This window comes from Dreissena polymorpha, chromosome 8 (assembly GCF_020536995.1).
Source record: "Dreissena polymorpha isolate Duluth1 chromosome 8, UMN_Dpol_1.0, whole genome shotgun sequence".
NCBI classification, from domain to species: domain Eukaryota; kingdom Metazoa; phylum Mollusca; class Bivalvia; order Myida; family Dreissenidae; genus Dreissena; species Dreissena polymorpha.
The window spans coordinates 43714268-43786356 of record NC_068362.1 but is presented as its reverse complement, the minus strand read 5'-3'; the positions used below and the strand labels follow the sequence as shown (position 1 = coordinate 43786356).

At 35.7% G+C, this 72089-nt stretch overlaps 3 protein-coding genes, 1 long non-coding RNA gene and 1 pseudogene across 4 annotated transcripts; 1 reads left to right on the top strand and 4 right to left on the bottom strand.

The window, feature by feature from the left end:
• Positions 1–11990: 11990 nt before the first annotated feature.
• LOC127843168 (uncharacterized) lies at positions 11991–16516 on the bottom strand. The gene is made up of 4 exons (XM_052373026.1): positions 16209–16516; positions 15548–15643; positions 14267–14362; positions 11991–13664 (listed from the first exon to the last, which is right to left on the bottom strand). The coding sequence occupies exons 1-4, from the start codon at positions 16372–16374 to the stop codon at positions 13453–13455; spliced, it is 570 nt and encodes a 189-aa protein (XP_052228986.1). The 5' UTR covers positions 16375–16516; the 3' UTR covers positions 11991–13452.
• On the bottom strand, positions 16502–19003 carry LOC127840481 (serine/threonine-protein kinase pim-3-like; annotated as a pseudogene).
• Positions 19004–28949: 9946 nt separating this feature from the next.
• LOC127840480 (uncharacterized) lies at positions 28950–53700 on the bottom strand. Its single transcript, XM_052368900.1, has 9 exons — positions 53636–53700; positions 49381–49573; positions 47803–47815; positions 44762–44849; positions 44191–44366; positions 34918–35043; positions 32198–32871; positions 29337–29442; positions 28950–28990 (listed from the first exon to the last, which is right to left on the bottom strand). The coding sequence occupies exons 1-9, from the start codon at positions 53698–53700 to the stop codon at positions 28950–28952; spliced, it is 1482 nt and encodes a 493-aa protein (XP_052224860.1).
• A 6073-nt stretch (positions 53701–59773) lies between these two features.
• On the bottom strand, positions 59774–61127 carry LOC127840479 (putative nuclease HARBI1). The gene is made up of 2 exons (XM_052368898.1): positions 60648–61127; positions 59774–60022 (listed from the first exon to the last, which is right to left on the bottom strand). Exons 1-2 carry the CDS (start codon positions 61125–61127, stop codon positions 59774–59776), a joined length of 729 nt encoding a protein of 242 aa, XP_052224858.1.
• Positions 61128–63277: 2150 nt separating this feature from the next.
• Positions 63278–66362, top strand: LOC127841196 (uncharacterized). Its single transcript, XR_008030752.1, has 2 exons — positions 63278–63515; positions 66292–66362. It is a non-coding gene; the product is annotated as an uncharacterized LOC127841196 (long non-coding RNA).
• Positions 66363–72089: the final 5727 nt, after the last annotated feature.

Sequence of the window (72089 nt, the reverse complement as noted above, 5' to 3'; positions counted from 1 at the left end):
TATTTTTGTTACTAAGTCCGATGACCGAGAATCTACATGCAGGGACTATACTAATGCAAAAAATGAAACACAACGAAAAACAGACAGGACCTGGATTTTTATAAAATGATACGTCGTTTAAACGAAAAATCCCATTAAACCGCAAAGTGTCGTATCTGATTAGCCTATGCGAACGGAACAGACTCATGTGACGATACTTAAGTATATGCATTAAGCCCCGTTTTCCCAAAGCGAGGCTCGTATTAAAGTCATCGGATAAGAATTCTTGATTTAACAAAGAGCGAGCAATAAATAACCACTAATGTAAATGTCAAAATATGTAAGAGAATTTTTTTTGCCTCGTTAAGTATCATAGCTCTAGTCTCATAAGCACACGCTTTGGAGTAGTATCATAAAGTACAAAATGGTGATAAGAACTGCTCAGTATTTTTAAGTATTACAGGTATTTGAAAGAGGGACCATTCTATGGGAACAATGGGTTTGTTAGAAGGTCATTTTTGTAGCCGTGCTCTAAGCAAACGGGGCTTAATGCATGTGCGTAAAGTTTCTTCAAAATAGCCCGTGCAGTCCGCACAGGCTAATCGGGGCCGACACGTTCCGCCTAGATCAGTGTTTTTTAAATGAGAATTTAGAAGGGATTACAAAATCCGTAAAGCGGAAAGTGTTGTCCCGGATTTGTCTGCGCGGATTTCAATGCTAATCTGTGACGACACTTTTCGCACATGCACTGAACTCGTTTTTTCCAGACCGTGGCTCTTTTATAAAAAAATTCTGCAGTAACGCCAGAGATTTAGAAAACAGCACAAACAAGTAATCTTACAATTCAAGTATTTAATTTCTACCTACCTAAATTTTAATTGTGCTGGAATATTGGAATATTGGTAGTTTGTCGGATGGTCCTGAAAAGAAATGCTCACGAAAATTTTCGTATGGTTTTTAGCTTATGTCATGGTCCTGTGTCCGTCGTGTGTGCGTGCGTGCGTCCATGCGTGCGTGCGTTAACTTTTTCTTGAAACATCTTCTTCTCCTAAACTACTGGTCCAATTCTGATGAAATTTCTCATGAATGTTCCTGTGGTGAAACTCTTTCAAATTTGTTCAAATGATGCCCCTGGGGTCAAATTTGACTTTGCCCCTGGGGGTCAAAAATTTGAAAATTTGCTTATATAAGGCCTATTTTGTGCAAACTTTATAAATCTTCTTGTCAAGAACCATTGGGCCTAGGGCTACCAAACTTATTATGTAGTGACATCTTATAGTCCTCTACAAAGTTTGTTCAAATTATGCCCCTGGGGTCAAATTTGAACCTGCCCCGGGGGGTCAAAAAATTGAAAATTTGCTATTTACGGCCTATTTTGTGCAAACTTTAAAAATCTTCTTGTCCATAACCGTATGGCGTAGGGCTACCAAATTTGGTATGTAGTGACATCTTATAGTCCTCTATCAAGTTTGTTCAAATTATGCCCCTGGGGTCAAATTTGACCCTGCCCCGGGGGGTCAAAAAATTGAAAATTTGCTATATACGGCCTATTTTGTGCAAACTTTAAAAAACTTCTTGTCCATAACCATTGGGCCTAGGGCTATCAAATTTGCTATGTAGTGACATCCTATTGTTTTCTACCAAGTTTGTTCAAACTATGCCCCTGGGGTCAAATTTGAACCAGCCCCGGGGGTTAAAAAATTGAAAATTTGCTTTTATAAGGCCTATTTTGTGCAAACTTTAAAAATCTTCTTGTCCGTAACCATTGGGCCTAGGGCTACCAAATTTTCTATGTAGTGACATCTTATAGTCCTCTACCAAGTTTGCTCAAATTATGCCTCTGGGGTCAAATTTGACCCTACCCCGGGGGGGGGGGGTTAAAAATAGAAAATTTGCTTATATAAGGCCTACTTTGTGCAAACTTTAAAACATCTTTTTAACCATAACCATTGGGCCTAGGGCTACCAAATTTGCTATGTAGTGACATCTTATAGTCTTCTACCAAGTTTGTTCAAATTATGCCACTGGGGTCACATTTGACCCTGCCCCGGGGGGGGGGGGTAAAAAAATTGAACATTTGCTTATATAAATCCTATTTTGTGAAAACTTTAACAATCTTCTTGTCGATAACCATTGAGCCAAGGGCTACCAAATTTGGTATGTAGTGACATCTTATTGTCTTCTACCAAGTTTGTTCAAATTAAGCCCCTGGGATCAAATTTGACCCTACCCCGGGGGGTCAAAAAATTGAAAATTTGCTTATATAAGGCCTATTTTGTGAAAACTTTAAACAATCTTCTTGTCCATAACCATTTGGCCTAGGGCTACCAAATTTGGTATGTAGTGACATCTAATAGTTCTCTACCAAGTTTGTTCAAATTATGCCCCTGTGGTCAAATTTGACCCCGCCCTGGGGGGTCAAAAAATCGAAAATTTGCTTATATAAGTCCTATTTTGTGCAAACTTTTAAAATCTTCTAGTCCATAACCGTATGGCATAGGGCTACCAAATTTGGTATGTAATGGCATCTTATAATCCTCTACCAAGTTTGTTCCAATTAAGCCCCTGGGATCAAATATGACCGTTCCCCAGGGGTCACAAAATTGAACATATGCTTATATTGGGCCCATTTTGTGCAAACTATTAAAATCTTAATGTCCATAACCATTGGGCCTATTTCTATCAAATTTGGTAGGAAGTGACATCTAATAGTTTACTACTTTGTTTTTTTTTCAAATTATGCCCCTGGGAACAAATTTGACCTTGCCCCAGGGGCCACAAAAATGAACATATGCTTAAATAAGGCTTATTTTGTGCAAACTTAAAAAATCTTCTTGTTCTTAATTATAGAGCATAGGGCTACTAAATTTGGTATGTTGTGATATCTAATAGTTCTCTACCAAATTTGTTCAAATTATTCCCCAGGGCTCAAATTTGACCCTGTCCAGGGAGGTCACAAAACTGAACATATGACGTTTACCAGGGGAGATTACTGCGGCCGTGTGGCTGTGACCAACAACAACAACAACATCTTGTAAACATGAGATAAAACCCTGTCATTTAGTGCCATTTTAGATCAGATGGTGACTGCTTAAAAAGGAATTGAAGTAAGAACATGTGTTCTGAATGTTTTCCTTATAAACTGAAAAAAGTCGGGATTTATTTAAATATGTCGAAAGTGACCATATATCCCGATAAAAAAAATTCGGATGACATGTTTATTTAATGTCTTTTTTGTAGTGTTTAAACCAGTTTAATAATATCTTATTGATTTTAAAAGACAACTTCCATGAACATAATTATTTCCATAAAAGTCAATATATGATACTGCATTGTAAACTCAAACTTTGTATCCTAGAGAAGGTGTTGGAATTAATGAAGTGCAATGTTCTTAACTGTCTATATGCTGCTTTTTAATAACTAATGATTCATTGTTCCATTTGTGAATTGTGACTCATGAATTGTGGAGATATGATTGTCAATTGCTCAACGATCCATATAAATTTCTGATCATTTTATAATTTTCTTAATATAAGTTATGAATTGATCTTAGAAGTCATATGTTTTACTTAATTAAATACATATATAATATAAGAAATAGTCTTTAGATTATCATAATATTATCAGGCCTGTTGGTCTAAGGGATGTGTGGGTTGTTAATTATATGTATGCCCCTCTTCGAAGAAGAGGGTGTTTATTGTTTTGCACATGTCGGTCCGTCCGTCATCCGTATGTCCGTCCACCAGATGGTTTCTGGATAATAACTCAAGAACGCTTAGGCCTAGGATCATGACATTTCAAAGGTACATTTATCATGACTCGCAGATGACCCCTGCTGATTTTGAAGTCACTAGGTCAAAGGTCAAGGTCACGGTGACCCGAAATAGTAAAATGTTTTCCGGATGATAACTCAAGAACGCTTATGCCTATGATCATGAAACTTGATATGTACATTGATCATGACTCGCGGATTACCCCTAATGATTTTCAGGTCACTAGGTCAAAGGTCAAGGTCACGGTGACCGGAAATAGTAAAATGGTTTCCGGATGATAACTCAAGAACGTTTTATGCATAGGATCATGAAACTTCATAGTTGCATTGATTATGATTCGCAGATGACCCCTATTGATTCTCAGGTGAAAGGTCAAGGTCACTGTGACCCAAAACAGTAAAATGTTTTCTGGATGATAACTCAAGAACGCTTATTCCTAGGATCATGAAACTTCAAAGGTACATGGATCATGACTCGCAGATTACCCCTATTGATTTTCAGGTCACTAGGTCAAAGGTCACGGTGACTCAACTTCTTATAACTCAAGAACGCTTACGCCTAGGATCATGAAACTTCATAGGTACATCTATCATGATTTGCAGATGGACCCCTATTGATTTTCAGGTCACTAGGTCAAAGGTCAAGGTCACAGTGCCAAAAAACGTATTCACTCAATGGCTGCCACTACAACTGACAGCCCATATGGGGGGCATGCATGTTTTACAAACAGCCCTTGTTTGAGATGCTTCTTTACAAAGAAAGATGCTTCTATTGTATTTGTTATAAATGTGTGAAAGGCTCTAAGAAGGAACCAAAGATTATTAACCCATTTACCAAACACCAACAGGATTTTACGGGTTTATAGCTGATGACTTTATAAAAAATTATGATAAAATGAGAAATTGCTCAAGATGAGCAATTTCTCCTTTTATCACAATTATTTCTACCCTTCCTGATTATTTCCTTAATATTCCATTACAATTTAATTGTCGTCTGCAACCTTTTTCAAATTGGGAAAGTCCAAAATGTGTCGTTTGGTAAAGGGTTAAGGCATTTTGATTCCTACGGGTCTTGTGAATCTGTTTCAAATCAAATGCGTATATTTAATCTTCAGCATCTAAAAATATGTGAAATAGAAAGAACGACAATATCTTTTGGAGAGATAAATGTACCTACGTTATAAGCAATGGGACTGTGCTTCAAAGGAACAATTCCCGGGCTTTTTAGTCTGTTTAGTTAACACGGTAGTAACTTTTTCCATATATAAAAATGCTCATCTTCCAACTTTAAGCGCCCAGTGGGACGAGGGATAGACAGAGAAAGTCACATGCTTGAGTACATTTCAACTCATGCGCATTGCGCGTTTTTTTCGCATAAAAAACAGTGGAGCGATACAGGGCCATCATTGCCCTCTTGTTACTTAATGTATCATGAGCAACAGCTATGACACAATATATGACCCGCGAAAATGGGTCTTATGCCACTTGAGGACAGCGTAGCTCCAACTATATATCTAAGAACGGTCTAAGTTCGCGGTAGCGTAATGGTAATGGTGTCTGTCTAGCAATCATGTGGTCCCGGGCTTGATCCTAACGGGTTTCAAGTAGCCATCTTAAGATCTTTTAATACATCAAGGACCATCAAGCTTGAAAAACAATTGAGTTTAAATAAATATTCGTATGCTAATGCCTTTTGAGCCTTTACTTATAATATGTTTATTTTTCATAGAATTCCGACTAAATTCTAAATTGGTAGAAGTGGAAATTCCATCATTCTAAAATTAAATCATAGAAAAATATACGAGGTTCTCAGCTGAACCTTACATTAGACCATGACACAACTGAGTTATTAACATCTCATGGTGGTATTTCACTTTATTGTATATCGAATATTGCCAATACCCGGTTGAATTATAAAGTGTACATAGTTATGTCTACTAGAGTTAAACATCAAAATGAATGACTTGAAATTGAACCGTTGGAATTACAAATACAATATAAATCAATTGTTATTGACTTGGATTAATTTTTGCGTCGAACACTGATAGTTTTACTGGTTGTTGGAAATTCAATCATATGTTCGGAATCTAAACAAGACAAAAGATGTTCTCTTAACTTTAAAGAATTACATATCAAATCAAAACAAGGTTTTTTCCTAAAACATGTTGCGTGCGCAATTGCATAAAGACCACAATCGACGGAATTATCTTATTTTTGTACTGACGGAACATTGATATTAATTTTGTCTTCGCCTTTACCATAAATTTGCGCCAATTGTATTTTCAGACCATCAGGAATGATCTTATCATCGGGTCTTGTTGTATTGTTGTAAACTGTCAAGTAAATAAATTTGATTTTTGTGTTCAAAAGATGTTACCCAATGATCGTTGTGGTTGTGATGGATCTGACACGACATGAACAACTGACTGACGATCATAACAGTTTGTTAAAGGTGTGCTCTGTGGCTTTGATCATATACTTGTTAATGGAACTTAAACGGCACAACTTACTGACAATCATAACTGTTTGTTAAAGGTGTGATATGCGGCTTGAATCATAAACTTGTTTGTGAAAATTAAAGGTTAAACTGTCAATCATTATAGAAGATCACAACAAATCCAAGTATCAATCTGTGAATAATTACAAACGTTTAACAGACATGGTACCTTAATAACATAATTAAAGTTGATTTGTTGAGTGTCTGTCTACAGTTGCTTCTAAACAAATAAATTTTCCTTACTTATTAACTGGTATTATAAGACTTGGATGATCAAACAAAATTATCAATTAGCCATGCATTTTGGTGGAAATGTGAGAAAAACATCGAATTAATTATTTCATTTATAAGTGAACATATGAATTGCGATTACATCGACATATTGTGAATGTCGATTGTTTTACTTAATTAGAACGGAAACAAACACAAATTAAAACAACGACAAATATATTATACTTTGTTTTATTTCATGACGTTTACATATTCATATTTTCTGCACATAATACATACAGCGTTTATGTTCTTTTACTTGCATGTGCAATTAGTGAAGATGTCATTAGAAAATATTTCCGTTGAAATATGTTAAGTTTATTATGTACGTTATCTCGTTACGTTATAATAATGAAATTGCAAAAATAGTGAAAACGCTTAAATTGAAGAAAGCACCTGGACACGACAAACTAGTTAGCGAGAACCTAATACATGGCGGGGATTGTCTGCTCCATTACATCAAAACACTGTTCACTCTGATGTTACAAGCGACGTATGTTTCATCTGGATGCAAGATTGGAATAATCATCCCTATTCTCAAGAAAGGGAAACCGAAAACTAAATGCAGCAGCTATCGCCCTATCACACAACTTCCGGTTTTATACAAACTCTTTGAACAACTTCTCCACTCAAGAATAAGCAAGTGGTGTATCGAAAATGATAAAACATTTCCGAACCTTCAACAGAACGCCTACCAAAAAGAACTGGTTCGATCACCGTGTCGTTCAACTTACAGGAATGTATATATTCCATTATGGAAAACGACTCCTCCTCGAACGTGGCACTGCTGGACACTTCCGATGCATTTGACACCTACTTAACAACGCACTATTTTCAGAACTACTAGAATTTGGAATAAAAGAACAACGCTGCGGACGTTAATAAATTGCTACACGGACATAAAAAGCGCAGTGTGCGTTAACGGGGTACTTTCAATGCCATTTTCGGTGCGACAGGGAGTCAGACAAGGCGGGGTCTTATCAACTTGGCTGTACCTCCTATTTATAGAAACGCTTTTGTGTGCTCTGGAGTCATCTGGATATCGAAACCCCGTCGGCCAACAGCAAACCGCAAACCCAACCCTAGCAGACGATCTCACGCTCATTTCAAGCAGTGCTAAATCATTGCAGCGCCAGCTAAATATTGTAACGAGATATGCGAACACATGGGGATATAGACTTAATGAAGACCAATGCATGTATATGGTCTGTGGAAAAAGTAGAGTTTTGCCACAGACTACAGTTAAAATCTACAATAAAATACTTCTCCCTACAGAATCAACAAAACACGTAGTAATAAAGTTTCACAGATCGCTGAAGTCGTCACACGCAGTTGACGAACGAATACGAAGAGGTCGATCATCGGTCTATTCCCTAATGACAAAAAAGGAAAGCATATTCGACATTAATCCGCTGAAAATGGCCAACATCGTGGATAAGGTATTCATCCCCTCAGCATGGTATGTATGGTTCGGAACTGTGGGCAACACTGACGAACTATGATGTCCTTACACTAGAAAGGTTTCTGAGATTTGCAGCAAAACTGTGTCAACATTTGCCAACGCGCACAAGAACTGACATGTCATTTAGCTTAATCGGCTGGCTACCAATACTTGCGAAAATTGACTCAAGAAAACTGATTTTCTTCCATAAACTTTGTTGTATGAACAGTAAATATCTCACAAAACAACTATTTTGGTATCGACTAGCGCTTTTTAATATCCGGGGCAAATCATCACAGCAAGGGTTTATACCAGACATTTACGCAGTAATGGAAAAGTATAGCCTTTTAAACAATTATACAGTTTATCGCGATTCCAGTATTATCCCTCCTAAACTGACGTGGAAACGTATTGCAAACAATGCGATCCGCAACTATCACACGGAGCTGTGGACTGTGCGCGTCACAGGGAACCCAGAATTTGCGCGATTTAGTTTCGTCCACCCTCACATCAGGGCCGCTCGCATCTGAACCGCGGCGAGAACACCTCGCGAAACATCGGAAGCCTCGGCAGCTGTGCGTGTCCTAGTGAACACGCGGGAACAACCTTCCGGAAACAATTGCAGACACTGTGGTCTCCTTATAATAGACAGCGACTTTCATGCCATCGCCTCGTGTCAAAGACTAATAGAATATAGACTGACAATCCTACGAGCGAGTAACATTCTCCCCAATACAAATTCATATGATATGGTGGCATTATTGCTATCAGCGGCAAACACCCTCGATGCCGAGACAACCATGAGTAAATGTAACTTCATTCATATATGTGTTACGTAAAATTAACTGTAATGTGTTTAAAAAAACAACAGACGTCTTGTGGATCTCTTCATACATAATATTCATATGTAAATTATGGTTTATGTAAATATTACTTGATTCTATGTTTATATATGTGAATGTATATTTGCTTTTTTATATTGTATGTTTCAAAATCACTGAGAAGTGGAAATAAAGAGTGTATATATGGTAAAAACCGTTATGCTACGCTTTAATGATCTGGGTGACTTGTTCTCAAGATTATTATCAGCTTATCAACAATTAGTTTATAATAACATGCCAATTTCTTGTGTACTCGGAGCAATCGATAATCGATAATGCGCCAAATAGCTTAAGTAAGGACACTAAGGGTGCGTATTAATGATAACAATAGGGAGTCTTAACAGTTGTTGTTTACTTTATCCAGAAAAAAAGACAATGAGGGTGCAGATATTTTATTATTATGTTTATTTTTTTCCTTCCTAAATGACCCTTATCACACAATGATTCCATCTATACTTCGGAAAAAATAACACACACACACACACACACACACACACACACACACACACACACACACACACACACACACACACACACACACACACACACACACACACACACACACACACACACACACACACACACACACACACACACACACACACACACACACACACACACACACACACACACACACACACACACACACACACACACACACACACACACACACACACACACACACACACACACACACACACACACCACACACACACACACACACACACACACACACACACACACACACACACACACACACACACACACACACACACACACACACACACACACACACACACACACACACACACACACACACACACACACACACACACACACACACACACACACACACACACACACACACACACACACACCACACACACACACACACACACACACACACACACACACACACACACACACACACACACACACATACCGGTTTATATCACATGGAGAGGTCCTTTGTTCCGTACCAACACACCGAGGTCTACCCCTATTTGATGAAATATTTGAATGATAAATATAGATAGGCAACAGTTTTGGTAACTTAAACCCATGCATCAATTGTATTTTTCAATATTTTGCATTTTAAGATACGAGTATTCTACATACATTGTGAGGTGCATACCTCGAGATGTCCCACACAGAGCACACATGTATCATGTTATCATTTAGAGGTACCATCAAACAATGTTTTTATTACGTATTCTTCATCACACAGATGTATACCTTAAAGGGGCCTTTTCACAGATTTTGGCATATTTTGAAGTTTGTCATTAAATGCTTTATATTGATAAATGTAAAAATTGGATCTTAAAAGCTCCAGTAAAAAATCAAGAATGAAATTAAAAAAAGGAAAAAAAAGTAGCTGGTACCAGGGCTCGAACCAATAACCCCCGGAGTCCTGGAGTAAGTCTGAAGTAAAAACGCACTATCCCTCTCGGCTATTCCGCCGGATATACACAGTTGAAGTATTTTATACATTATATAAGCAATCTTAGTAGTTTCGTAAATTTAAACGACAACAACAGAACTCTCCAAATTATTCAATTGTTTCGCGTTGCAACGCTTTATAATTTTTAGTTTTACAAATCGTCAAAAGATACATATAATGGCTATATTGGACTATGGTAAATGTTCAGTAATACTGTTTCCTCACAAATATCATATCTAAAACGAAAATTTGCGAATCTGAAACAACTTTTTTCAATTTTGTCAATTTACCAAACCGTGAAAAGATCCCTTTAATCAAATCATGCCTAATTCAATTAACAAATTTGGTGTATCACAAAAAAGACTTTTGGAGGTGTGTCGATCGGTCCAATTTTTTTTGTTATTTTGCCTTTAAGTGTATAGCCTCAAAATTTAATCCAGGAAGGCCCCCAAAAATTGGTTCGCAGCAATTTTTCGTGGGTCAATTGCGTTACGCTAAACCATCTATTTGTTTATTTAGGCCTTTTTCAATTTCATTCGACAGTATTTTGTGCTTTTTAATGCGTATTCTAATGTGTGTACAGACTAACTCATGAATATTAGTTAAAAGATATTAATATCTATAAATATAATCCACAAGAAACGTCGATTTAAAACAGTTTATTCCTCCAAAAAATACTCCCAAACATTTTAATGACAAAAAGTAGTTTCAAAATGTATTTACACTTCGAACAATGTCAAGTTCAGACAACATCATCTGGAAACAAGAGTGCCAAACTGTCATAGGATACGCCCTTTTGAAGGTTTTGGACATCATCTAGACACAACTTCTGACCAAATTTGGTGAAGATCGGATCAAAACTACTTCAATTAGAGAGCAGACACCATGCTTAATGTTTGAAATGCACTTAGTGACCTCATGCCCTAGTTTTTGACACGGCATGACCCATATTTGAACTTTACCTAAATATCATGTACACACAAAAAACTACTTCAATTAAGAGAGCGGACACCATGCTAAATCCTTGAAATGCACTTGGTTATCCAGTGACCTAGTTTTTGACCCAGCATAAACCATATAAGAACTTGACCTAAATATTGTCTAGATACACTTTCTGACCAAATTTGGTGAAGATCGGATGAAAACTTCTTCAGTTAGAGAGCGGAAACCATACTTAATCCTTGAAATGCACTAAGTGACCCCGTGACCTTGTTTTTGACCCGGCATGACCCATATTCAAACTTAACCTAGATATTGTCTAGATACAACTTCTGACAAAGTTTGGTGAAGATCAGATAAAAACTATTTGAAATAGAGAGCGGAAACTGCTGTGGAAACCACCCGTCCACCCACCGGCGGCGTCCACCCGCCCGCCAAGGGTGAAACCATAATACGTCCCGTTTTGAAAAACGGGCGTATAAAAAATCAAATTATAGATGTATATTATGAAAACACTTACTTTCTTCAGACACAAATTATATAGAAGAGTCAATACCACAACATGAAAACGTTTAAGCAAAATATATTCATACATGAAACAATGCCTTAACCCTCCCACCTAGAACAAATGTCAAGTTTAGACAATATCATCAGGAAAAAATCTAATTACAATTGTATATTATGAAAATCAAAGACTTAATTTCTTTTGACACAAAGTATATAAAAGAGTAAATACCACAACATGAAAACATTAAAGCAAAATATCTTCATACATGACACAATGCTTTAATCATCACACATAGAACTAATGTCAAGTTCAGACAATATCATCTGGAAACAAGAGATGTGTTTGTCATAAACACAATGCCCCTTCTGCGCCGCTTTGAAGTGATATATTTGACCATTGACATTGAAGGATGACCTTGACCTTTTACCACTCAAAATGTGCAGCTCCACGAGATACACATGCATGCCAAATATCAAGTTGCTATCTGAAGGGACATCGAAGTTATGAGCATTTTTTGAAACCTAAATGCGAAACCTAAACGCAAAGTGTGACGGAAAGACAGACAGACAGACGGACGGTCCGATCACTATATGCCCTCTATCGGGGGGCATAAAAATCAAATTAATATACATGTCACAATGCCTTAACCATAAAGATAACATAACAACAATTGTGCAAGTATGATCTATTAATAAAGAAAATGGTCCAATGTTTCAAAGGAATTTAGTAACTCATAAACTATTTCAGAGTAAGTAAAACATGTTTATTGAGAGTGGAGAAAAAATAGACCTTGTTGTACAGTGTTACTTGCTAACAAAAACATGGTCAATTCGGTTCGCAACTCCGAACTAAAGTAAATTCTACAATGGAAATCAATTTGACGAGCTTTGCAAAAATTAAGAATTTGGTCCTATAAATAGTTATCTTCAGCCAGAAAAAATCCAACTGTTTTACACGTGTTTATAACAAATACCACCATCTTGTTTTCATACGAGTAATGCCCCCTCCCAATTTTGTATTATTTCTTTTAAGCATTGCTTCTTTGCATATAACAATATTGATTTAAGTATGGAGTATATGGCGTGTAAATTACTGTTTTTCAACCAACGAAACCATTTTTACAAAAAATATATATATATATTTATGTAGAAAATTGTAGAGAATCTTCGTCTAAACATGCCATTTCAAATATCATAAATGAAAACGGATCTCAGATTTACTCTCCTTATAAACATATGTATAGCTCTGGCATCAGAGATATGAAAAAGATTTTTTCTGAAGTAAATCTGAATGGAAATCAATATGACGAGTTATGCAAAAATTAAGAAGTTGGTCGTATGAATAGTTGTCTTTGGCCAGAAAAAATCCAACTGTTTTACACGTGTTTATAACAAATACCACCATCTTGTTTTCATACGAGTAATGCCCCCTCCCAATTTTGTATTATTTCTTTTAAGCATTGCTGCTTTGCATATTACAATATTGATTTAAGTATGGAGTATATGGTGTGTAAATTACTGTTTTTCAACCAACCGAAACCATTTGTAATCTTTTCCAAGATATCATTGGGACAAATCGTCAATTAAAATTTCATGAAGATCGGACGATTAATGTGACCTCTAGAATGTTAACAAGGCAAATGTTGATGCCGCAAGATGGACAACGGACAAAAGGCGATCACAAAAGCTCACCATGAGAACATTGTGCGCAGGTGGGCTAAAAAGCTATATAATCATTTTTGTTTTTCGCTTTTCAGCAGTAATCCAGTTATGAATCGTGTTTTTTAATTTTTTCCATGACAATCCGTGTAGAATTTCATATTTTTGCATTACTCTTTCACAGTCTTCACGCTTAAGTTCCTTTCTCAACGCAATATTCGTTTTGAACAGCGTCTTCAAAAGATGACTCTGGTCTTCACCGAGTTTCTGAAGCCTCTCTGAAAAAGTAATCAAATCATATTCAATTGCCTATTCTGTTCCATGATGACCACCAACAAGCATCTCAGAAATATAATAAGTTATAAACAAGTTCATCTCAAAACTGTTCCAGAAAATGAACCATGATTTAAGGTAATCTTTTTATTTGAAATGCTGCTTGTAATTAATCAAATGAAATGTTGCACAATAAACTATTCAGAATGTGAATTTCTATTGAAACAAAAGATCTGAAGTGATATCACTTGAACATTTTCTCAATTCTCTTGAAGACATCTAAAAAATAATTATGCTTAATATAACCGGATACTTTGAGTAATAGTTTGTTAGTAATAAATGTCCACACATTAAGATGTATCCATTTATTAAGTTTCATTTTGATATGTCTTACAGATTTTTGAGTTATGAGCAAGATTGAAGTAACGATTTAAAGATAAGCTAGGAACGCCTATGAAGCTTCTTGGCAAAGTTAAATTGTGTCAAAGTAGAGTGAGCTTATTTCAATTACTGTGTTAATTGTACATTCATTACGAAATTTTAAACAAAAACATTATACTGTGACTTTCAGGAATACCGTTTTGTTGTTGAAACAAAGCCTACTTACTGGGTTGACCCGACATGGTTACAGTTGTGGATGGCCCAGGTTTTGCATGTGGCTGTCTTACTGGCACATCATGGTCTGTGTCAGAAGATTCAGGGTCTGAAAGAGGTTCATTTAAAAAATAATCTTCTTACACTATCTTATAACAAGAGATTGCCAATCAATATTGTCCCCTACCGGTGAAACTCCACCATTGTCAGTGAAACATTATTTTTTTTTATTTGTTGCCATAGCAAACAGAATTCTTGACGTAGGAACAAAATGAAATGATGTGCATACTCTCCATATTGCAATCTATCCATGTTTCAAGTTTCATGAAAAAATATGAAGAACTTTTAAAGTTATCGCAGGATCCAGTAAAGTGTGACGGACAGACAGACTGACACACGGAGCGTAAACCATAAGTCCCCTCCGGTTTCACTGGTAGGGGACAACAAGGATATCAGTAGTGCTAATGGATGCTTCCCAAATTGGCCATTATGTTGAAACAATGACCAAGTTATATCATAGGAAATTAACATTGTCAACCCTTACCTTGACCTTTGGGTCTAACTAAAGGTCCTGAGACGTTTTTACAATGTAATAATAATATCAAAATAAATTCAGTATAGGTACAGCCCAAACAGGCTTTCACTTAAATATGTCTTATATTAGTGAAATGATTTTATATGCCAACTGTGGCCTTTAAAGCGGCCATCAACCAGATTTCACGAAAAAAGAAAAGTTCTAAAATACCGTATTTTTTACAATTATTAGTTTATATTGATTAAATAATCACGACTGGTATATTACATTACTTGAACAATGTTGTTCAGTTTTCATATTTTCAGTCGCCATGTGCGATAACTTCGAAATCGAAAGTATCCATCGTGAAAATAGGTGACATAATATATATACACACTATTTTAGAACTTCTTAAATCTGGTTGATCGCCCCTTTAACTTTGAGACATGAGACAATTGCCAAGGTCATGACACAACATCTCATTGAGGTGAAAAATGTGACAAGATATTTCATATTTAACTTAAGATAACAAAGATATGGCCCGGACACACCAATATGCTCATATGAAAATTTGACGAAGTTTGAATCCCAAATTGTGACCTTAACCTTAGCCAAAGAGACTTGTATTTTGTTCATGACACATGTCCATCTATGATGATCATTTATACAAAGTTAATTTGAAATTCTTACAGGTAACGAGGTTACAGCCAGGACACAAATACAAGTAAAAAGACCTTAACTGTGACCATGAACTTTTAGATGAGCTAAAAAACTGAATACCTTCTCCTTCATTCTCTTGGAGATCATTTTCATTCTCTTGAAGATCGTTTTCATTCTCCTCCTCCATTTCCTCGTCGCTGCTTAATTCTGCTGCAGCTGTAAAATAAATGATGGTGATGAGATGATGCCACAGTATATATCTATTGTTGAAATTAACGAGAAAACAACAAAGGAAACTACACAACGGGGCTAATGCAAGCTTATTTTCTCAGCTAAAAGACAATAAGTTATATTTGACAAAGTGGAAGAAGTCAGATATAAATAATAAAGTTAAAGTTATTTTTGCAATTATTAAGGTGTATCCATTTATGGAGTTTCATGTTGATTTGTGACATATGTCTTTGTAAAGATATTGAGGAAGTTACAAGGAAAGAAATATCTCAAACATGACCTTTGACCTATTGACCCCCAAAACAAATAGGCCTTTTCCTCAAATGGTATACTACAAATACACAAAGTTTAAAGTCCTAGGCAAAAGACTATTAAGATTTATAGAAGCACAGACAGACAGACAGACATTTGGACGGACCATCATTATGTGATTACTATAGGGCTTGGCATGATACTAATGTGGGGCCATAACCAGAGCTCTAATTTGGCATGGACATTGGTTTAAGGCCCATGCAAAATTTTGATGCATATAATACAATACAATACTTACTCTCGTCCAAAAGAATTTCGTCTAATGACTTTCCGCTGTACTGTCCAACTGTGCCATTGTTGAATGCTGTCAGAAGGCGTCCCATTCTAGCCACCTGTAGGGTTTCCTGAGGAAGGCGATAAAATGATCTGTGAACTGTTATCTCATGGCCCAAAAAGCTTGCCATAATGTCCAGATCATTCTTGTTTAAACTTAAAATCTGTGCAACTGTGGCTACATGTTTTCGAAGTCTTGTGGTGGTAATCAATTCTGGATTGGTCAAACCTGCTGCCTTAGAAAAAGTCCTCAAGACATCAGCGCTTCTCAGTGCTTCTCAGTGCTTCTAAAGAGCCATAGTTGGGCTTTGCAAAAACGTAAACATTATCTTTAGCAACACCTGCTTCGTTCCTCCATTTGAATAGAACTTCAAGGCAACTCTGTGACTTTTCGGTCAGAAGCACGGGAACAGTTCGCACCATTTTCCCTCTGATTTCCACTCGCACCATTGTATTAACAAGGATTCTTTCTGTAGCACTAAGAGCTTCATAAACTTCCTGTGGACAATCTTTATTTACCATTCGCGAAGTATAAGAATCCACTTGCATTCTTTGCGTTTCGCCCCCACGCCTACGATTGAACATAACAATCTGTGCCAGGGTCATTTGATTCAGCAAGTCCCATTCAGCTTTGTTGAAATGATCACAAAGAGTTTCCAATAAAGACTCTGTTTTTTTGTCCAGGAAATTTTTGAGGCGCATGATGTCTTCTGATAATGGCAATAATGAGCCTTTATTCATCTTGTTTTTTGTAAGAGTTTGTAAAGCACAGCTTGAAATTTCATCTTCCCATTCGTCATTACAGAGTGTTAAAAACTTGTTTGCTCTGGTTCCTTGATCTAAATCACCTATAATCAGGGCTTCAGATTTTGCCACTTTCGCACATTTTTTGAGCAGGTGCCCTATCTTCAAGGCTAAAGAAGGATTTTTGTAGCTATTTGTCACTTCATTGAACTCGCACAAAGCCTTGGTTGATTGAACTGCCAACGGGAACTTCTCAGCGCGAAGTATGTCATTTAAACAATAGATGCTTAAATCTTGGGCTTTTGAGCATATTAAAAACCGCCCAAGTTCCCTCATTTTTTGGCTTATGTGTGAATAGAGGTGTGTCAAATGTCCGTGTTTCTGATATAGTTTCTCGCCAACTTGGCTGCTCATTGACTGTCCATCGAGGGAATCCATTTCACTATCCAAAGAGTCAGTTTCACTGTTGTTGCGGGCAATTTTTATTTCCTTCTGACTAGAGGTTTGCATAAACATGGAATCACACAACCAGGGGTGCTCCAGAATTTCCTCAACTGATGGACGGTCGGATGGACGAATGCTGAGGCATTTTCTGATGAGGTCTTGAACTTCTGTTAAGACAAAAGGAGGAAAACATTATAGATACTGTACATAAATAAAACTAATTTCTAAATGTCTAACATTTATTTTGACTTGCAATCCACATTTTATATACATTATATATACATTCTTCTTATTATAAAACATATCTTTTTCAAATATTTTTTCTTCAACTCACCAATTGACACTTTGTGTTTGCAGCTGTTGAAATCCAGCTCTGCCTTGATGATTTGCTCATCTTGCACGAAGGGAATGTCACCGCAGACCATGTCGAAGAGTAGAATGCCAAGAGACCACACGGTTGCAGCAGGACCATGATATCTGTGGTATTGGATCCACTCCGGTGGGCTGTACACTCTAGTACCATCAAAAGTAAGGTAGACAGTGTCTTTGAGATATGCTCCAGAACCAAAGTCAATGATTTTAAGTTCTCCTGTTTTCAAGTCCACAAGAATAATCTCATCCTTAATGTCTCTGTTAACTACCCCACTCTTGTGAATGTTAATCACAGCATTGAGAATTTGTCTAAAGAAGTCCTTTGCAGTGTTTTCGTCCAATGCACCTTTTTCTGTAATAACATCAAACAAGTCTTTTACACATTCTGGCTTTTCCATCACATATATATCCATTTCGGGTTTCGAACCACTCTAGCATTTTTATTACTCCAGGGATATGTGACACTTTCTTCAAAAGACAAATTTCCATTGGAACATTATACCCGTTCAACTGGCCCCATTCTGTTACTTTCTTCTTTATCACGTTCTTGATTGCAACCTGAAAAAAAAATAAAACAATATTTATTTGATATAAAATGCAGTAATTAATTTTCCTTCATATTTTTATGAATTATTTTAATAGGAGAAATTTATCAACAATAACAACGAATGTTAAAAATGAATAAATATTATTATTAAATTCAGAAATTCGCGCGAAAATCTATCATTTTTAAATTGTATTTTTTTCTTACAGGCATATTATCCCTTCGTCGAATTCCACTGTAGACTGTCCCAAAGCCACCGCTGCCAAGCATCTGTCCGACATGGTAGTTTTTCGTGATGTAGTCACTCGGATCTTTGTCTGAAAGAAGAAAAGAAAATTCATAAGTTTCAAATAATTCAAGCAATAATCGCGAAAACACATAATTTCGAACACCAGCACGTGTATTAAACTAACATTGTTTATCCCTTTCTTGGTGATTGAAGTTAGTTGAACTGCAGTTTAAATATCCCATTTTTTCTTTCAACATTTTGTCTGCTATTTATTGCACTTATTAGTACAGTTATTTGCAGTGAAGTGAAATTTTATCAATCGCGTCTAGCTCTCTCGGCTGACAGTTTTGTTATGAAGATTCAAAACATTGAGCGTGTACTATGATCGTTAAACCGTGTGTAGCCGATAACTAGGACTATTCATACGCCAAAATTGGCGCCCATCCAAGTTAAATAAATTACTTTAATTTAAAGAAAATTGTTATCAATATCCTTTAAATATGGTGGAAAATGTATTTTTATACTTTATTTTTTATTTTTTGATTAATTCCATGTTTTATAACTGTCCAGACATGGGCTATTTTTTCTGAATGTCTGATGCGTGATTTGGCTTCGCAAACCGCCAGTTGAATCTACATTCGTTACATTCCATCAGTGCTTTCAACCAATCAACTGGCTTCGCGCGTTTTATTTGGCTTACCCCTCTGATTCATGAATATTTCCACCCAAAAGTTAGGAAAACGAATATTTAATCAATAAGGTTATTTAGTTAGCAACATTGTATTTTATTATTATAGATAATACATTGTTTATTCATTAGTATAGTTTAACATAAAAATGTCCACGACTGTTGCTATGAAATTCAAATAAGATGGAGATATAAAAAACAGAGGTATCCATAGTCTATTGTAAAGGTAACACAAATGTGAAACAACGTTATAGAGGAAATAATGACAAACAAGCAAATTCGTTGAATTGATATCCCCTGCCAATATGCTTCTGGACACAAAAGTGTTATATTTGACACTCAAAAAAGCATTGTTTAAAGATACACAGGGCCATAACTCCGTTATAATTATATGGTGTACAATTCCATTTGGTGTGCATCATCCTCTTATCCATATATATACTCATACCAAGTTTCAATGAAATCTGCCTAAGCACTTCCAATACTCGATGGCGGGGGATTAAGATGCCTTGAAGGTCTGCAAAGCCAGCGCATTAGGACATATCATCATGTTCTATGAGCACATGTATTATAATAATCAGACCCACCTCTGACGCTTTAGCCTTTTGGTGGTTGTTATGAATAATGTATGTTATATTTCATTAATTGGGTTTTGAACATCGAAAAAGTTTGTTTTTTATCAAGCAGTTCACAAAATTATCATTCATAAGTCAAACCCTAACTAACCATCTCTTCAGAGGCCAAGGACTGGTTGTACACACTCAGTAGGGTTCAAACCCACAGAATTTAGTTATTGTTGTCAAAAAATACAAACACACACACACACACTAGAAACACAGTACATACATATAGAGGTATTCACCAAAATGTAAACTTTAAGTAAGTTGGTATGGTGACAAACAAATCGGCACAACAATCCAATGAGAGCTGATCATTTAATACAATACCAGCATTGCCCCTTACGCTCGCCCTTTCTTCTCTGTACTTGTAACCAGATGTGCTTGAAGATGTGTCCTTTTCTAACAGTGAGTTGGAACTTAAAGGTTCAGAGCAAGCTTCTTCGTCACCACCACCTTTATTACCTGTATTAAACAAGGGCTGTTTGTAAAACATGCATGCCCCCCATATGGGCTGTCCGTTGTACTGGCAGCCATTGTGTGAATACGTTTTTTATCACTGTGACCTTGAACTTTGACCTAGTGACCTGAAAATCAATAGGGGTCATCTGCGAGTCATGATCAATCTACCTATGAAGTTTCATGATCCTAGGCATAAGCGTTCTTGAATTATCATCCGAAAATCATTTTACTATTTCGGGTCACCGTGACCTTGACCTTTGACCTAGTGACCTCAAAATCAATAGGGGTCATCTGCGAGTCATGATCAATATACCCATGAAGTTTCATGATCCTAGGCGTATCCGTTCTTGAGTTATCATCTGGAAACCATTTGACTATTTCGGGTCACCATGACCTTGACCTTTGACCTAATGATCTCAAAATCAATAGGGGTCATCTGTGAGTCATGATCAACCTACCCATGAAGTTTCATGATCCTAGGCGTATGCGTTCTTGAGTTATCATCCGGAAACCATTTTACTATTTCGGGTCACCGTGACCTTGACCTTTGACCTATTGACCTCAAAATCAATGGGGTCATCTGCAAGTCATGATCAATGTACCTATGAAGTTTCATGATCCTAGGCCCAAGCGTTCTTGAGTTATCGTCTGACAACCACCTGGTGGACGGACCGACCGACCGACCTACCGACCGACCGACATGAGCAAAGCAATATACCCCCTCTTCTTCGAAGGGGAGCATAAAAAAGCATTCTCCCGTCACTTGTGACAAACATTTAATTTTTGCATTTTATGTTGTTTTTACCTCTTGCGTTTAATTCCACTGATATACAGACACGCTATTGACATTACCTCTGTTTCTGGGAATACCAGTAGTGCTATATCACTACCATATCAGTAAGCATATACCCTACATTTTAACATGATTTACTCTTTTCAGTGGGAATCGACCAACATCAGCCAGACACCTTGGTTAACAAACACAATGCTTTAAGGTATAATTATGCAAGGTATAAGGATTGATATCTGGAAATGTTAAAACGCTGTGAGGTACAAGGCACACACACACACACACACAGTAGAATGCTATTTACTCAACTGAACACATAAAGACAGAGGTATCCATAGTCCTTTGTAAAGGAAAAAAAAATATGAAACAACCACATGGTGGTTATAATGACCAACAAGAGCACCGCATAGCGGGTGCCAATGCTCGGCTGCGGGTGCAGTTTTAATTTTTGTTTAGAGGTCACAATGGCCTTGACCTTTGATCTAGTGACCCAAAATGGGTGTGGCCTGTAGAACATCAATGTGCAGCTTCATATGAAGTTTCAAAGTTGTAGGTGGAAGCATTTTGATTTTTAAAGTTAATGTTGTCAAAACGTGCAGTCGAAAAGTGTAATAAACAATTAACTGAACACACATTGTGAGGTACGAGGCACACACACACTAAAAACACAATACATACATATAGAGGTATTCACCAAAAAGTACACTTTATGTAAGTTGGTAGTGGTGACAAACCAATCTCCACATCCATCCAATGAGAGCTGATCATTTAATACAATACCAGCCTTACCCCTTACGCTCGCCTTTTCTTTTCTGTACTTGTAACCAGATGTGCGTAAAGATGTGTCCTTTTCTAACAGTGCATTGGAACTTAAAGGTTCAGAACAAGCTTTTTCGTCACTACCACCTTTATGTCCTGTGTTAAATAAAGCATTCTCCCATCACTTGTGACACCCATTTAATTTTGGCATTTTATGTTGGTTTTAGCTCTTGCATTGAATTCCATTGATATACAGACAAGCTATTGACATAACCACTGTTCCTGAGAATATCAGAAGTGCTGTATCACTAACATCTCAGTAAGCAAATATCCTTCATTTTTACATGATTTACTCTTTTCAGTGGGAAAACAGCAGCCATACACCTTGGTTAACAAACACAATGCTTTAAGGTATATGCAAGGTATAAGGAGTGATATCTGAACATTTTAAAACGCTGTGAGGTACAAGGCACACACACACACAGTAGAATTCTATTTACTCAACTGAACACATACAGACAAAGGTATCCATAGTCTATTGTAAAGATAATAATAATATGAATCAACGACATGGAGGTAATAATGACCAAAAATGTCTTGAAGGTCTTCAAACCCAGCACTTAAGGCCAAATTATCAAGGTCCATGAGCACACTTATTATAATAATCAGACCCACCTCAGACGCTCAGTGTACATTTTGGTGAATACCTCTATATGTATGTACTGTGTTTCTGGTGCGTGTGTGTGTGTGCCTCGTACCTCACAATGTCGGTTCAGTAAATTGTATATTACACTTTTCAACTGCACTTTTTGACAACAATTACTAAAAAAATCAAAATGCTTCCACCTACAATTTTGAAACTTCATATGTAACTGCACATTGATGAGTTCTACACGCCACACCCATTTTGGGTCACTAGATCAAAGGTCAAGGTCACTGTGACCTCTAAACAAAAATTAAAACTGCACCCGCAGCCGAGCATTGGCACCCGCTATGCGGTGCTCTTGTTGGTCATTATAACCACCATGTTGTTGTTTCATATTTTTATTTCCTTTAAAAAGGACTATGGATACCTCTGTCTGTATGTGTTCAGTTGAGTAAATAGCATTCTACTGTGTCTGTGTGTGTGTGCCTTGTACCTCACAGCGTTTTAACATTTTCAGATATCAATCCTCATACCTTGCATATACCTTAAAGCATTGTGTTCGTTTACCAGGGTGTCTGACTGCTGTGGGTTTGATTCCCAGTGAATACAGTAAATCATGTAAAAATGTAGGGTATATTCTTACTGAGATGGTAGTGATACAGAACTTCTGGTATTCCCAGAAACAGCGGTAATGACAATAGCGTGTCTGTATATCTATGGAATGCAATGCATGAGGTAAAGACAACGCACATCTGGTTACAAGTACAGAGAAGAAAGGGCGAGCGTAAGGGGTAAGGCTGGTTTTGTATTAAATGATCAGCTCTCATTGGATTGTTGTGGAGATTTGTTTGTCACCACTACCAACTTACATAAAGTGTACATTTTGGTGGATACCTCTATATGTATGTACTGGGTTTCTAGTGTGTTTGTTTGTTTGTGCCTTGTACCTCACAATGTATGTTCAGTAAATTGTATATTTCACCTTTCGATTGCACGTTTTGACAACAATAACTAAATGCTGTGGGTTTGAACCCTTCTGAGTGTGTTCAACCAGTTGTTGGCTTCTGAAGAGATGGTACATGTAAGTAAGGGGGTGACCTATGAATGATAATTTTGTGTACTGCTTGATTAAAAAAAAAGAAAACTGTTTCGATGAGCAAAACCCAATAAATGAAAGATAATATACATTATTCATAACAACCACGAAAGGCTCAAGCGTCTGAGGTGGGTCTGATTATTATAATACGTGTGCTCATGGACCTTGATAATTTGGCATAAAGCGCTAGGTTTGCAGAACTTCAAGACATTTTTGGTCATTATTACCTCCATATCGTTGATTCATATTTTTTTTATCTTTACAAAAGTCTATGTATACCTCTGTCTGTATGTGTTCAATTGAGTAAATAGCATTCTACTGTGTGTGTGTGTGGCTTGTACCTCACAGCGTTTTAACATTTCCAGATATCAATCCTTATACCTTGCATATAACTTAAAGCATTGTGTTTGTTAACCAAGGTGTTTGGCTGCTGTTGGTTCGATTCCCACTGAAAAGAGTAAATCATGTAAAAATGTAGGGTATATGCTTACTGAGATGGTAGTGATACAGCACTTCTGATATTTCCAGAAACAGTGGTTATGTCAATAGCTTGTCTTTATATCAATGGAATGCAATGCAAGAGCTAAAAACAACATAAAATGCCAAAATTAAATGGGTGTCACAAGTGACGGGAGAATGCTTTATTTAATACAGGTAATGAAGGTGGTGGTGACGATGAAGCTTGCTCTGAACCTTTAAGTTCCAATGCACTGTTAGAAAAGGACACATCTTCACGCACTTCTTGCTACAAGTACAAAGAAGAAAGGGCGAGCGTAAGTGGTAAATCTGGTATTGTATTAAATGATCAGCTCTCATTGGATTGTTGTGGAGATTTGTTTGTCACCACTACCAACGTACATAAAGTGTGCATTTTGGTGAATACCTCTATATGTATGTACTGTGTTTCTAGTGCGTGAGTGTGTACCTCGTACCTCACAATGTCTGTTCAGTAAATTGTATATTACACTTTTCGACTGCACGTTTTGACAACAATAACTAAACAAGAGGCCCATGAGGGCCTGAATCGCTCTACTGCTTTAAACACTGTGACCTTGACCTTTGACCTAGCGACCTGAAAATCAATAGGGGTCATCAGCCAGTCATAATCAATGTACCTATGAAGTTTCATGATCCTAGGCCTAAGCATTTTGAAGTTAACATCTGGAAACCATTTTACTATTTCGAGTCACTGTGACCTTGACCTTTGATCCAGTGACCTGAAAATCAATAGGGTTTGAGTCCTCATTAATATAAAGACACTGAGCAAGTTTGAAAAGAATTGGATGAAAACTGTGGACTTTACCGGATAAAACAAGTTTTACTGTTTCGAGTCACTGTGACCTTGACCTTTGACCGAGTGACCTGAAAGTCAATAGGGTTCGAGTCCTCATTAATATAAAGACACTGAGTAAGTTTGAAAAGAATCAGATGAAAACTGTGGACCCTTTTGTGTAAACAAGTTTTTACTATTTCGAGTCACTCTTACCTTGACCTTTGACCCAGTGACCTGCAAATCAATAGGGTTCGAGTCCTCATTAATATAAAGACACTGAGTAAGTTTAAAAAGAATAGGATGAAAACTGTGGACTTTATCGGATAAACAAGACAACGTCTAACACACACACACAGACACCAATCCATCCCATAAGCTCTTCTGCCTTTGGCAGTAGAGCTAAAAAATCAAAATGCTTCCACCTACAACTTTGAAACTTCATATGTAGCTGCACATTGATGAGTTCCACACTCCACACCCATTTTTTGGTCACTAGATCAAAGGTCAAGGTCACTGTGACCTCTAAAAGAAATTTAAACTGCACCTGCAGCCGAGCATTGGCACCAGGTATGCGGTGCTCTTGTTGGTAATTATTACCACCATGTCGTTGTTTCATATTTTGATTTCCTTTAGAAAGGACTATGGATACCTCTGTCTGTATGTGTTCAATTGAGTAAATAGCATTCTACTGTGTATGTGTGTGTGTGGCTTGTACCTCACAGCGTTTTAACATTTCCAGATATCAATCCTTCTTCCTAGCATATACCTTAGAGCATTGTGTTCGTTAACCAGGGTGTCTGACTGCTGTGGGTTTGATTCCCACTGAATACAGTAAATTATGTAAATATGTAGGGTTTATGCTTACTTAAGATGGTAGTGTTACAGCACTTCTGGTATTCCCAGAAACAGCGGTAATTCAATAGCGTGTCTGTATATCAGTGGAATGCAATGCAAGAGGTAAAGACAACATAAATTGCCAAAATTAAATGCTTGTCACAAGTGACGGAAGAATGCTTTATTTAATACAGGTAATGAAGGTGGTGGTGACGAAGAAGCTTGCTCTGAACCTTTAAGTTCCAATCCACTGTTAGAAAAGGACACATCTTCAAGCACATCTGGTTACAAGTACAGAGAAGAATGGGCGAGCGTAAAGAGTAAGGCTGGTATTGTATTAAACTATCAGCTCTCATTGGATTGTTGTGGAGATTAGTTTGTCACCACTACCAACTTACTTCAAATTTACATTTTGATGGATACCTCTATATGTATGTACTGGGTTTCTAGTGTGTTTGTTTGTTTGTGCCTTGTACCTCACAATGTATGTTCAGTAAATTGTATATTTCACCCTTCGATTGCACGTTTTGACAACAATAACTAAATGCTGTGGGTTTGAACCCTTCTGAGTGTGTTCAACCAGTTGTTGGCTTCTGAAGAGATGGTACATGTAAGTTAGGAGTGACCTATGAATGATAATTTTGTGAACTGCTTGATTAAACAAAAAAGAAAACTGTTTTGATGAGCAAAACCCAATAAATGAAAGATAAAATACATTATTTATAAAAACCACCAAAGGCTAAAGCGTCTGAGGTGGGTCTGATTATTATAATAAGTGTGCTCATGGACCTTGATAATTTGGCCTTAAGTGCTGGGTTTGAAGACCTTCAAGACATTTTTGGTCATTATTACCTCCATGTCGTTGATTCATATTTTTACATGATTTACTCTTTTCAGTGGGAATCGAACCCACAGCAGCCAGACACCTTGGTTAACAAACACAATGCTTTAAGGTATATGCAAGGTATAAGGATTGATATCTGGAAATGTTAATACGCTGTGAGGTACAAGGCACACACACACACAGTAGAATGCTATTTACTCAACTAAACACATACAGACAGAGGTATCCATAGTCTATCGTAAAGATAAAAAAATATGAATCAACGACATGGAGGTAATAATGACCAAAAATGTCTTGAAGGTCTGCAAAACCCAGCGTTAAGGTCAAATTATCAAGGTCCATGAGCACACGTATTATAACAAGGGCTGTTTGTAAAACATGCATGCCCCCATATGGGCGGCTGTCAGTTGTAGAGGCAGCCATTGTGTGAATACGTTTTTTGTCACTGTGACCTTGACCTTTGACCTAGTGACCTGACAATCAATAGGGTCATCTGCCAGTCATGATCAATGTTCCTATGAAGTTTCATGATCCTAGGCGTAAGCATTCTTGAGTTATTATCCGGAAACCATTTTACTATTTCAAGTCACTGTGACCTTGACCTTTGATCTAGTGACCTGAAAATCTATAGGGGTTGTTTGCCAGTCATGATCAATGTACCTATGAAGTTTCATGATCCTAGGCGTAAGCATTCTTGAGTTATCATTCGGAAACCATTTTACTATTTCAAGTCACTGTGACCTTGACCTTTGACCTAGTGACCTTAAAATCAATAGGGGTCATCTGCCGGTCATGATCAATGTACCTGTGAAGTTTCATGATCCTAGGTGTAAGCATTCTTAAGTTATCATCAGGAAACCATTTTACTATTTCCAGTCACTGTGGCCTTGACCTTTGACCTAGAGACCTGAAAATCAATAGGGGTCATCTGCCAGTCATGATCAATGTACCTATGAAGTTTCATGTACCTAGGCCTAAGCGTTCTTGACTTATCATCCGGAAACCATCTGGTGGATGGACCGACCGACAGACTGACCGACATGTGCAAAACAATATACCCCCTCTTCTTCGAAGGGGGTCATAAAAATATGCATAAACATTAGAAATTGTTCACAATCTTAACTGGGATCACAACAGCTTACCAAAAGACATTAATAAAAAACAATATTTAATCACAAACATAATACAATACAGTATCAAACTCGACCTTAATCATTTATAACATACATGTTCACAGATTTCGGCATGTTTTGAAGTTTGAGTTTAAATGCTTTAAATCGATAAATGTAAACAACAGGACTAAAGCGCTACAGTATAAAACAAGAATGAATTTAAAGAAAGAAAAAAAAAGTTAACCCCACCTGGGATCGAACCACTGACAATTGTATTATGCACTAACTCTGTCATTTCTAATGATACGTATAACAAAAATATTGAGTGGTGATAATAGCATCATCAGTGTTGCTATAAATATATCCTCGGTAAAATAAACTGCCGCAACACCAGATAATGTAGAAAGTGTCCTCACAGGGTCGACAATTTCCGCTTTAATGATATTTTTCGTTTCAACAAAGTCTCTTCCAAGCAAAATTCAAGTTAAGGCGGAATGTGTCGTCCCTCATGAGCCTGTGTGGACTGCACAGGCTAATCTGGGATGTTACTTTACGCATATGCATTAAACCCCCTTTTCACAAAGCAAGGCCCATTTTTATATTTGTTGGACATTAATTTTTGTTGATTTCCTTAGTTGACCTATCCACGAATTGAAAACAAATACATCATAGAAGGACCGACACAAATTCCCCATGATCTAGTCCAAAATCATAAATCCCTGACTGCATGCTCCATGAACAATAAAGAATTTCATTCCAACAAATATAAATGATTTACATTCACAGTATGTAATTGTAAAGGAAGAAAAATAGATTATTCACTTCTTTGGCCAATAATTTTGATATTGAAATATGAGGAAATTGGCTGACAGGAAGAAAAAATCCAAATGTGCCCTGTTAATTAAATGTTTTCTTCTTTAGGTTGTCTATTTTAACCCTTTCCCTCTCAGAAGCAAAGTGAAAATATCTTTTGCAACCAGGATAAAACCAGAACAGCCCAGAGGTAAGTTTTAGTAACTCACAGTCTGTTCGGATTTTATGCTGTTTGCTGCTAATCAGTAACTAAGGGTTGGAAATGAAACCTTTAAAACTTGGATCTAGTAACAAAGGACTTTAAAATTGAACTTACTGAGGGATAACAAATACGTAACAATATATTTTTAAGTGGTAAAGAGTTAAACAGTTTTTCAGTTATATAACAATAGCAGTATACCCTGCTCTTACTTTTCATGGGTGAGCTGGTTTACCACAACTAATTGCCCACACTTGTTCCAGTAACAGACAGGTGCCCTTCTTGAATGAGAGATAGGAGGTGAATGGTGATAGAAATAATTTCATGACCAATTAGTGCATTACCAAATGAGCTAGCCAAGCTGTATTATAGGAACTGCATTCTGGGTAAACTTTGTTTAATGCCTGTGCATTAAGTTTCTGTAGGGCTAATAAGGAGCCGCACTGTCAGCTTTAATGGTATTTTTTTCTTTTTAAGACTTTTATTTTACGAAAGTCCAGTCTAGGCAGACTGCACAGGCTAGCCTGGGATAACACTTCATGCACATGCATTAAGACCAGTTTTCCCAGAATTAGGTTCAATTAGACTACTAGATCTCAGATTCTTCAGTAATCCCATGATACCCACCTTCCTCGGGCACATCACTGCTACACATTTCCCCCTCGCAGTTCGAACACAACCCCAGCAGCCGATTTTCTTCCGCTAGAGTCACCGACAGAAAGATATTTGCATCCTGTAACAAACCAACAAAATTCTGATTTTTGATACCTACTGCTCCTTGTAAAGACATTACATTTAAGAACCAATCTATCTTTAAACTATCAAAACAGCGATGCAATTAAGTCTCTATTCTGATCACAGCATGATGCAACAAAATGGTGATGCGATAAAATCAAATATAGCTCCAGCGATTATTTACCTTCTTTATTAAGCACCGGAAAACGGCACTTTCCCAATTAGGGAAATACTACAAATTTTCCAATTGATGTAAAAACAATCCCAACTAGAGCTTTGTCACAGACGTGACGAATACCTCCACATGCCGCATTGACACATAATATTTTGCACATCATCTTCACAAAAACAGCTGACACCATGCTCAATTTTTAAAACGCACTAAGTGACCCCTTGACCTAGTTTTTGACCCAGAAAGGCCCATGCTCTAACTTGGCTTTAAGATCATCTCCATAAAACTTCTGACCAAGTTTGGTGAAGATCGGATGTAAACTACTTGAATTAGAGAGCGGACACCATGCTGAATGTTAAAAAAACCCACTTAGTGACCCCGTGACCTAGTTTTAGGCCCTGAATGGCCCATGTTCAAACTTGTCCTAGAGATCATTTAGATAGGATTGGATGAAAACTACTTGAATTAGAGAGCGGACAACATGGTGAGGTTTAAAATGCACTAAGATACCCCGTGACCTAGTTTTTGACCCGGCATAACCCATATTCAAACTTGACCTAGACATCCTCTAGATACAACTTCTGACCAAGTTTGGTGAAGATTGGATGAAAACTACTTGAATTAGAGAGCGGACAACATTGTGATGTTTAAAACTCACTAAGTGACCCCGTGACCTTGTTTTTGACCCGGCATGACCCATATTCAAACTTGCCCTAGACATTATCAAGATACAACTTCTGACCAATTTTTGGTGAAGATTGGATAAAAACTACTTGAATTAGAGAGCGGTCAACATGGTGAGGTTTAAAACACACTAAGTGACCCCGTGACCTAGTTTTTGACCCGGCATGGCTCACGTTCGAACTTGGCCTAGACATCATGTAGATACAACTTCTGACCAAGTTTGGTGAAGATCGGATGAAAACTACTTGAATTAGAGAGCGGACACTTAATACGGACTGACAGACAAGTTCACTCCTTTATACCCCCTAAACTTGTTTGTGGGGGTATAATTAAAGGTTTAGAAAGACTTTTGTCAAGCAATATAAGTCCCCTACCGGCTCCACCATTGTCAGAAATTCCAGATTTTTTAAATATATATTTGTTGCCATAGCAACTATTTTTTTTTATTTAGGAACAAAATGAAATGACGTGCATAATGTCCATATTGCCATCTATCCATGTTTCAAGTTTCATGATTTTTTTTTTTTAAACTTTAAAAGTTATTGCAGGATCTAGAAAACCACCATTTTCAGCTGTATTTCTAGTCTATTTGTTGCCATAGCAACCAGAATTTTTAACGTCGGAACGAAATGAAATGACGTGCATAATGTCCATATTGCCATCTATCTATGTTTGAAGTTACATGAAATAATATTAAGAACTTAAAGTTATCGCAGGATCTAGAAAACCACCATTTTCAGCAGTATGTCTAGTCTGTTTGTTGCCATAGCAACCAAAATTTTTTACGTTGGAACGAAATGAAATGAAGTGCATAATGTCCATATTGCCATCTATCCATGTTTCAAGTTTCATGAAAAAAGATTAAGAACTTTAAAAGTTATCGCAGGATCCAGAAAAACCACCATTTTCAGCAGTACTTCTAGTCTATTTGTTGCCATAGCAACCAGAATTTTTGACGTAGGAACGAACTGAAATGACGTGCATAATATCCATATTGCCATCTATCCATGTTCCAAGTTTTATGAAAATATATTAAGAACTTTTTAAGTTATCGCAGGATCCAGAAAAGTGTGACGGACGGACTGAGACAAAACCATAAGTCCCCTCCGATGAAACCGGTAGGGAACTAAAAAAAGCAATATTTAGTTTGTTTCCCATATGCAGCTCTATGGCTTGAACCTAATTAGATATAATATTGACAACTTAACAACACTTACAAATCAAGTTATCAATTTTATAGAATTTGACAGCAAAAAGTCATATACACCAATTTCCCATTATGACGACTTCACAGCGTGAATTTTCCCATTTTCAGAGGTTTCCGCGCACGTTTTGTTCCCAATTTGGCTAGTACCTGTACTTTTCCCAATTGGGCAAAAAAAATTGCTGAGCTCTAAGAGACCTCCATTCATAAAGCTCAACAGAAAAAAACTGTTAAATATCTTTCAATAAGATCTCATTAGCTTTTGACATCATGGATGTATGCAACACATTATACAATACGGCAATTATATCCTGTTATTGAGTTGATGATGGAAGAAGAAATGGTACTCACTAAGATATAGTTGCTAGATGGATTCTTACTGTCACTGCACTGTGTGATACAGGGTAGATGAGCTACCTATTATTATATTTCTGTCCCTGTATCGTACTCTACAGGGTCAGTAAGAAGTCATGACACTAATATTATAACATAATGAAGAATAACAATTCTACCAAATTTCACACATAAAGATTATTTATAAAGAAAACGTCTGAAAAGTTCACAACAGTACAGCAAAAGATTTTCACTTTCTTTGTTTACTGCAATAAAAAGCAATATCCTAAAGTGTAAAACAAACTTAACATTAAACACAGCACTTCATAGTGCGATAGACCTATTTTAAATAATCCATACCTTCTCTGGGTTTCCAGTTGACACAAAATTCTCAATCAGTTCAATATGTCCATTGCCTTCTATCGTTACATCTTCGCTCATGGATAGCGATCCACTGGAATCGTCCCTACCATTTAAACAACCCTCATTTGACCCATTCACAGGGGTCAATGTCTCTACACCAGTGTCCCCGAAAATCTCCTTGCGAGGCGACAGAACCTCACTCTTCAAGGGCAGGTAATTCGTTGGACGAGAGATATTCGGGATCTTTCCGATGGGCATTTCAACGGGCGACTGCGGGGTCGTCGAATCAGACCTACTCGACCGCAGGGACAGAGTACTCGAGTAGGGCGACCGTTTTTCTATTCCTCTGTACGCCGAGTATTTCAAGTAGTGACCATACCCACTGACCGCACTGCTGATACGAAGATACGATGGCGTTCTTGTGACGGTGTCAAATGGGAACGCTTCGGAGAAATCGTCAACAACTGTCATTGGTGGTGAACTTGGACTTTTCTCAATACGTCGTTTGTACTCGTCACGTTTCTGTGGACTGTTTACTGGCGTGACAGTCGAGGCTTGGATAAGAGACTCAGTGTTATTTGGTGTCTCTGATTTGCCGTCTGCCGAAACATGGCCATCTCCCACCCTCTCCGAATCTGGTGACAACGGGCTGAGTAGTGTAGATTCATTTGCTGTAAATGCAAAGGAAATAAGAACATCAATTTCATATTTGCAAATGTGTACAAAATACAACAGAAATTGCACATTTGCTTTCTGACAAAGTGTTTAAAATGCACCTAAATTGCTTTCATGTTTGGTTTGACTTGAAGAAAATATATTCTGTGTTTTTTTCATCTACGAAAAACATAGAATAGAATGATTAAGTTATATCATTATTAAGTCAAGGGTAACTAATCTGGATCTTAACACATAAAAGCTCTTGTACTTGGTATCTGCATAAAACTATTGTGACATGACATTTTTATCAAGAGCACCACGGGTGCCACGCTCGGCTACGGGTGCAGTTTTGAATAAATGAAAGCTTGTCAGATATTTTGTTTGTAAGGTCACAGTGACCTTGACCTTTGACCTAGTGACCCAAAAATGGGTGTGGCGTGTAGAACTCATCAAGGTGCATCTACATATAAAGATTAAAAGTTGTAGGTGGAAGCAATTTGATTTTTGAGCCAATGTTCAAAACCTTAACAAAATGTTACAGTTTAAGCACGATGCGGACGTCGGACAACACGTTGAGCTGGCTATGACAATACCTCGGGTTTTCTCTGAAAACGCCGAGCTAATAAAAGTGTATAAATATTACAGCGAAATTTGAATTGGTTAATTATCCAACATACACAGATTCAGCACAATACCTCTAACTAATATGCCATAATCTTGCCATGAAAACATGTACAATCTTGTAATTTTCCATTAATAAACAGTTTAATCGAAGAAGAAATCTTATTCAAGTATGCAATTACTTGTACATGCTTTTACAATTAAGAACAGGACGTCTTTAAAGACAGTTGTTTTTAGAAAATAGTCCAATTTACAACTTGGATAGAGTCCAACATGATGCATCATATTGGCTGCATTCTGTTGTGGAATTAAAACCATTGAATTACAGAAAGAAAACAGCTGCATAACACAAGGAGGTGAATCACCAACATGAGCATCACATAGTAAAAGATACTTCATCTTTCACAATGCTCTAAGGTATATGCAAGGTAGAAGGATTGATATCTGGAAATGTTTAAACGTTGTGAGGTACAAGGCACACACACACACACACACACACACACACACACACAGTAGAATGCTATTTAGTCAACTGAACACATACAGACAGAGGTATCCATAGTCCTTTGTAAAGGAAATAAAAATATGAAACAACGACATGGTGGTAATAATTACCAACAAGAGCATCACATAGCGGGTGCCAATGCTCGGCTGCGGGTGCAGTTTTAATTTTTGTTTAGACGTCACAGTGACCTTGACCTTTGATCTAGTGACCCAAAATGGGAGTGGCATGTAGAACTCATTAATGTGGAGCTACATATGAAATTTCAAAGTTGAAGGTGGAAGCACTTTGATTTTAGAGCAAGTTTTAAGGTTTTAACTCAATGCGGACGAGCTGGCTATGACAATACCTCGGGTTTTCTTCGAAAACAGCAGAGCTAAAAATGTCTTGAAGACCAAGTCAGCTCATAAGGCCAAATTATCAAGGTTTATGAGCACACGTATTATAATAATCAGACCCATCTCCGACGCGCCTTTGGTGGTTGTTATGAATAATGCAATTTATCTTTCGATAATTGGGTTTTGCACATCGAAACAGTTTTCATTTTTTTATTCAATCAGTTCACAAAATTATCATTCATAATTCATATCCTAACTTACCATCTCTTCAGAGACCACAACTGGTTGAACACACTTAGAAGGGTTCAAACCCACAGCATTTGGTAATTGCTGTAAAAAGTGCAGTACAAAGATGTAATATACAATTTACTGATCAGACATTGTGAGGTACAAGGCACACATACACACACACTAGAAACACAATACATACATATAGAGGTATTCACCAAAATGTACACTTTATTTAAGTTGGTAGTTACAATACATACATATAGAGGTATTCACCAAAATGTACACTTTATGTAAGTTGGTAGTTGTGACAAACAAATCTCCACAACAATCCAATGAGAGCTGATCATTTGATACAATACCAGCTTTACCCCTTACGCTCGTCCTTTCTGCTCTGTACTTGTAACCAGATGTGCGTGAAGATGTGTACTTTTCTAACAGTGCATTGGAACTTACAGGTTCAGAGAAAGCTTCTGCATCACCTCCACCTTCATTACCTGTATTAAACAAGGCTATTGTCAAGCAATATGGTACCCTACCAGCTCTACCATTGTCAGAAATTCCACCATTTTCAGATTTTTTTTTGTTGCCACAATTTTGACATAGGAACAAAATGAAATGCCATGCATAATGTCCATACTGCCATCTATCCATGTTCCAAGTTTCATGAAAAAATATTAAGAACTTTTAGAGCAATCACAGGATCCAGAAAACCACCATTTTCAGCAGTATTTCTAGTCTATTTGTTGCCATAGCAACCAGAATTTTTGACGTGGAAACAACATGAAATGACGTGCATAATGTCCATATTGCCATCTATCCATGTTCCAAGTTTCATGACAAAATATTAAGAACTTTTACAGTTATTGCAGGATCCAGAAAAGTGTGACGGACGGATTGACAGACGGAGCGCAAACCATAAGTCCCCTCCGGTGAAACCAGTAGGAAACAATAGAGCATTCTCCTGTCACTTGTGACAAGCATTTAATTTTGACATTTTATGTTGTCTTTACCTCTTGCATTGCTTCCACTGATATACAAAAACGCTATTGACATTAATGCTGTATCAGGGAATACCAGAAGTGCTATAACACTACCATCTTAAGTCAGCATATACTCTATATTTTTACATGATTTACTGTATTCAGTGGGACTCGAACCCACAGCAGCCAGACACCTTGGTTAACAAACAAAATGCATTAAAATATATGGAAGGTATAAGGATTGATATCTGGAAATTTTAAAACCCTGTGAGGTACAAGTAACGCACACACAGTAAAATGCTATTTACTCAACTGAACACATACAGACAGAGGTATCCATAGTCTATTGTAAAGGAAACACAAATGTCGTGAATGCCACGATTTTGTATATACGCAGCATTGATATTGTTATGTAACTTTGCTCCGTCTTTGACCTAGTTATTGTAGCGGGAAAATTGTACTATGTTATATTGCTCCGCCAGACTCCGTCAGGCACTTATCATGTAATTCATGCCTATCTTGCTTTTCATGAGATGTTAGTGAGTTGGCGGGAAATTATTGTATAAATACCACGCCATGTGCTTGGACAGATTAGAATTAGAAAAAGCATTAAAGAAAAAGGATTGTGTGTTAAAGTTTACCTAGACAAGTTGGATTTATTATATTAAAATAGTGTAAAATAAGAAAAGTGAATTTATGCAAAAGATAAGTGATTTGTTGAGAATCAATAACTGGAAATTAAAAGTGATTGAAAGTTGAACCAGTGTCTTGTGTTTACTTATTTAAAGGTCAATGTGGCTAAAGTAAAGAAAGTTCACCACATTGAATGGTCCCGCGAACCGGATATTTTGATTCTCGTGCTGTAAGAAAAGAAAGCGTTTAAAACGTCTTTATTGGACTGAAAGAAAAGGTGTTTTGGACTTTTTGTGTTTCAATAAAAAGGATAGTTGGATTGTTGATTTCCTCAATAGAGTAAGTGTAACTTGATTATTATTTTCATTATATAAAGAAACATGGCTTCTCTTCCATACGTGAAAGGTGTAAGAACTCGCTACAGAAATACACTTACAGAGAAAATTAATTATTGTGCGGAGATTATCAGTTCTAATTTGGATGAAAGTGACATTGAAAGATTAATCACAAATTCAGAGAAGTGTATCAAAATGTTGAAAATGTATGGCGATAAATTAGAACTTCAGTCTGAAAAGCTTGCTTGTGCTATGGCAGAGGCCCAGCCTGAAAACTCCAAAGAATTGGAACGAGTTGCAGATGAGGATATGAAGTTGTGTTCTGAAGCTTCAGACAGTGTTATGGAATTAGAAGCATTTGTTGAAAAAATGGTGATTCTCAAGAAAAAATCAGATACTGATCAGGCAGACGGAAAACTTACTCCTTCGGAAAATGAGAGGTTAGTGACTGTGCAAGAACAAATGAAAGATATGATGAATATTCAAATAAACCATCAACAAGAATTCATGGCGTATGTGGAGAAACGAGATAAAGAGAAACGGACTGAATCTTCAGTTAAACTTCCTAAACTGGATTTGAATATGTTTTATGGAAATAAATTACACTGGTGCGAATTCTGGGACGCCTTTGATTGTACCATCCATAGAAACGAAAAGCTATCGGACATAGAAAAGTTCAGTTATCTACAGAGTAAAATTGGCGGTGACGCAAAGCGTGCTATTGCTGGCCTAGCGCGATCAGGAGCAAACTACAAGGTTGCTGTGAAACTGTTACAAGAACGATTTGGGAAAACACAGGAAATCATTGATATTCATTACAAGGAAATGTTGAGTATCCAAGCACCTTCTTATAAAGTGGAGAGTTTGAGATCATTCATGGATACTATTGAAAAGCATCTTCGAAGTCTGGAAGTGTTAGGTGAAAATGTGAACCAGCTTTTGTTCGTTTCAATGATAACAACAAAGATTCCAGAAGGTGTGCTCCGTCAACTTGAAATAAGCAAGGGAGCTGATGTTGAATGGGATGTCAAATCTCTTCGAACACATTTGAGAAATTACATATGTGCTTGTGAAAAATCTAACAAAAATATCCAGGAAAACTATGTTTCAAAGGAACGTGAATTCAATATTCAAAGGTCAGGAAGTAGAAGCAATATACCATTGAACACTCCCAGAGCAGCTTATGGAAACTCACAAACCATAATCAATCCTCGAAGCTCATCATCATTCGTTACAAACGACAAAGAAGCACGCGTTTATACCCAAAGCAGACAGCTTACACCATCGTGTCATTTTTGTGATAATTCACATTGGAGTGACGAGTGTCCGCAGTATAAGACACTTCATGAAAGAAAACAAAAGATCAAAGGACATTGTTATAGGTGTCTGAAAAGTGGACATGTTGCAACCGAATGCAAATCAAATAAGGCGTATGTCTACTGTAATGTGTATAATAGACATCACAGAAGTTTGTGTCCAAAAAGATTTGGTGATAAAAGTGTGAAGGAACAAGCTCATGTTCAATTTGATGAAGATATAAGTGAAGGACCAAATGGGGACACAAAGCAAGAAGGTATGATGGTTTCACACGGAGAGACAGTTTTCATGCAAACTGCAAATACTGAAGTTCAAAATCCGGAAACAAATTCTTCAGTAAGAACAAGGATTCTCCTAGACTGTGGTTCACAACGTACCTACATCACAAAAGATTTAGCAGATAGTCTTGGTCTAAAGTGCGAAGGAACGGAGGAATTGAAAGTGTTCACATTTGGTGGAAGTCAAGCTAAGACAATAAAGACAGATATGACTTCATTAAATCTGAAGTTGAAAAGTGGCAAATACATGAGAATAAGTGCAAATATTGTGCCAGTTATCAGTGGTAATGTGCAAAGGAAGACGCTAGAACCATCCCTCCAAGATTGTTTCAGTCAACTTGTGGAAACATTAGATCTAGCCGATACTCTACCAAATGAAACAGAATCGTCTGCTATTGACATATTGATCGGGAATGATTATTACCTTGATATAGTGCATTCACAAAAAATGGAAGTGTCAGAAGGATTATACCTTCTTAATTCAAAGCTGGGATGGATTTTGAGCGGAAGAACTAAAAGTGCAAGTGAAAGTGACAAGGAGGAAAACTTGCTGATTCTTACATTTGGGAGTCAGCTTTATAACACAAGTGTACTCCAAACAGTTGATAGTGTTGTTCAGACTAAAGTGGACTTAGAGGACTTTTGGAACCTTGAATCCATTGGAGTGAAAAATGAAAATGAAGAAGTGCTGGCAGATGAAATTGTGATGAACAAATTCAAAGATGAAGTTATATTTGAAGATGGAAGGTATCAAGTGACTTGGCCTTGGAAGGACGAAGATTCCGACTTACCAAGCAATAAACAACTGGCATTTGGTAGACTTAAATCATGTCTTAAGAAGTTGCGAAACAAGCCGGAGTTGTTAAACAAGTATAATTCTATCATTCAGGAGCAACTAGTAAAAGGGATCATTGAAAAAGTGCCTGAAAATAAATCAAGTGAACGCATTCATTACATACCGCATCATGGTGTTGTGACTCCAGATAAGACTACAACAAAACTCAGGATCGTATATGATGCCTCAGCAAAAGTGTCAAAGGAAAGTACAAGTTTGAACGAATGTCTTTATAGAGGACCGGTTTTGCTCCAAGACTTGTGCGGTCTTCTCATGAGATTCCGTTTGCACAAAGTAGCCTTAGTTTCAGACATTGAGAAGGCATTTTTGCAGATTGGTCTGCAGCCATCTGAACGCGATGTGACACGATTCTTCTGGGTTAATGATATAAAGGACCCAAGTGTTGGATATGACAACTTGGAAGAGTACAGATTCTGTCGTGTTCCTTTTGGGATAGTTTCCAGTCCATTCTTATTGGGAGCAACAGTGGAAACACACCTTGACTCATATGGAACACCTATTGCGGAGCAATTAAAACGTGATATTTATGTAGATAATATCATTACTGGAGCAAGCAGTGACAAAAAAGGCATCGAGATCTACCAAAAAGCAAAGTGTATGTTCAATGAAGCATCGATGAATTTAAGGGAATGGTTATCTAATAGTGATCTGGTGAATGAAAGTATACCATCTCCTGACAGAGCGGTGTTAAAAGAAACACATGTTTTAGGTCATACATGGAATCATAAGACTGATACCTTGTCGTTACAGAAAATCAAAGAGACAGATGTACCAATAACAAAGAGGAATGTTCTTAAGACAGTCGCTTCTGTTTTTGATCCAATGGGATTGTTCTCACCTGTTCTATTGCGAGGAAAGCTTCTCATTCAAGAATTGTGGAAAAGAGGTGTAGAGTGGGATGAGGAGATTGAAGATATTGTGATTGAGAATCAATGGAAAGAGCTCAAAAAGGATCTTGAGAACATAAGTGACTACAAAGTTGAAAGAAATTTATCAGTTGATTACAAAGATGTTATATACAGATTGCTGTGTTTCTGTGATGCATCAAAACGCTCATATTCGGCAGCAGTTTACCTTCACCAGGAAAGTGCAAATTCATCCAAGTTGGATTTAGTGTTTGCGAAAACACGCCTTGCTCCTGTAAAAGAAATGACAATACCAAGGTTGGAGCTAATGGCTGTGTTAATTGGAGTCAAATATTTACAATTCGTGAAGAGTCAATTAAAGCTGCATATTGTGGAAGAATATTTGTGGAGTGACTCCCAGGTTGCAATTGCATGGATAAACAGTGACAAAAGTTTGCCTGTATTTGTGAAAAATAGAGTGGAGGAGAGTAAAAAGCATGGGCATGTACATATTAGATACATAAATACGAAAGCAAATCCTGCTGATGTTGCTACTCGGGGATCAAGTACGAAAGATTTAAGTGAGAACAAACTGTGGTGGAAAGGACCTACGTTGTTCAGTGAAAATTCAGGCGAATGGAATCTTGAGTGTGAATTAGGAATATGTGATTTATCAAACGCTGAACAAAGAAGCAACAGTGAGTCATGCGTATTGACGGAAGTCAGTGTTGTTATTGTAGAAGACGATCCACCATTTGGAATGGATATCGAGAGATTTTCTTCCTTAGGAAAGCTGTTGAAGGTTACGGCACTTGTGTTATTATTCATACGAAAACTTAGGAAAATTCGGTGCAAAAGTAGACGAATTAAAAGTGGAGATATTCAAGAAGCTGAAAGCATGTGGATACGTTACATACAAAGAAAACATTACCACAAGGATTATATTGCTATACTTGCAAAGAAATCAACTCAGTTACAGAAGCAACTGGGATTGTATATTGATGATAATGGGATGATTCGGTGCAGAGGGAGACTTGACAATTCGTGTATGGTTGAAGGGGCGAGACGCCCGATGATTCTACCACACAGTGAACGTTTTACTAAGTTAGTTATAGAACAAAATCACAAAGAGTGTTTGCATTCAGGAGTTTCCCAAACTTTAGCCAAAACGAGACAGAAATTTTGGATAATACATGGTCGATCTGCAGTGAAAACAACTTTAAGATCATGTAAAGTATGCACTCGCTTTGAGGGAGGTCCTTACAGGATGCCTCCGATGCCAGATCTCCCGAGTACAAGGGTGAACGAATATCCAGCATTCTCGAAAACAGGACTCGATTATCTTGGTCCACTACAGATAAAGACCAGTGAAGGATTCAAAAAAGTTTGGATATGTTTGTTTACGTGCATGACACCACGTGCTATTCACTTAGAGGTTATTCAGGATATGACTTCGGAGGAGTTTCTTCTTGGATTTAGACGGTTTGTGTCACAACGTGGTGTACCCTCAGAAGTGTTGAGTGATAACGCAGCTCAATTTAAACTTTCAAAACAAGTTATCGAAGATGTTTGGAATAATGTGGTTCAAAGTGTAGATGTTCATTCGTATGTGTCAACAAATGGAATAAACTGGAAATTCATTGTGGAACTTGCACCATGGATGGGTGGTTTTTATGAAAGACTAGTGGGAGTTGTGAAACGTTCAATGCGCAAGTCAATTGGTAGACGATTGTTAACAATGATTCAGTTACAAACTCTCATCAAGGAAGTTGAATCAACAGTGAATTCTCGACCATTAGTGTATGTGGAAGATGACGTAAATTCAAATATTCCCCTCTCTCCAAACCATTTTTTGACTCTAAACCCAATCACTGGAATTCCAGAACTGGATTCAGTATGTCAGGATGAGGATTACAACCCAAGTGAAAGTTCGAAAAATAAATTGTTGAAAATATGGAAGAAAGGACAAAAGACGTTAAATGAGTTCTGGCGGATTTGGCGTGAGGAATACCTTACTAGCTTGAGAGAACGTTACCAAACACAACTGAAATCAGGAAAAGTGTTTTCCAAGTCTAGCCCAAGTGAAGGTGACATTGTTCAGATCAAAGATAATGTGGCTAGAGGGAGCTGGAAACTTGGTCGAGTCGTCAAACTGGTGAAAAGCAGGGACGGTAGTGTTCGATCAGCGAAAGTGAAACTGCCGTCAAAGACTGTTATTGGAAGACCGTTGAACCTGTTGTACCCGTTGGAATGCAGTGGTTCTAAGAACAAATCGAGCGACGACAACAACATTATTCCGGATGAACCAGACAATGCCATTCAAAGACCACGATCTCAAAGACAATCAGCAAAATATGCTACAACTGAAATCAAGAAACTCTTTGACAATGAAAATAGAAAGAAACACTAGTGAAATGTGATTAATTTTCAATATTGAATAGGTCTTTCATGAGACGATTTATGTTAAAATACGTAGTAAAAGGTAAAGAAGAAATGGACTTGCATAAAATGTAATATTGTGTATATTTAATGAAAGTATCATTTTACATTTGTTTAAAATATGTGTTCATTTTGTCGGCGGGAATGTCGTGAATGCCACGATTTTGTATATACGCAGCATTGATATTGTTATGTAACTTTGCTCCGTCTTTGACCTAGTTATTGTAGCGGGAAAATTGTACTATGTTATATTGCTCCGCCAGACTCCGTCAGGCACTTATCATGTAATTCATGCCTATCTTGCTTTTCATGAGATGTTAGTGAGTTGGCGGGAAATTATTGTATAAATACCACGCCATGTGCTTGGACAGATTAGAATTAGAAAAAGCATTAAAGAAAAAGGATTGTGTGTTAAAGTTTACCTAGACAAGTTGGATTTATTATATTAAAATAGTGTAAAATAAGAAAAGTGAATTTATGCAAAAGATAAGTGATTTGTTGAGAATCAATAACTGGAAATTAAAAGTGATTGAAAGTTGAACCAGTGTCTTGTGTTTACTTATTTAAAGGTCAATGTGGCTAAAGTAAAGAAAGTTCACCACAACAAATATCAAACAACAACATTGAGGTAATACTGACCAACAAGAGTGCAACACTGTCACAACATACGCCTGTTTGAAGGATTTGGAAAACCATGCTAAATGCTTGAAATGAAACCTCCTGTCCTAGTTTTTGACCTGATATGACCCATATTTGAACTTGACCTAGATATAATTTGGACACAACTTCTGACCAAATTTGGTGAAGATCTGATGAAAACTACTTCAATTAGGGAGCAGACACCATGATAAATCCTTGAAATGCACTAAGTGACCCCGTGACCTAGTTTGTGACCTGGCATGACCCATATTCGAACTTGACCTAGATATTGTTTAGATACAACTTGTGACCAAATTTGGTGAATATCAGATGAAAACTTCTTCAATTAGAGAGCAGACACCATGCTAAAAGCATGAAATGCACTAAGTGACCCCATGACCTGGTTTCTAACCCTGCATGACCCAAAAATTTCAACTTGACCTAGCTATCATTTAGACACAACTTCCGACCAAATTTGATGAAGATCGGAGGAAAACTACTTCAATTAGAGAGCGGACACCATGCTTAATCCATGAAATGCATTAAGTGACCTAGTGGCCTAGTTTTTTACCTGGCATGACCCATATTCAAACTTGACCTAGATATTGTCTAGATACAACTTCTGACAAAGTTTGGTGAAGATCGGATGAAAACTATTTGAATAAGAGAGCGGACACTGGTGTAGACGCCACCGCCGCTGCCCGCCCGCCGCCTGACAAGGGTGAAACTATAATACAACCTGTTTTGAAAAGCACAGGCGTATAACAATGTCTTGAAGGCCAAGTCAGCTCATAAGGCCTTATAATCATGGTCTATGAGCACACGTATTATATAAATCAGACCCATCACTGACGCACCTTTGGTGGTTGTTATGAATAATGCATTTTAGCTTTCATTAATTGGGTTTTGCACATCAAAACAGTTTTCATTTCTTTTGATCAAGCAGTTCACAAAATTATCATTCATAAGTCATATCCTAACTAACCATATCTTCAGAGGCCAACGACTGGTTGAACACACTCAGAAGGGTTCAAACCCACAGCATTTAGTTATTGCTGTCAAAAGTGCAGTACAATGATGTAATATATACAATTTACTGAACAGACATTGTGAGGTACGAGGCACACACACAAGAAACACAGTACATACATATAGAGGTATTCACCATTCATACAATGACAGACAGACAGGCCAAAATCAATATATCCCCGATCATTCGATCCGGGGGCATAAAAATACACATTGTACGGTAATCAGACAAATTTTATTCACAGAATCCTGCTAATGTATGAAGATACTCCCTATCTGACTATGAATACCATGGATGTGCTGTGGCTCCTCCTCCAGATGCAAAGTTTCCAGTTTGGGTTCCTCGTTGTGGACCACCGTGTCATAGGGGAACACATCCTCTTTCACATCATCCACTTCCTCGGGCTCAGACTTGGGACTGGATGGTGTCTCCACCTGCTCCTCTTCAAGAAGACCCGTGCCATTGCTGCAATAACAGGAGATTTATATCAATATGATAAATTCTGAAAGTGGAAATACTTATGCCAGTCCTGCCCAATACATGTAAGTGGCAGAAAGAATTAAAGGATATATTGTAAAATAATAGTGTTCTATCTAGGCCTTTTTTAAGATTATGAACAAAATAAAAAGAACTAACATAGTTCCTTTTTTGACATAAACTTTATATAAGATATAACTTCAAATGAAATGTTCAGACTAGCATAACAACATAACAAATGACACCATGAGATTGTTACTTTTTTGTTGTATATTCTGGCTTTATCTTTGTTGGAAAATTGTATAAATTCCATCTAAATAATATTTGCAGAAAAGTCATAAATATATGCACATTTTGCTTTATAAAAACATGTATGTTATTACCTCAGATGAGCATGGTTGTCATAGAACTGTTGGGTATCCTGGATAAGCTCAGTCTGGGCACCACCATCCAATATCTCACCCTCAGAATCTTCAAGAAATATGTACACGTGTCAGGGCAATCAAAGAAATTACCAAGCTTGAAGACTAGAGAATGTGACATAACTAGGAAGAAAACCATCAATTGTAATGTGAAATAGGGAATTTTCTGGAACTGTGTAAAATACTAAAACATATATTTATTCATTAATGATTATTATTTTACATCCATGTATACATATATTTTTATAATACATATTTTAAATGCATCCAATTCGGTTTCTTGAATGTAAGTGATGATAAACATTACATGGCCAATCTTTTGTCTGATTTTGTGCAATTTTTTTCCAGTTAAACCTAAAAAAGAAAATAGTCAACTAATGAAATGGGCTGTCAGTTGTAGTGGCAGCCATTGTATGAATCGTTAAAAAACACTTTACTGCTTCAGGTCACTGTGACCTTGACCTTTGAACTAGTGACCTGAAAATCAATAGGGGTCATCTGCCAGTCAAAATCAATGTACATATGAAGTTTCATGAACCTAGGCATAAGTGTTCTTGAGTTATCATCCGGAAACCATATTACTGTCAGGGCCCTCAATCTATCAAATCTGCCGCCGAATTTCGGCGGCAGTCCCCCACCTGAAAAGTATTCTTTTTTCCCCTTTTGGGGGGAAAAATTCCCCCTAAAAAAATAGAAAGATGTGTCTCATGATTATTATATCTCAATTCTATTTCAATTTAATCTTTCAAACATACTTTATTATGAAAAATGCAATGAATATAGTGCAAACATGTACAAATGTAATAATGAGAGAGTAAGTAAAAAAAATCCCCAAAAAAGGGACACGCCCCGAAAATTCCCCCTCCTAAGGGCTGCGGACCCCTTCCCTCAAAGTATATGTAGTGTGAGGGCCCTGACTATTTCGAGTCACTGTGACCTTGACCTTTGACCTAGTGACCTGAAAATCAATAGGGTTCATCTGCCAGTCATGACCAATGTACCAATGAAGTTTCGTGATCCTAGGCAAAAGCGTTCTTGAGTAATCATCCGGAAACCATTTGGTGGACGGACCTACTGACGGACGGACCGACATGTGCAAAAAATGGAAGTTTGACATTCTATTCCAAGAAATACTTTTACTCATACTATTAGCTTTTGGATAGCAAACTGCCTGATACATCTTGCAGCATGTATCATTGCATATTGAATTTGAGTTTCAAGATATTTGCTCATTAACAGCTATGCAAATAAAGATTTTTGAAAGTATATGTGTAACTTGCAATGACAGTAACAATTTTTTCCAAACTTAAACTGCTGAACATGTAAGCAAACAAGAGCTGTCAGAAGACAGCGCGCTCCTCTATTCGAGTGCTTGATAACGTAAGCCATAATGGGGAAATTGTTCATATTCAATAAGGTCAAGGTAATATAGTCATATTCTAAGTGGAAAAGGACCATAATTCAAACATATTGATCGCTTATGTTTTAAAGAAGTTATACTTTATATATGATTCTGAGTTCAGGTATATTTTCCACAATCTATTGAACATTTGTAAAGACATAAAAAAACTAATATGAGTTTATTTCAAGTTTGAGCAGGATGGTTGGACAGTCCTTCAAAAATTAAATAAATAATTATTGAGTTTTGTTTCCATGTGGCATGTTTAAAAAAAATTCAATTGAGAGGGGGTATAATGTGGGTGTGTGGTCATTTCAGATGATCTTTCAAAAATAAGAAACAAAAGGGAAAAAATATAAAAAAAATTGGGGGCGGGGGGATTCTGGGGTGGGGCGTGGGGGATGGTTTGGGTGGAGTCCATTGCGTTATGTCAGGTAAGTGTTGTTTTGTCAAAGTATGAATCAAATCTGATCATAAATAAAGAAGTTATGGCAATCTAAGCATAATTTATTAATTATGTACCATCATGAATAGTAAGAATGTATTTGAAGTTTGAAAGCAATAGCCTTGATACGTTAGAAGTAAAGTGGATTTAAACACAAAATTTAACAAAATATTCAAAGTTACTAAGACAAAAAAGGGCCATAATTCCGTTAAAATGCCAACCAGAGTTATGCAACTTGCCCTGTACAGTCCCCTTATGATAGTTAGCGAGTGTTCCAAGTCTGAAAGCAATAGCTATGATACTTCTGGAGTAAAAATGGACAAAAACACAAAACTTAACCAAATGTTCAATAAAATAAGTATAAAAGGGGCCATAATTCTGTCAAAATGCCAGTCAGAGTTACATATCTTTGTCTGCACAGTCCCCTTATGATAGTTAGTAAGTGTGGCAAGTATAAAGCAATAGCTTTGATACTTTAGGAATAAAGTGGAACTAAACACAGAACTTAACCAAATTTTCAATTGACTAAGTATAAAAAGGGAACATAATTCTTACAAAATGCTTGATACAGTTGTCTGCTCTTGTTAATAGATTGGGGTCATGTTGGTAAAGAAGTATGCAAAATATGAAAGCAATATGTCAAGGAACATATAAAATATTTGAGGTGGTACGCAAACTTTAACATAGATTTATCAATAATATGAATATTCTAAGTGCAAAAAGGGCCATAATTCTTACAAAATTCTTGTTACAGTTGTCTGCTCGTGTTTATAGATTGGGGTCATGTTGGTAAAGAAGTATGCAAAATATGAAACTAATATGTCAAGGGACATGGAAAATATTTGAGGTGGTACACAAACTTTAACATAGATTTATCAATTATATGCATATTCTAAGTGAAAAAAGGGCATAATTCTTACAAAATGCTTGATACAGCTGTCTGCTGTTGTTTATAGATTAGAGTCATGTTGGCAAAGAAGCATGCAAAATATAAAAGCAATATGTCAAGGGACAATATATTTGAGGTGGTACACAAACTTTAACATTTCAACGCTCACGCTAACGCTGACGCCGGGGTGTGTAGGATAGCTCCACTATATATATTTCATATATAATAGTCAAGCTAATAAAAAAAACCAGCTAAACATGAACACTTACTACATTTTCCTCTCTGTAAAATGAATATAACAACAATCAACACACAAACAACTACAGCTTTGTCACAGAGGTGACGAATACCCCACATGCCGCTTTGACACAGAATATTTTGCATGTTCAAGTTGTCTTCACATAAAACAGCAAACACCATGCTCAATGTTTAAAAAGCACTAAGTGACCCTGTGACCTAGTTTTTGACTAGGTATTGCCCATATTCGAACTTGACCTAGACATCATCTATTTACAACATCTGACCAAGTTTGGTGAAGATTGGATAAAAACAACTTGAATTAGAGAGCGGACACTGCATACAGGCCGACCGACCGACAGACAGACTGACAAGCTCACTCCTATATACCCCCCGAAATTTAGTTTGTGGGGGTATAATAAAGGCTAAACTTAACATGTTTAATTGAATTATGCTTAGTTCATACTATATTGTATGTTTGTTTTGGTTTTAATGCCATAACAGACTTATTTACAGTGAATCATATTAAAGGCCTCGTCACAGGGCTTTGTTTCCTTCTGTGAGAATGGCTGTCTTTCAAAATTTTGGGAAAGTCGCGACTCAAATTTTCACAATTTCAAGAAGTTCGCGACTCAAACTTTCACAATATCAAGAAGTTTGAGACTCTTATTTATACACATTTAAAATGTTTGCGCCTCAATTTTTCACAATTTTGAACAGTTCGCAACCGATGTTTTTCACAAAATGGGGGGTGGGGGGGGGCAAGGCTGCTTCACAAAAACAGGGAAAAAAGCCCTGCGTCAGTCACACAGAATCTACATGGATTTTATTCACCAGCAAACTCCTTTCAATTTTTGTAAGCAACTAGCTGAAACACTACACAACTTAAATCTGTTGTGGGAGTGAATTATATCTTACAATATCTGTTTCAACTCGCCATGTCTGGGATCAAAGACTGAACCTTCAGTTTGTATATCTTAACTTTTTTCAGTTTTTTACAAAATACATATATACATTATGGAGCAGTGAGCCACAAAAGACGCTTTGACTGTTTACCAAAAGTGGAAAAGCGCTCAGTAGTTGACCAGGAGGTTTTAGGTTTGAGCCCTGAACCGCTTAATAATGTCAAAGTTTTCTTTGAATAAGGAAATTAATCTAGATTGCACAGTGGACAGTATTAAAAATTAGTTAACTACCGTTTTTTTTAAATAATCAGCAGCAAATCAATATCTAAATATCCGACTTTCATTATTTTTTAGAAATATGAAGAAAGAATTATTTCATAACTGCAAGTACATATTAAGAAGGTCATCTTCTGATGAAATTGGTGTGTTAGAGCACTTAGACCCATATTTATCCTAACAAGTGCCATTTTAGTTTAATAAATGAATAAATTTGACCTAATTGGATAACTTCCTATTTCTTAACTCCTTAACTCATATATAACTTGAAGACACAACCATCAAGAACAACAACAAACACTTATTATAATGGAAATCCATTATTCAATTTCTGAATCTTATTACCTTACAGGAGAATAATACTATTCACATTTTGTAATTCAGTTTAAATTATTTTAAATGATCCAGGCCTGATGCCTATAACATTACCTTTTTTCTCCACGGATATGGTCCGACTCCATAGTTATACAAAATTTCTTCTCCGCTCTCGATATCTCTGAGGGCTTGAAAAAATAGTTCTGGTTTCCCTTTAGAGTCATCAACCTTGACTTTGAAGTTCGGTTTACAATGGTCATCATTGACCAAACGTCCGAAGGATCCATCGTCAGTTGTAGAATCAATCCTGCAGTCAATTTAACATAAATAACAAAAATTTCTATACACAAAAGTATGATAGACAAACCCAAAATTCAACCCTCACAAAATTTAAGTCAAAGACATGTAACTTGCACTAAATAGTGAATTGATAATTGTCACCAAGTATGATATAAGTTTCAGCTTTGATGTTAAAAAACAATTCCACTGCATGACAATGTCAAGGCCCCTTAAAACTAGAGCTTTGTCACAGACGTGACATATACCCCAATAGTCGCATTGACACAGACTATTTTGCATTGTCTTCACAAAACAAGAGAATCTAATGTATGGAAATTTTTAAGAGTTATTATGCCATTATCATTTATGGCAATTTTGACCTTTGAACTCTTGAATTCTTTTGCATTACACACTGTCCATTGATTGTGAACAAAATTAATGTACAGAGTCATTTTAAAATCTCACAATGAATGACATAGTTATGGCCAAGACAAACTCAAACTCATTTATGGCCATTTTTGACTTTTGAACTCAAAGTGTGACCTTGACCTTGGAGATATTGACGTAATTCTTCCGCGCGACACACCGTCCAATGATGGAGAATACATTTTTCAAATGATTTTTAAATCTCAAAATAAATGATAAAGTTATACCCGGACAAGTATTTGACCTTTGAACTCTAAGTGTGACCTTGATCTTGGAGATATCGACATGACACTGATAATATATGAAACCAATAGATGGTTATAAGGCAACTATACTAACTGATATGTATTATAAGCTCTTGTTGACAATCATATAAATTGGTGTAAATTGAGTTTTATTTGCAAGTTTTTTTTTACCATTATTATCTAAGTCAAAAGGAAGTTTATTCGTAAGTTTAGGGAAATTTAAAACCATTCATAAAGCATATTAAACGTCAACTCAAGAACTCATAACCTTACAAATAATATGCCATATATGTCATTTTCAGAAATTTTCTAGACACAAAAATTACACAGTTTACAGTTACATACCAGTATCTGTTTTCCTTCCATTTAAACTCAAACATGTATTTATCATCGCCCTCTGGCTCTTTTGTACAGAGGTTTCCTTTGTATTTCAGGAAACAGGTGCCTTTGTGAATTTTTGTACTAGTATGTACACATCTTCCTGTGAATAAATATTCAGTTGAAGATACTGAAGTTCTGAGTGTTAGAATGCAAAAATTTAAAATAAATGTCTTTTAATTTTCAAACTTATATTAGCGCTAAAACGTAAAATATAGGTGAGTTGCATTCATGGGTCAGGAGAGACGATGCCAACTCATTTATATTTTCAATACAATTGTGCTAAATTAAAAACTCATGATATGCTTTTGAGTAAATCACATCTTTGGGCACCGGGTATGTTCAACCATTCTGTTACTCTTCATAATTGATCATAATAATGGAGTAAAATGTAATGTTTATGCGTGGGTATGAGACGATGACAAATGACATGACTTTTATCATGTAGATAGCAACCTAATAATGCTCTGTGCTCTAACTATTTCACGCATCTATATGCCAACCGAATGCTGGATACAAAATTATTTTAAAGTAATCAATGAAAATAAGAAAATACTTGAATCAACACATGTGAAATTTCATCTGCGTAATTAATTAGCCAAGTATCAGGTTCTACTTAAGCACACTGTCGGATTTAGGATGTCAACAAGTGCCCATGCAAGCAGGTTAATATACCTTTAACTGTGCTGATTTTGACAAATAAGTCAGCAAGCTGACTTCCGCCCTTTCGTGTTCTTTTTCTTTTACTTACTCTAAGCATCTGAAAAAAAACTTAAGTAACTGTGTACAAGTTGTCAACAGCATGATTGTCAAATAACACAATTTTTCCATGTCAAAAACATCAGTGGGTGGTGTTTTGCCTTGAAATGAGCTTAATATCTTGTGTGTAACTGTAAAAACTAAATCTTTAAGTAAAAGATCATGTACTTTTCTAAGCCTGGCGGCTCTTTGAACAGTTTTATTTGTTTATTTTTCAGATAAATATGTGAAAATTGTTCTGGGATTAAATAATAGTGATAATTTATATTAATTTTATTTGGCAACTTTGCAATTTAAAACAAACTTAAAATACCCTTGTAAAAATAAGATTTACATACGAAAGATTTACCATATGTAAAATAACTCTGCTGCAATGCAGTAACAAAATTAGATTGTATAAAGCTTAACAAAAAATCAGCATTTTTATAACATTTGAAAAATCAAAACTGACTTTATGCACATTTATTGTACTTTGAGTGTTTTTTGCGCTTCCAACGGATTTTCCTTTATGAGATTATTTCACCATCAATTTTGAAACCAATGTTACTAAAAGAACTAACACTTGTTTGGATGGTAAGCCAATCCGTTTCAGACACTTAAAAAGAGGCTTAGAATCAGATTTATTGCACTTACATGTGATACTGTATTTAAAATAGTTGTTCTTGGCATAGGGAATATTAAGTGACTGAGTATTATTTCTCAGTTCCTTAAAATTATCATAATTCTCAGAAGTTTTATAATTTGAATATGAATTTAAAGCTTAATCTCTGGCATTTGCTGGCCGCATCGCGCAGATTTTGGAACGCCGTTATTTGATTGGTTGAAATTGTAAAAAGTTAAAAGGTAAGGTAACAATTGACATTGACAACGGTAAATGGCTGCATTTGACGTTAATCCTTTGCATGCTGGGAAATTTGTCGTCTGCTTAAATGTTGTCTGCTGAATTTCTAAAATTAGCATTTTCTTCGTTTTTTTTCCAAACAATATTATCAGAATAGCAAACAGTTTGGATCCTGATGAGACGCCACGTTCTGTGGCGTCTCATCTGGATCTAAACTGTTTGCAAAGGCCTTTAAAATTCAGTTCCCGCACCGAAAGGGTTAAGAATTATTGTGTGTGAAAACAAGTTGATTTCTTGGCAAATATTTGGAGACCGAGCAAGTTATTGACGTGGATAGTGTTCCTTGGATGTGTTTGATATGAAGACATAGGCAATTTATCGGGGAATGGCTTATTACGTGAAATAAAGGACTCCTCCAGTGTAAACACAAGTGGACAAGCTTAGCTACATCGACCGAATTTTGGACAATGTGACAATTTTGTTCTAATGCGGATTATGTTCGGTAGCTGGCGTATTTCGATAGGTTTACTCTTGTACAATCGACACTGAACTATCGGTCAGATCGACGCCGACCTAGCATTTCTACGAGTTCGAGAAGTATTTTCTTGTAGTTTATGTTGGCAAGTAGCTATTTTGTGGTCACTTTTCGTCACGAGGCAACCTTTCCCAACAAAATGGTACATAGTTTACGAAAATTGACCGCCATTTAGGCAATTAATCGCTTAAAATGTTGATGAAGGTGATTTTTCTGTGTCAAGAGATACCTACCTTGTTCATATAGATCTATATCATATCAGAAAAAAAAAATTCTTTTTGGGTCAATATGATAAAAAATATTGTTTTATGACAAATTGATAGTGTTAAAGTGACTTGGCCACGCGCCCTACACCTGTGGTCCATGTGACCTTGTCTTCATAATTTGAAGACCGAGTCAATAACTTTTTAGAGGACGATTTAATGTTTATTATGTCGGAAATTGAGAACTCACCTTATAGATCAATCTTCGTCTAAACATGCCATTTCAAATATCATTAATGAAAGCGGATCTCAGATTTACTCTCCTTATAAACATATGTACAGCATTGGCATCAGAGATATGAAATACGTAGATGTTTTTCTGAAGTAAATCAGAATGGCAATCAATTTCACGAGCTATGCAAAAATTAAGAATTTGGTCGTATGAATAGTTGTTTTCGGCTAGAAAAAATCCAACTGCTTTACACGTGTTTATAACAAATACCGCCATCTTGTTTTCATACGAGTAATGCCCCCTCCCTATTTTGTATTATTTCTTTTAAGAATTGCATATAACAATATCATTTATGTATGGAGTATATGGCGTGTAAATTACTGTTACTTATTATTACATAAAAACACGACGACATTATTTATTTCTTAAATATTAAATGAACATTCGATGGAAAAAAGTGTGTGTTCCTACCTCGGTATATTGGTCAGCTGAATGCTTCCGGTACGATGGTTCCCGTTTGGTTCTATTCTATCCATGCGACTATTTATTTGCGCGCGGTCTTATTTAAGACGGGAACCAAAGAAACTAATAAATGTCTGAGATGATCATCAAGTGTGTGGGGTCACACTCTGACACACAAACCAGTACTACAACGTTATACCGAGGTACCCGTAGAAACGAGCGGAAATTGTGTAAAATGGTTTTTACAAGCGGTTGGCGAGGTACACGTACCGAGGTCTAGGGAAAAGTACCTCGCTATTTTTTGGTACCTCGAAGTGTGACTGTGTACTTCTATGAAGTACCCTCGATGTGTGATATAAACCAACGCACACACACACACACACACACACACACACACACACACACCACACACACACACACACACACACACACACACACACACACACACACACACACACACACACACACACACACACACACACACACACACACACACACACACACACACACACACACACACACACACACACACACACACACACACACACACACACACACACACACACACACACACACACACACACACACCACACACACACACACACACACACACCACACACACACACACACACACACACACACACACACACACACACACACACACACACACCACACACACACACACACACACACACACACACACACACACACACACACACACACACACACACACACACCACACACACACACACACACACACACACACACACACACACACACACACACACACACACACACACACACACACACACACACACACACACACACACACACATATATATATTATGATGCTTTTAGCATATAACATTACTGATGTGTTTATATTCAAATAAAGTAATGTCTTCTATTAACATCGGATGTGCAATAAAACTTGGTTTTACACAAATTTAATAATCGTATCATCCTTTTTCATTGAATCATAGCCAAACATATTTTAAATACTAATTATTGTTAGCCAGTCACACTATTCAGTGTACTATGGTATATTGCCGTCTTTGTTTATCATGTCCACAGTTCCCTTCTTTGTTCATATCATCCGCTCTTTTCGAAAATCCTTCTTTGTCTATATTGTCCGCTCTTTACTATATACCCTATATCATTCGCTCTTTTATCCGCCTTTTAGTACGTGCCCATAGCACGAGTGTTACACTGCACTACATGCTGCCGTTGAGAGGACCCTTTAGATGTTTTCTACTTCACACACTACTCCTGATAGTATTAATCAAACTTAAGTTATTTTAGAATATATACGATCTTATTTAAAAAAAAATCAAAACAGATACAAATTTATGTTGATGAATCAAAGACTGTAAGAATAGTTCAGAAGAAGTTTTACCAAAAAATAAACATAGGAAAGGTTTTAAAGGGACCGTCAATCGCGATTGACGAAAAAGAAATGTTCGAAAATACCGTGTTTTTTTATTACAATTATTAGTTTATATTGATTAAAATATCACGACTGGTATATTACATTACTTAAAAAAAGTTTATAAGTTTTCATATGTTCAGTATATTCGGGAATTTATTTTACTGGGTACATGTACCTGGGGCGGTATTCTGAAACTTTCTTAAATATTTTACATAGAATTTTCTAATTCTTATTTTTTTTCACTAAGAAAGTTTTTTGTCTAAGATTTTCATCTTAGAATTTTTCTAAGACCATTCTTAGAGAAAAAACGTTCTTAGAAAATAAAACTATTTTCGTTCGTAAAAAATTTGTATTATTGACAGATTAAGCGCTTTTTGCAGTTGTGCGCATGCGCGATTACTACTGCAAGGCAAAACAATATGGCAACTTCGATGAACAATGTGTGTCATTCCAATACGCGAGTGTAATGTGTTTTAAGGCTTCAAACACATTATTTTAATTGTATATAGGACGCGATTCTATCTGCTTTGTGTTAAAGCCGATAATAATGAAATCGCTCAAACGTTCAGAGTAGAGTAACAGTTATAATGTGCATCGAATTTTATTCGCGCGAATGTTGAACGATTGTTAGAATTTTACGTGTCTAAAAAATCTTCAATCGAAAGCAATAAAGGTGTCAAGTCTGAAAAGAAAACGGATGGTTGCATAAGGGTATGTTTGGAATAATGTGATTCTATATTTATTTCATAATTATGTCATTGTGTACCCATTCGGCTTCTTCACAAATAGGAATTCCCGTTTCTAAAAATAGAATATTTGACACTGAATGTAAACATACTACAACTGTCATCAGCGAAAACAATGGCGACTAGTACAAAGGAAAGGGAGCAGAAATTTTCTTTGGATGATTGTTTTATCCTCTGCAATGTGATGGCAGAAGATTGTGGATTGAACGGATTAAGCAACCATGAGCTTCTAAAACACCGATTTACTGAAGGTAACCAAATTCAGGGCCAAAACACCAACTTTGAGAAAAGGGCCACAGCCTTTTTTCAGGGAAAAAAGACACACTTTTCTGGTTTTGGGAAATGAAAAATACTGAAGGTAAATTGGAAATTTAGAATTATAGTTAAATGTTTCTAGCAGATTTTGCAATTGCACCATTGAACTTACAGTTGTTACTGTACATTATTAAACGAGTAACTATATACAAATATTTCAACCTAGCTTAAAGTAGTTGCAATAATCAAAAGTATAGTTTCATCCAAAAAGGTGCACATTCCCATTCTCTAATCTCATGAACTTAAAAATGGAAGATAATAATAATAATAACCATCAAAATATTCATACCAATATATTTGCTACATTTTAAACAATAGAATCAGTGCTTATAGCATGTTAATTGTTTTATGAATGAAATAAATCTATTTAATAACAGGAATAACAAGCCAGACAAAAAAGAGGATGTGGGCAAGAGTGTCAGACCTGTATAACGTCAAAGCGAGCAAGACGAGATCAGCTGACAAGCTTGAAAAAAAGTGGCTCAATCTAGTGGCCAAGCATCGAATAATCTACACGGATTACGTGAAAGACCGTGCACTGACTGGTAGTCATAAATTAATTGCAAAATGAGAAATTAAATATTTATATAACAAGGAAAAAAATATTATAAATTGTAATGCTTTGTAATGCTTTACCTCTGAAATGAGTAACCAGTATTTTGTTCATATACATGTATGTCTTATATATCACTTTGAAAATGAAAGTCCTCTTCATGTAAATTACATGTATCAACAAAATTGAGACTTAATCATGTCATTTTTAACAATGTAGCCACTGTTTAATTTTGCTGGCAGGTAAAAACCTGTTGGTAATGATGTTACAGAAAACACATGCACAATCATAAAACAAGTTCAATTTTATCTATTTCCTGCTTAAAAACATCATACAAAAACAAGTGCAAAAAAATCATACAAAACTGCATACCAAGAATTTTCTAAAATGTTTCATTAATTTTTTATTAGCAAAATTATTTGTGCGCTTACATATACGCTTCGTGAAACAAACTATTTTCAGAGCAATACCTTCCCATGAACAATACATGGAAGTGGTTTCAGGGCCAAGTCAAACAGTGGATTATGGTAGCAGGTATTAAAAAATATATTTTCATAATAAAAGAAAATAAAACAGATAAATACATAATATCATCGTATGTTTGATATATACAAATTATCATTTGCAGTCATGTATTTTTTGACAATGCCTTTCAACATGTGATTAGTATTATAATTAACAAACATAATTTTAATCAAACTAAAGAATAACGTATTTAAAAAAAATACCAATGTTATTTTGTACAAAATATAGGGCAAATACTCTTATCTTATTGCTAATGTAAGGGGAAATACTCCTCAAGTCTTTGGTGAATGTTAGGGAGACAATTGAGAGTGTTGGGGAGCACCTGTTTGTTGACAAATAAATATCAGAAAACTCATCAGTGTTTTATTAGATTTAACAATTGCTATATTCAATATAAAAAATAACTGCAAGTTTCCGCTTGTTGATACTAAATTAAGTATATAATCCTAATCACATTTATTTGTTCAGTCTAGTACATATGGCAAAGTATGACTAATGAATTCTCTTTGTCAGATGTCACTGCAGCTGCCACAGAAATGACCAATTTCAGGAGATGTCTATGGAGCAACTGAAAAGAAAAAAGATCATTCTGGAAATTAAGCTGTTAACGCAAAGGCTGCAGTCACAATAAATGTTTTTTTTTAATGTTAACTTTGATTTTTGTTATCAAAATTCTTAGTCCATAAAAGAATTAAATACTTTTTAAAATAGCATTTGTTTTCATAAAAATATAATACATTTTTTATACAGAAAACAAGTTTGAAAGCATGAAATGCGTAAATATTTATTATGTTTGAAAAAACTTTTACAGTATACAATAATATATAGACTCTTCTTAAAATCACATTTTTAAACAAATTTATGGACTTCATTTTCATTTGTATATGTTGTACAGTTGTGTCAGTATTACTGATAAGTTTAATTCAGTTTAAGAATTTTGAAGTACGATAAAATGGTCTTCATTTATACATTCATAGTTATTGTTCTTTTTTGTTGAAAGATACATACTTTTACAGTTCGATAGTTATATTGTATTACCAAAAATTGGTAACATGTTTATGCTATATTTTTACTGTTAACAGCAATGATAATTAACATCAAAGAAATCTTATACATTTAGATGTTTGTAAACAATGTACATGGGTTGTTCACTCTAATGTGTATATTGATATTCACTCTTATGTCCATATTGAAATTGTTAAGTCATTAATTTAATTTGTTTTCCCATACCTTAGTTAAAATATGTTAGTGCTTCAATATCCCTGTATCGCTGAAAGTAGCTCAGGCACCTAGTCCCCCGAGATATAACTCGTATTAGCTGCTCTGCGGCAGGGGTATCATCGGACGCCACCCGACTCATTGTAGCTAGGTTCGGCTAATATCAGCTTCTCCTCTCATTTAAAGTTTAAAAATCCGTGTGCCACTTGTGTTCGGAGGCACAGCACTTTAAATTAACACACATTTTAAAGACTTGTTTTGTCTTTATCAGGTGTAAATGTACACACATTTTTAAGACTTGTTTTGTCTTTATCAGATGTAAATGGACACACATTTTTAAGACTTGTTTTATCTTTATCAGATGTAAATGGACACACATTTTTAAGACTTGTTTTGTCTTTATCAGAAGTAAATGAGCACACATTTTATAGACTTGTTTTGTCTTTAGCAAATATAAAAGAACACACATTTTTAAGACTTGTTTTGTCTATGTCCATGCCTTAGTTAAAATATGTTTGCGATACAAAATCCCTATATCGAAGCCCATTCTGTATGCCATGGTAAGGTACTTCCTGCTGCATGTTGTCTGGTATATCATCCCCAATCATTGGAATGTTCATGTCTTTGCATATGTTATGCAACACTCCACATGCCATGATAACCCTTTAAAAATGACATAAATTAACACTACATATAACAGTGTATTATGACTATGTTGTCATTTTATTTCAACTAAATGTGATTTTTATGTTAAATCATCATTTTTATCATTGTTAATTTGTAATAACCAAAAGATCACACCTCATAGATAACACTGCATAGTGAACCATGCTATATTTATGGTATTGGTACTGATGATTTAGGTATACATAACTAAATAATGTTTGTTTAAACTATATCATTTGTTTACATAATTCAATGTTGTTGTTGGTTTTTTTGCAATAAATTAATTACTGGCAAGCCTTTTCAGGTTTCAAACGAATTTCGCCATGCAGCACTCCCCATCTTCTTTTCAGTTGGCCTATTCCTCTTTCGACTTTTGATCTTGTTATTTTGTGAGCTCTGTGATGTCAAATATACATTTAATAAAATCCAGCAAAATTATTTTCTGATTATACTTTTTAAATTACAATCATTGTGTGATATTATTGCACTATATAAATACTTAATTTATTTTTGCTTGTATTATAACACCTCATTACATAAAAATCTTATTTATTGCAATGGATTAAGTTTTAAACATACATACAAAATCACTCACCATAACCTGTTATTGTTTTATTTCACAATATATTTGAAATATGTTTTCGTGTTTCTAATAAATATTGTGAACAATGAATATGAATCATCTTACTGTTTAATTAAAAACACCTTGTTATGTACCTGTTGTATTTCACCTGTTGGGCATTGGCTGGATTTAAATAGGGAGTGAGCAACCACTGCTTGCAGGGATAGCCACTGTCCCCAAGCAGGTTCTTGTTCTCACCAGCCACATGCCCACGCTCAAACAATTGAAAAACCCCACTCTCCCTCAAAATCCGGCTGTCATGCGTTGACCCTGGCCACCTCGCAACTAAGTCAATTAGTCTGTCTTGACCATTGAATATCACCTAAAATTAAACAGTTGTGGTAGTTTGTGTGTCTTGAACATCCATTTTTTGCCAGTGATTCTATGTATTATTATTATTAGTTTCTTACAGTCTCATCAGCATATATACAATCACAACATACAATTAAAACATAATCATAATAATAAAATGCTGCCAATTGGAATTATCCAGTTATAAGAAACTAGAAAATTATATAACAAACAATCATCATACACTTAGAGTGAAATGAAAGGGAGGTAACCCCTGAGTTCAAATTACAGAGACTGTAACATGAACTACAGAGTTACATCTCGTCCAAATACCATAAAGTTATGTAGTCTCCACTAAAGTCTGGAAAACAGTTAACAATAAAACAGCTTTGTACAATCTTAGAGTTTTGAGAGTAATTCACATATAGCACAGTACAGTTAAAGACTATATAACATAATAAATGTTTGATTATGTCACTGTCAAATGCATCATTTTATTAAATAAGTTAAACACTGGATTCATAGATATTCAATTAAATCCTGTATACAGACACATGAGCGCATATTGAAAATTGGAGAACTATGTATGAATGTAGGCAGTTAGACTTCTATATGTAAAAATAAATGTATACAATTCATGAATTGCTATTTTTTACCTGGGTATTGATGGAATGATATCCCATTCTATTTACATAAGCTTCCTCATTGACATTCGGAGCTTGAATTTGGACTTGCGTGCCATCAACCACGGCAACAACATTGGGAAAGTTGGCCATGCCTTGGAAGTCCGCCTTCACCCTCGTTACATCATGCATGTTGATTGGGAATGAAATGTGTCTTGTCATTGTTTCCCTATTAGCCAGAATCTCTGTGAATTGTGACACAGCTCTTGACACGGATGGCTGTGACAATTTATGAATGTCTCCGTCATTAATTTGAAAGTCACCTGACGCAAAATAGCGTAGGGTGACAAGTATTTTCTCTAAAGCAGAGACATTTCTTTGGCCAAGTGTTCTTGGCGATAGGCGATCAACGTATTCCTCGTTCAGCCGATCAATCCCATTCTTATCTAGACGATATCGTTGAACAACCTCCATGTTTGTGAGGTTTTCATACGTATCGAGCCATTCATTCATATCTTCAAGTCAATAAATAAAAAAGGTTTATATCCATATCATCTTACTTGTAAAACAAATACACAATTAATAATATTTGAAATATTGTGTAGTGTTCTGAGAAAACTGGGCATAATGCTTGTGAGTAAATTGTCATCCCAGATAAGCCTGTTCAGTCCTCACAGGCTTATCAGGGACGACAAATTCCGCTTTATGGAATTTTTCATTAAATGTTGTCTCTTCTTAGCGAACATCCAGTTTAGGCGGAAAGTGTCGTCCCGGATTAGCCTGTGCGAACTGCACAGGCTAATCTGGGACGACTCTTTAGGCACATGCATTATATCAGTTTTCTCACAACGTGACACAATAGAGTAATAATAAATTTTATTTTACATCAGCGTTTACATGTGGGGAAAAATAATCATAAAAACATGATAGTGGGATGCAACGGTTGCTAATTTCCTCATTAGGTGGGTTTTCATTTGTCGGGTCAGGTAAGAGTGCTTATAGGTCTATTTGATGTTCACATCTTAAACACATGTTAATTTCATAGGTAATGAGTATATTGGCATAGCCATCCAACTACAAATTTAATATGAACAGTTCAACAAACAATATAAACAACGCTAGGATGACAATAACTAAAAATGGAAACCACAACAATAACATCACATTTTTTAAGAAATTCAGTTTAAAACTTTAAAAGTGAAAATGGTAGTAAATTGACATGTGAAAACTTACACTTTATCCAATTTAAGAATTGTTACCAATTTATAAATCCATACAGTTTGATAAAATTATGAGCATTTAACTTGAAAGCACAAGACATGATGTGCTTTTGAATCGTTATGTTTCTATTTACATTGGAAACGTTCATTTAAAATTTTCCAAGATGTAAACAAACGGACAAGTCCGCCATATTTGTTGTGACGGAAATGTCTCTAAGGAGGTTTCGTCACTATACAGTTTCGTAATAGGAAAGTGAAGGTTTCGACAAAGCAATAAATTGTAGGATGATAATAACGGTAAACATATATTGTGGTGAATTTGTTCACACATTTTAAATGCGTGTGTACACTTGTAAGCGAGAGATGGATATTCATGTTACGTTATATATTTACATATTAGTTGCTTTAACGTCATTTACAATGTAAAAATTGTTTAACGATGTTAAATTTAACTTACCTGTGATGGTTTGACGTAAAATTTGAGCTTTGATTTAATAAATCAACATAAAATGGCCGATAAAAAATTTCTCTAAGAAAATTCTATAAGTTTTAGACAGGTGTAGAGGTTTCTAACTTTCTGAGTAAAATTCGGCAACTCTTAGAAAATTCTAAGATATTAGAACGTTTCTTAGACAAAAACTAAGAAAATATTACAGTTATAGCAAAAAACTTAGAAAAAACGTGAATTCTTAGTAAAAATTTTGTCTAAGAAAGTTTCAGAATACCGCCCCAGGTAACTACAATTCAACTATAGGCTAATTTTAATCTCGAATTAAAATGTTTAATGTATGACGCAAGTTTACTCTGTTTTATAGTTGTTACATGACTTTTCTAAAAATAGATTTCTGAGCGAAGTTAACCTTTTTTTTATGATTAGTTGATTTGTAAACTGGAGCGCACGGGATTTTTAAGATTGTTTTATAATTGTTTTATGTAAGCGTTGAACACACAGTGTTACAAAATTTGAATTTTCCGAAATTATTGACGATCGGAAGTTGTGTTAAATTGGAGGAACATTTCGAGACAGGAATCCTTTGTCAAGTAGAGATTGCTGACATCCTCATTTACCTAATTGTACAGTATAAAATGGACTTTAAAATCGTTAAAATCATGTAACTATCAAATAGATCGTGAAGAACGCACTCTGACGTTATTCATTGTGTAAATAATCGATTATGTTTTATAAATGTGTGTGTTTTTAAATAATGAACAATTGAGAAATGTATACGATGCGAATAGACATCGAACTCGAACATTGCATGTAGCGGATACGACGTCCGGTTAAACTACTTTGTGGTCTGATGGGAAAATAAACCCGAGACCAAAGACGTTAAAAAGCTCGTATTGGGATTAAAGATTAGTAATCGTTCAAAGAGGGACACACAAACGATCGACTATAAGAAATTTTACACTTCTGGGATTGCGGACACGGGCGAACAAAGATTAAAAATAGAAAAGTCGACCGAAGTAACCCAATTAGAGGCTACAGCAGCAGAAGTAAACAAACATGGCGTCCTCCAGTTGCTAGAGGACGATGACATAGATGAAGATGAGCTTTATTCCATGAAGGAAGAAATTGAAAACCTCAAGAAACAAGAAGAAAAACTACGCAAACAACAGGATTTCCACGAAACCAAAAAGCAATTGGATAAACAGAAGGCGAAAATCGAATCCCTAAAGGGTAAAGTAGAAGTACTTTCTAACGATTAAACTAACATTTAAACTAAAAGTAGTAAAAAGAGTGATCATGGAAAAACAATTATACTTGATGACTTGAGACAAGATAAACTGCTTAGAAATAAAGTTAAAAAGCAAATTTCAAAGATGGGTTTAATAGATGAATCTGAATCAGATGGTGACATGGAGGAATCTATTAATAACTATTCAGAACAAGAGTGTGTATTCTGATGAAGATTCTAGCTCTAATTCAGACTTATCTCATATTATGTCAAAACGGTCAGTCAAGAAAGTTAAAAGTAAAAAGTCAGGCATTGCAATTACATCTAACGATAAAGTTAAACATTCTCAAAGATACCCACACACATATCTAAGATATGAATTTGTGAGTAAAAACATGACATTTGAAAGTTTAGATTGTAATTTTCTTATAGCAGGAGAATTACAAATTATATCTGACTCTAGTACCAAATCAACAGAACGAAACGGTAGATTGGAATTGCTCAAACGCATAATGTACCTAAGTATGACATATGACAGTTTGAAGGGCTGAAATGCAGTACTAAGAGAGATTAAACTTGGGAAGAAAACATGGAATGATGAATTTCAATATTTAGAAATTGCCATTTTTAACAAATTCCAAATCAAACAGTCAGACAATATCAAAGCATCAATTTCACAAACATTCAAAAGCAAGAAATCTGATTCTCTAACTGCGATGTTTGGTTTTGTTCACTTTACCAGAGAAACAAATGTCAACACAAGAATGATCATACAACAGTGGTTAAAGGAAAGATGCGGAACGCCCTACACATTTGTGCCACATGTTGGCAAAAAGATGACAAGAAACTTCAACATCCAGAGTGTTCACAAGAATGTCCTAGTCGACAGATGTGACTGAACAGCATTTCAATCAAATTTGAAAAAGAAGATGTGCTTATAGACAAATTTCTTCCTGTATAATGTTTTAAATCAGACTCAGATCATTTAAACTCTAATTTAAGTAAAAATATGTGTTCACATTCAAAATCATGTAAACTTTGTTCAGGTACAAATAATTCACATAATGATATACAGGATATGTTAAGAATTCATGAACAAGTTAAAGCTTCGGCACAACATAGGTGTGTTGGTTGTAAAATCCCAGTAAATAATAGAATCAATACAGAATTTATGCAGACAATGCTTTATGATTATAATGATAATGCAGTCTGTGAGTTGTTAAAGTATGGATTTCCTGATGGAGTAGTAGAATATAAGGATAGATTAGAAACCATGCTTCCAGTGTGGAAATATTATAATCATAGAGGAGCTAATGAATATCCAGAAGCAATGTTGCATTATGTGTTGAAAAAAAAAGAGTTACAATGCAGTGTTAGGTCCTTTTAAATCTAATCGTTTTACTAGTAAGTTAAAAATCTCCCCCTTAAACTCTGTGCCATAAAAGGATGTCACAGATAGGAGAATTATTTTGGACTTGAGTTATCCAAAGGGTTCTGCCTTAAATGACTTTTTTTAACAAGTCAGAATATCTAGGGGGATCTATTAATTTAGTGTTCCTAAAATAGATGATAGCTTTGATAAAAGCAAAAGGGAATGGTTGTTTGCTGTTTAAAAAGGACCTTAAAAGGGCTTATAGACAGATACGCATTTGTCCTGGAGATTATAATTTAGTGTAATTCATATACAAAAAGCACATATTTTGTGATACTGTTTTATCCATGGAACTAAGGTCAGCAGCTTACAAAGGGTAACAAATGCTATAGCATATATATTACTTAAACTTTGTGTAATTGTAATTGTTCTAAATTATTTAGATGATATTGCTGGGGCTGAACAAGTACAATATGCTGAGTTTGCTTATTTATGTTTAGAAATTATTTTACAGAAATTCGGTTTGGAAGAATCTACAGATAAATCTGTAAAACCAACTGCAAGAATGATTTTCTTAAGTGTTATGTTCGATGCTATTAAAATGACTATGGAAATATCAACTGATAGATTGATTGAAATAATGCTATTAGTGGAAAATTGGCTAGGACAGGAAATTGCTTCTTTGAAGGAGATTCAACAATTACTAGGCAGCTGAACTTTGTTGGAGCTTGTGTTAAAGCTAGCCGTATATTTATCAACATACTTTTGAACTGGCTTAGGGAGCTATATGCATTGAACTGTGAACATGATTGTCATGCAATACCAGATGAAGTGAAGTTGGATTTATATTGGTAGAAAACTTTTTTGCCAATGTACAATGGTATTTCAGTAATTTCCGTTGAAGAATGGTCTTCTCCAGATGAAACCTTCTCATGTGATTCTTGTTTAAGTGGTTGCTGTGGGTTTTTACAAGGACATTATTTTAATGCAACTTTCCCCACATTCATACAATAATTATAATTACACATAAGTGCATTAGAGATGTTGACCATTGTAGTGTGTGTTCATCTATGGCATATGACATTTAAAAGTAAAAAGATTGTAGTACAATGTGATAACATGGCTGTGTGTATTGCTTTAAATTCAGGAAAAGCAAAGTGTACATTTATGCAAAAATGTTTGAGAGAAATTATATTTTTCGCAGCTTTAAATGAATTTGAAATTAAGGCGTAACACATACCTGGTGTTGATAACAGGATAGCGGATCATTTGTATAGGTGGCATTTAAATGAAAGTCATATAAAGACATTCGTAGACATTACAGAAGAAGTGACTTTGTATAATAGTTTAGTACAAGAAAGGATTTTACATGTATTAATCCTTGGTAGTATATCATGTTGTTTCAGACAGACAGATGTCTCAACTTGGTGAGGACTTGAGAGCATCGAATAGACGAGCCTATGCTGAGGGATACAGGAAAAATTTGAGGATCCAGTGGGAATCATTTCTTTTGTTTTGCTGTCATTTTGGGTTAGTTTTTCTTCCTGCATCAACTCTAACTTTACAATTATATGTACAGTTTCTAAGTAGATCCTTTAAATCAGTTGATTCTATTCGTAATTATGTAAGTGGAGTTCGTACCATGCATCAAATCCTTGGGTTTTCTTTAGATAAAGTAAATCAATTTATATTGAATTTAACTTTTAAAGGAGTTTCTAGAAATCTATGTCATCAAGTCAAACAAGCTTTACAAATATCTCCAGAACTTTTGCTAAAAATGTACGCGGTACTAGATAATTCTGACATAAATTCATCAGTTTTCTGGTGTTTATTTGTTTTTGCTTTTTTTCTATTAGCTAGAAAATCTAATTTAGTTCCAACAACGTTACAAGATCTAAAAGATCCTAAGTTCCTATTGAGGGGCGATGTTTTGATTGAACAGCATAAGCTACTGGTTTAAATGAAAGGGACTAAAACTATACAATTTGGACTACGTGTACTAAGCAGTCCATTAGTAAGAGTTAAAAGTTCACCATTATGTCCGATGGCATCCTTTAAGGATATGATAAGTAAAATTCCTGCTGGACCTGGATCTCCTCTATTTGTATTGAAGTCAGGAAAACCAGTCACATATAACATGTACTTAAAAAAGTTGCGTGAAATTCTATCAAAATGTGATGTAGATCCAAATTCTTATTCTACTCACTCTTTAAAAAGGGGCTTTGCTTCCTTTGCATTCAGATTAAATGTATCAGCTGATAAAATTCAACTTTTAGGTGACTGGTCTTCAGACGCTTATAAGAAATATTTGCATATGTCTTTTAAAGACAAAGTGGACATTGCTCATTTCATATCGGAACATATATAACAACTTGTTGATAGTGTATATATGTAAATAATTGTATTGTTTATCACATAAATTAGAATGGACTGATTCATTGTGCAGTGATATAAAGGAAGTAGGTAAGAAACTGCATGTTTTCATTGTTTGATTATTTATGATCATGTCTTTATATTGTTTGTTATTGTTGCTTTAATTAGCATGCTTTTGCTTATTTCAGTATATGTCGCTATTACTTAATTGTGTTGTTTTTCTTGTATTGTTTGTTTTTGTGTGTTTGGCATTTTGTTGGCGTTTGCATGAATATTCTATGAATTATTACACGTGAATTATAATTGCCTTAAATGAAATTGTATGTATGATCAATATCTATTTAATTTACATTACTTCTTGTTCGATTTGGTAATTCAATTATGATATTATTTGAATTACTTTCGCTGTGTCACAAGGCCAAATAAAATTTGACTATCATTGGAATTGTCATTTATTGTATTTATTACTATATATATAATTTATCAACGATCAAAACTTAAGGAAGGAAATTAATAACGCAAGTAGATTGATTATTTCAATTGACTGACCTACACTCATTACATTTAAGCATAATAAAGAATCTTCAGGCAAACGTTTGCGTTCAACAATTCAACATCATTTATATCTGCTAAAGATTTACGATTTACAATAAACTCTTGAAGTATGTGTACCATGATGAGCTTTGAGTAATTGGAATAATTGTATATAGTCCATTTGAAAAATGTATATCATATTTCTGTTTCTGCTGTATGCATTCAATTAAAAACAAACATATGCCAGTCTAAACTTGTTTTTGCGTTTTTTTAAATAGTTTTTTTGAGGAATGAGTGTTTAAACGCGGTTTTAATCTACATTAGTTATGCAATATATCGATGGCGCTTACTTAAGCGTTAAATTCATAATAGTTGCATACGCAGTCTTTGAGGCCGCCAACATAAACGATGAAAAGGCGAATCTTAGAAAAAAGGTGGTGCATGTTCTTAGTAGAATTTATTTCTAGCTTGGATTGTTTTGATGAATAACCGTGTTTCAAATAATCAGCATATAGCACATCAATAATTATTGCATATTATACATACGAAAATTGTTCTGGTAAAACCGATGATTGTTTTCATGAGCGATGTTGCTATGCGTTAGGGAACCGAATGGAAAACACCATGACACAAAACACATGTCCTAAAATGGCGCACAAAACACGACAAACACACTAATCCTATTTGGGTCAACGGTAAAACAATTGGGGTCAAATTCAAATGTATATTCATAACTAGCTCATCCCCACTACAGAGATGGCATCATCATTTATGTGTACATTACACTTTTTCCACCCTGTGGATAAATCAGTTCGTGAATAATCGTTTAGTTAAAGTTTCTAGGAAAATGACTTATAGTAAAATAGTTTGATTAATTTGATGATTAAGCTGTTCAAGCTTGAAATCTGTTTAAAGATGAATTCAGCGTTTCGAACTTAAATCTGAATGATATCATCATAGTTTCAGTACAACTTGCATGCAACACCCGACAAGCAAATTAAGCCATCAATATTACCATTACTCCATATGGGTTGACCACCTTTAACTGGAGTAGCTTTTTAAATACATCGGTTTGCAATCTTGCAAAGCCTGTTCCGAATCATTAAATACATACAGTAAACATAACAAAAAAAATGATTATCACGTGGTAAATAGTGGACTGAGACAGCTCTTGTTGAACAGAAATAAGAACCTACTAACTGTCCAAAATATTAAGCATTAAACAGTGTTATAGCGCAAACCTGACCACCCTGTCACGTGCACGGATATAATTAGACGGCATGTTACTTTGTTAGGATGATGGCCGGTACCTAGATCTCTGATATGACTAAGGTCGGGGAACACTCTTGTTAATAAGGAATAAATAATATACAAGGTTTGAAATGAGCAGTTATACAGCGTTTAATCGCAACATTGACCCCCTGTCACGTTCATGAATGTAAATTAGACGGCATGTTACCTAGTCAGTCTGATATACAGCATCTTGTTCTAAAAGGAGACATAACTAGTAATAAAGGTGAAACTATTGTTATCTAAAATTTATCCACACAACTTTTTGAAATAGTTGCATGAAGTTTTGATAATTGAGACCATATGCAGAAACAGTTATATTTACTAAATATAAAATATAAAATTTGTGTTTTGTGTATCATCGGTAACTGAATACATAGCCGATTTTAATAGGAACTCGTAGGCTATTTAAGATCGTTATTAAATGACATTAATTTACAAATGTAAACAACGCAAATAAAAAGCTCATATGTAACACAAAAATATAATAAATGGAGGAGAATATTTTCCCATCCTTGGCTCGAACCAGTGAATTTTGATTTTTAATGCCGACGGCTTAACCTGCCGATGGTCGATTCAACAATTCCTGAACAAGTCCATTTAAAGTAATAGTATAAGTATAATATATATTTGTCAAATATAATACACTATTGGTACATAAACCAACAACAAACGCTCTTAAACAATAATGCAAGATAAGTACTGATGCAAAGCATCAAAGGGCGTCAAGAATTTCAGTGTAAAATGCATTCAATGAAGTGACACGGAACGAATTTTTTCTACTCTAAATATTAATATATTGGACGATTATTTTAAACAAAATTGAAAAAGATACTGGTATAACCAGTATTTTTGATTTTGTGTTATAACCCCCAAATAACCAGTACTATGATGTTGTGTTATAACCCCCAAATAACCATTATTTATGATTTTGTGTTGTAACCCCCAAATATTTCATAGTTCATTTTATTTACATTGGTTTCCTTTTTTTACTGGCATCCGTGTGCAGTTTTTATTAATGGAAAAAAACTGTGTAGGTTTAAAAAATCTGCTTCATCTTGTAAGCGTAATTTCATAAATTTCTCAACTTCAACGGGAGATGTTTCTGAACTTAATCTTACTCATTGATATGAAAACACTGTACATTTTTTATTGTGTTTACGAACCCACCCCCACCCCACACATATATTTCATTTGCATAATAAAAACAAAACATGGTCACAATAAAACCGCATATTTATTTAAACTAAAAAGTCTACATCAAAACAAAAAGCTAACATAGAACACAAATAAAACAAGTTGATTCTAATGGGGCTCGAACCTTGGACCTCTCACATGTGAGCGACCGTGTAATCACTACACTGCGGAACCGCTTGAAAAATCACCTTTTAACTAAGATATTAAGGTAGTGGGATCCTAATGGGTCCTTTTCCAGAAACACTCTTTGTTATTATTCATACAATACCAAACTTCGTCTGACCGACGGACATATCTGACATATTATGACAAGGTCCGATCGATTTTGCAATTCCGTCGGACCAAAATTTCCGACTTCAAAAAATATTCCGACTTCAAAAAATATAATACATATCTTATTAATCATCGTCTAATGCTCCAGTGGGACTCCAATATTTGCCATCAAAACCTGTAGAACTAAATACATTAATACCAGTGTCGTTTTTATGTTTTCGATCTGTTTGTGTCCGGAATTTGCCGAGTGTGCTCCGATGTATTTAAACTACAACTGTTGCAACTCGGTATATTCCGTGACAGCGTCTGCAAATTTCCAAACGGATATTTATAAAGTACTAGTTCCACGCTCATATGTGCATGTCAATTCGCAAAATGCGAGAGCCGGGACCATGCAACAACAGGTGATCGCATATGTTAGAGGTCAATTGTCTTCAATGTAAACAGCATTGCGAACCGAAAATAACGTACACGTATAATGGTTTTCAGGTGATTTCGTTTTCAAAATATTGTTGTCTTATTTCCAAAAGAGTATTTCACTTATTTTATTGTCTTTATATTTCAAATTGTGAGATTTGCCTGATATGCTGAGGTTTCTTACCAAAGTATTACCTGGTACTGATACTATTATATTGAGAATATTGGCCAACAAATTTTGACAAGACTGCAGTGATTGATCATATTTTAATTGAAGGTACCTCAGATGAGCAGGAGACTGCTGAGCCATAAAATGTCGTAGACTTTGGCGCAGAAACTCAACAAATCAATTATCAATACTGTAAAGATGACAAGAGTGATTACCGTTCAGATTTTCAGGAGGAAGGAGACAATGAGAAGAAGATAATCAATTATTTGCATTCCAATCTCTATTCCGATATCTGATAATATATTGTAATATATAGCAACATACTTGTTTTGTGATATAACTGGATAGTACATACTTGATATGAGTCATTATTATATAAATAAATACTATGTGTAACCGTCATTTCATTTTGTGTTTTCTCTCTTTTTGTTTGGTCTGACAAACACTCATTCGGTCTGACATAATATATAGGTTGTTTGAATGGGATATACATATATTTTGGAAATTACCTTAATAAACATACTCAACTGGGGTTTATTAGTAGAAGCAGAATTTAAAAAGTGTCATTGGAAGAAAATTGTGCCTTTGTCCAATAATATATGCACTTATCTGGATAAAATGGCAAACACGACAACAAATGGTTCAGTGACAAGAAATTTTAATTACGTTTTATGTCACTTGTAGTGTGATGAAATGCATATATTTTACATATTTATTTAACACAACATAGTTTCTACACAGTGAACGAATTTCAGGAAGTTTGACCATTTATCTCAAGAAATTTTACTTTGAGTATGCCTACCCCAATTCATTTTCACGCAATGAATTTAAGTATAAATTTGTATATCACTTCTTTTTGGGCGTTTTCTAGTTGCTTATTAAAAGCTACAGTTATAAACCATGACATGTGAAGAAATTTAGCTAACTTTGAATTAATATTGATATACTAAT

What these genes read in the sequence shown, in the direction of transcription:
- LOC127843168 (XM_052373026.1), bottom strand. Translation starts at nt 16,374, where the DNA reads ATGGCAAGCTTTTTGGGCCATGAGATAACAGTTCACAGATCATTTTAT. An exon ending in CGAAATTCTTTTGGACGAGA is followed by an intron (nt 15,644 to 16,208) that starts GTAAGTATTGTA and finishes TTTATTTTACAG; the next exon opens with CTGCAGCAGAATTAAGCAGC. An exon ending in AACCATGTCGGGTCAACCCA is followed by an intron (nt 13,665 to 14,266) that starts GTAAGTAGGCTT and finishes TTACTTTTTCAG; the next exon opens with AGAGGCTTCAGAAACTCGGT.
- LOC127840479 (XM_052368898.1), bottom strand. Translation starts at nt 61,127, where the DNA reads ATGAATGAATGGCTCGATACGTATGAAAACCTCACAAACATGGAGGTT. An exon ending in ATCATTCCATCAATACCCAG is followed by an intron (nt 60,023 to 60,647) that starts GTAAAAAATAGC and finishes GTTTAATTTTAG; the next exon opens with GTGATATTCAATGGTCAAGA.
- LOC127840480 (XM_052368900.1), bottom strand. Translation starts at nt 53,700, where the DNA reads ATGGATAGAATAGAACCAAACGGGAACCATCGTACCGGAAGCATTCAG. An exon ending in CAGCTGACCAATATACCGAG is followed by an intron (nt 49,574 to 53,635) that starts GTAGGAACACAC and finishes AATTGACTGCAG; the next exon opens with GATTGATTCTACAACTGACG. An exon ending in AGAAAGGACGAGCGTAAGGG is followed by an intron (nt 32,872 to 34,917) that starts GTAAAGCTGGTA and finishes TTGCATTTACAG; the next exon opens with CAAATGAATCTACACTACTC.